The sequence below is a fragment of the Conger conger genome, chromosome 11 (genome assembly GCF_963514075.1).
Source record: "Conger conger chromosome 11, fConCon1.1, whole genome shotgun sequence".
Lineage (NCBI taxonomy): Eukaryota > Metazoa > Chordata > Actinopteri > Anguilliformes > Congridae > Conger > Conger conger.
The window spans coordinates 6003796-6055363 of record NC_083770.1 but is presented as its reverse complement, the minus strand read 5'-3'; the positions used below and the strand labels follow the sequence as shown (position 1 = coordinate 6055363).

The following is a 51568-nucleotide window of genomic DNA, read 5'->3' as shown; positions in this document are numbered from 1 at the left end:
ACCAGTTATTGGGTTTAGGGGGCAATCACTTTTTCAAACAGGGCCATGTCGGTTTGGATTTTTTTTCTCCCTTAATAATAAAAACCTTCATTTAAAAACTGCATTTTGTGTTTACTTGTGTTGTGTTTGACTAATATTTAAATTTGTTTGATGATCTGAAACATTTAAGTGTGACAAACATGCAAAAAAATAAGAAATCAGGAAGGGGGCAAACACTTTTTCACACCACTGTATATGATCTAACAGACTGTATTCATGCTTTAGGCAGAAAAAAAAAGTTTATTCAGAGTGTTTTTTCTTCCTGTTTTCTTCTTCATTATTCCCCCATGTATTCCTCTCCTGCACTCTGTACTGGTCCTTCTTCAATGTGCGGCGTTTATTTACAAACACGTCCTCTGCACTGAAATAAAGATGAATAGGAGAGCAATGCATCATTGGGCTTATACATTTATTGGACAGTTTATTAGTGTTTATTCAGTTTGTGACACCTGAAACTCACCATAATGCATTTTAGGAGCCGCCTGGTCATATCCCTGTCTCTGAGGCAGTGGTGAGCCATCACCGAGCTCCAGAGCAGCAGAAGTGAAAGTGGAAGAAGCTGAGTGGGGTGGATAGTAATGCACATCCACAGCCACGGTGGTGACGCCCAGGGAAACGCAGTGAGACAGCAGCAGGGGTGCAGCGCTGTGGGAGATGTTGACGCTGTGCTGGATGGGCACGTCACAGGATTCGGCAGTCTGCAGGGTCAGGAATGTGTGAATCCCCTCGTCCTGGCTGGCCCGGATGCTGGGGCTGGAATGGGTGTAGGCGTCCTGGCATTGTCCACACTCCCCATCTGCACAATAATCTCCGTCCTGGACATTGGGATGGGACAAAGTACGAGTGATTTCTCATTTCCAATGAGACACAATTGTTTTATTTATTTAATGTTCATTCGAGTAGGGATAATGTCAAGAGACAGCATCATTATTGCCTGTTTACACTAGGTTCATGCGACTGATGTTCTGCATACAAAAATTATAGCTATGGCTAGTTTCCAACTCCCGTCCCTAGTTAGGCTTTTTTATGAAAAGAAAAGAAAAATATTAATTGTTTTATGAGCCATGATGGCAGATCAGTTTTATCAGTGGGGAGAAAGGCTTATGGTGATTGTTGGCTTGCCCTATGCCCTGAGGGATGGGAAATGAGTGATGAACTTGCAGCACTGGTAGCTTTTTTTGTGTGTTATCACCGTTTGCGCCCATCTGTTCTTGTCACGGGTACCCCAATAGGGGTGATGAGTAATTCCTACTTGTGTCCTTGGGGCAAATCCATCTACCCCGACTTCACTAGAAGCAGTTGTCTGAAGCCACACAACAATGGCAGCACCCATGGAGGCACACATCGTATATGGTAAACCATCAAAAATAAAATGCAACGCAAAGTTTTTGTTCCTGCATGACATTAAAATAGAACATACTATCATATAGTGAAGCCTGTTTTGCATGCAAATTTATGTGAAACATTGTTTCCAGTGTTATTAGTTAGCTGGTTAGCGCAAATCATCTCTCAAAGTTATCTTTTCTGCACAAAAGTAAAATAAAATAAAAATACCTAAACACGTGTGCAACCATTCGGAAATTACCATTTAAGCCAAATTTGTTCAGATTGCACAGTTAAGGAGTGTCGAGGACCCGGCCCTAGGCCCGCCAGATGAGAGATTGACAGAAGATGGGTTAGGCAGGAATGCATTGTTAACCCCTCGCACACGCCAATGGGGTAGGAGTAAAAGCTCCCGTAAGAGGAGAAGTATATGGTACAAGATAAATGTACAACCGTATATGGATACTGAGGAGTCTGAAGTCAGAGGACTTAGATTCAGGGTTTTAGAGAGCAAGGCTAAAGGCCTGACTGAGGCCATGCGTAGAATGTGTTCTAGCATGTCCATGGAAGATGCAGAACAAGCTGAACGGGAAATTGGTGACCCAGGGAGTTTGGCATTCAAGGAAACGGTAGATGTGATAACATACTTGGTTGACACATGTGGGCTTGCTCCTACAGGGGAGGAGCACAAGGCCTGGTTAAAGCAACAGGATGAGAAAAACAATGAAGATAATTGGGAGATCAAAGAATATGAGGAGATGGAAAAATGTAGGAGAGATAAGGAAAATGGAAAGAAGATTAAGAGGCTTCAAGGGCCTTCCTGATAATAGCACAAATAATTTATCGGATAGATTCAAAGGACTGACTATAGAAGAGTTGGAGGATGATTTACACTCAGCTATTAGCTGGATGTCCTTTGTAGATCCCTTAAGGTGCCACAAAAAGGGGCACCTGAAGAGTGTATTGAGATGGTGGCAGGCATTAACTTCTGGCTTGCATGAGATCAAGGTGTGGAGGAAGTCAAGGAGAGACTATGAAATTAAAACAGACACCAGTGATGAATAGGTTCCTTAAAAGAATACAAAAACGCTAGTGTTTTTCCACTCATATATTAAGATGGTGGAAATTCCCAAACCGGAGGGGCACATGAGATAAAATATTGGGGAAATTTCTTTTGAGGTATGAGAAAATGACAGTGGGAAAAACAGAAATGATGAATATGGTCATTAAAAAACAAATTACATAAGAGATAAATGTCTTCCCGCTTGAAATATTGGGGACATTTCTTATCAAAAAGGTACACTTTTGTATGCAAAAAAGATATATAAGGAATAAGCTTTTAGACCTTAGGATGGGATCTTAGAATTTGGCTTCAGAAGATATCTACGAGCTGTTGAAGAAAGAACCACACAGAACAACTATAACCCAGCTGGAGTGGTAATTATAATCTATATTACTTGTAGAAGTAGGAAAAGTAATACATTATAAGTTTCCTTTTATTTGAATGTCTTTTATTTCTCATTAAGGTACTATATAAGGTAGAAAAGTTATTATAGTTAGATAAATATAATATTCTAGGAATAGTTTCTTTTAAACGTCCAGAAGGGGGAGCTATAGGATAAGGCTAAGGCCAAAGAGGATGGGTATTTGAGGGGTGTACCTTGACTTTTAAACATCATGGTGGAAAGGTAAATTAGAAAGAGCTAAAGGGGTATATGTAACTTGCATGTGATCAGCAAACTGAAAAGATGATATTTACACTGTAATCTGTATAACTCTATTCTTTTGATTGATTATAATAAAGTATATCTTACTATAATCATATGTGATAAAGATTCTTTAGAGGAATACATTGAATACAGGACATCGAATACCAGATTTTCATCACACCCTTCACTTCGAGACTGGGCTGGAAGTTCAGTAGAACTTACCAGGGCTCCAGGACTTTCGGAGTACTTGAGTTCATCCCCGAGACACAATGAGGTTCATTGTGAGGTACTGCTTGTGGGAACGTGAGGTCTGAGCTCGGCAAGGGGTCCGTGGCTCACGACAGGAGTTAACGAGTGGTATATTTCTGTATCGTGCAGTGCAGAATGTGGACAGTTCATGTGGTTATACACTTGCCACGTAAACACCACCAGTTTTTCAGGGTCAGCCATATTTTCTGTTTACATTTGGTGCACCTGGAATGCTGGGAGGTGGGAAGTTGGGAAATTCCATGCTCCGACAGTGAACGGAATGATCGCATTTGGTCATACACACACAGGTGTGTGCCTTTGCATACTATGTCCAATCAATTCAATTTGCCACAGTTGGACTCCTATCAAATTAATCAAGACACATCTCAGCGATAATTAAAGCAAATGGGATGCACCTGACCACAACATGGAATGCCACAGCAAAGGGTTTTAATACTTATGTAAATGAGAGAGAAAATGTTTTGATTTTTAATACATTCGCAAGAAATTCACTTTGTCATTTTGCGTTATTGAGTGTAGATTGATGGGCAAAAATGGCTATTTTATCCATTTCAAATTAAACCTACGTCACAATAAAGTGTGGAAAAAGTGAACGGGTCTGCATACTTTCTGAAGCCACTGAAGGCCAAACAATAGGCTTACCAAAACAAACTGTTTGGAACATCATTGAGCACTGGTGTATCTTTGGGATCTTGCTGTGGGATGAAGCACCATCCAATGAGTTTGGAGGCATTTGAACTTAAGGAACTTGAGCAGAATTACTTCTTCTGCTTTCACAGATGAGGCCATAACTCTGAAACAAGTCAATCTTGATTTCATCTGACCACAAGACCTTTTTCCAGAACTTTTTTGCATCTTGCAATGTATCCTCTGTAGTTCTGTTTGTGAAGTCTTCTGTGGACAGTAGTCACTAAGACATCCACAACTGCCCCCAGAAGAATGTTTCTGATCAGTTGGACAGGTGATTGGGAGTTTTGCTTCATTATGGTGAGAATACTTTGTCCATCACCGTATAAATCTTCCTTGGCCTCTCTGCAGATCACCAGTACTGTCTTCTTAATGATGTTCCTAACAATTTATTTTGGTAAGCATTCTGCCTCATAAAGACTTCCTTCACTGTCATTAGCACAACTCTGCTCCTCATGTTGACAAATAACAGACTCCAAAGGCAGTCGAGTCACTCCCCTTTCTGCGTGTCCCACTATTCGGGTGTTTACAGTATTTTTGGGTTTTCAAGAAATTCCTGCTTTTTCTTGGTAGTTAAATGTTGTAAAGCACAATTCTTACTAACTACTACTAATCTAGGTTTTGTACAGTACTAATCTGATTAATACACTTACTGTCTGTCTAACTAACTAACTAACTAACTAACTAACAATCACTTTTACTGGGTAGTTTAGAAATATATTCACGTAACTAAGTCACTAACGCAATCTCTTAGTATTTCTGCACTGTTCTGTAACTCCGCCTCCCTATGCTATCCCTGATTACTCGTTTAGTTTCAGCGAAGTGTTCACACCTGTCTCTAACTATCACTACGTCTTCAAGCTATGCAAATATCTACTCCCTAACCCGGAGCCGTATGTTTTACATGTTAGTTACGTGCATCCAGTCCGCGTTTTCGTCTCCCCTCTATGATTATGTTACTACCCCATTATGTTTCCCTACCTGTTGTCTATTTGTTTAGCCCACCTTTTCCCCAGCCCCGCCTAGATTGTTACCTTCCCTCATGTATTTAAACCTCAGTCTCTGCATTGTTCTTTGTCAGAACGTTGATCAGTCTTAGTGTCGAATACGTCGTAAGCCTAATTCTTAAGATTCTTTTCCATTTGTCTTTGTGTTACCATTGAATTCATTCTGTTAGCCGTATATGTATGTGAATTGATTCGCCGTCTTTCGCGCATATATAGACTAAACTACGCAAGTAGGCGCTCTTCTCACAGCTAACAGTAATACTCTTTAATACACCCAGAACTCTAGTTTACCCAAGCTAGCTACTCCCACCACACACACATTCCTAATATACCTTACCCTACTAACTTCCCTTAGTTTAACCCCATATCTGTTCTGTGTTTGTACGTTTGTTTAATTAATATATTTTATTAAACCCGGTGTATGTTTTGACGTCACATAGACATTAGAGCCGAGTTAAAGCAGTCTTTCAAAGAACTTCCAACCTTCAGGTTATCGGTATGTTTTAATCATTGATATTGGTTATTTTATAATTAATTAAAATACTACATTTGTGGTTAGATATTTCTGATTTTGTGAGACTGATTACTTTTTGCTGTTATACTGCAACATAACATTAATTGGCGTCCCGGTTTCGTAGAGTAAAATCCGTACATTATTTGGCGGCCTGTGTGAGGACCCTACAACTACTAGAAAAGAATGCAGTGAGTCTATGTCCCCTAAAATTATACCAACCAACATGGCTCATGGAATAAATTGTATTAGTTACAACACTGTTCTGAATTTCATGACATACAGTGGCGTGACAACCCATGCACATAAAACAACATAACCTACTACAAATGCTGGAAAAAAACATTCAGAAAGAGAAAAAAAAGATCCTCTCCAGACTGAATCCACTGACCTGTGAGTCTTTTTTTGGTTCAGGATCTGGCCTGGCTATGGTCGTTTGGTCCAGGGCTGGCTAGTCCTGCTTGGTTCAGGTGTCAGAGGAGGGCTCCATCACCATGGTTACAGAGTTGATAGATGGTAAGAGGACTGTGGTTCTTGTACTGGGGTGTTGCTCAGTTACAGCAACCACATCATTTTCAAATGCCCTGGACAAGAGTGAATGCACTGATTGCCATCTGAGCGTGTGTATGAATGGGTGAAGGAGAAGCATCAATTGTACAGGGCTTTGGATAAAGGCGCTATATAAATGCCAATCGTCCATCCATCCATTATCTGAACCCGCTTATCCTGAACAGGGTTGCGGGGGGGCTGGAGCCTATCCCAGCATACATTGGGCGAAAGGCAGGAATACACCCTGGACAGGTCGCCAGTCCATCGCAGGGCACACATACCATTCACTCACACACTCATACCTACGGGCAATTTAGACTGTCCAATCAGCCTAACCTGCATGTCTTTGGACTGTGGGAGGAAATTGGAGTACCCGATGGAAACCCACGCAGACACGGGGAGAACATGCAAACTCCGCACAGAGAGGCCCCGGCCGACGGGGATTCGAAACCAGGACCTCCTTGCTGTGAGGCGGCAGTGCTACCCACTGCACCATCCGTGCCCCTTAAATGCCAATCATTTACAAACAAATTGTAAGTAAATATATATGTAACATTTGTATTTTATTACACAAACATTAAAAATAAAAGTAACTTAATAGAATCACAATATTCTTGTTGCATTCACAGAATGCAATAAAAGAGCCCTTTTACATTCCCTTCCTGAAACATCATCTTCATGACAGAATTAAATATGGCTTGATTGAAATGTATGTGTGGTTTTGAAACTTTTTTGTTGTCATTTTGATAGATTTAAGAGTGGCAAGTCTCCGCTGCATGGCAAATAAAATAAAATGAATGTAGGTTCAGAAATAGTGTATATATCACTGAGTGATTTAGACAAGTTTCAGCAGAAATATTAAGATCAGAAATATTAAGATTAAGATCAGAGCAGAGGAATTCAAAACGCTGGTGTTAATGGCAAAGTGAATATTGTTAGAGTGAGATGGAAAATTAGCCCTTGGGAATCCAGCCCTTTCTCCCTCTTTTTCAGTGGATGTTTGATACTTGGTATATGTAGGCCTATAAGGCACTATCAAGTGTTGCATATGTTTTTGTTCAGTACAAACTTGCCAGTTCTGTTATTTTGTCATTGATACCTGATAGCATACTGTATGAATAGCAAATGGACACAAATGCAAAGAAAAGTGAAAAACAGAAATTTAATATATTTACCCAAAAAGCAGCACTGGCTTTGAAAAGCAATCAGCAAAAAAACCCTGTATTGTATTTCAGTATGAGCTTTTCACAAAGCCAGAGAGGGCCTGCACACCTTGGTAGAGTTTTTTGCAGGTGCAGCTTTTTTTGAGGTTAAACTTTTGAAAAAGAAAGGAAAAAGCACAACACTGCTACTTTAGAGTCACCACTTTATTGGCAGATGTGCTGACTTTTGGCACAAGGCCTTCATCAGAGTAACTTTGCCAGAAAATGGAGAGCTTCATTTATAGACATACAATAGGTAACACCCAATAGGGAGTCCCAACCAATGATTCAATCATTGATGTGAAAAGATTAGGACATAAGGGCAATACATACATTGTTGAATTGATTTACATCAATCACAAATTTACATCTCCAACTGTTAAGCTTGATGGACATGGTTTTTTTTTTTCTCAGTGTTTGAATAGAAAAAAGTATACAGATTTGCAGTCATGGAAAAATAGAACACATTGGTACATGTGCAGCCAGTGGGACTTTAGGACCCAGGGGCGAATAGTAAGGGCTTAAATGACGAGGTGTGCATAGGGACAGGATTCTTGCGTCATCAGTCAGCTGCTTAGCAAGGGGAGCGGAGTGGAAAGTGCGGTAAGTTGGAATTGTTTGGCATGCTGTTATACTAGGCCAGCATTAGCTGCCTTATAATAGAGTACGACGCTTATAAGTATGTGGGTTCTTGTAGATCACCGACGGACGAAGACAATCCGAGCATTGGCGTTCCGTGTGTTAAAGGGTGTGCATGTGCAGTCACCGGTAACTGAAGTACGGTGGAATTTTGTTGGGTTTAACGAGGGTAGGTACGCTTCCCATAAAGTGTGTGGTTTTGATGTGAGCCTTGGGATGGGCCGCAATGTGATTTTGCTATGGTTGGTTTCGTGGAATTTGCAGGTAAATAGAAGGATTCTTAAATCTCCGCTAGTGATTCCCTCTTAATCGCAGTAAGGGGTGTATAATAAACAAAGCATTGAAGCGGTGCCCTGCTGTGCGCGCTGAGAATATTCATATTTGATGTCTTTCAACAGATCATGTTGGTGTTAAGAATGTTTGCCTAATTGCTACTGGTTGCGCGTCGTTTTTGCCATTTTGTTTGGACAGCTAGCCACTGTTTTCCCACATGTGAAGTTTGTATATGTTTATTTATTTATATCATGTCTATGAAAATAAGCTCTTTTAATCATTGATGTTTTACTATTGACACAACTTGTTGTGTTTGGGCAGTGTGAAATACCAAGGGTGGCTGTACTATTGTAATCAACCATTATATGGGGGCAGTGTGCAATATCAAGTCTGGGACAAGGGGAGGTGCCAGTGGGCAGGTGTAATTTGGACAATTGTCTATCTAACTGATTCTTGGCACTTCATGCACTTTATTTGTTACTACATTACTTGTTCTAAATCTTAATTGGGCTTTGCTTGGGTTCTCATATTTAGTGGGCAGGGCTCGATGCTCAATGTGTTACGGGGACCACCTGTGTGGTGTGATTACGATTGGTGTGTATTGACCAAGCCTTTTATGGTTAACATGGTGTCACCTTGGTTGCGGTGCTTGGGGTGTTGAGTCACTGGGGAGCCCTGTACTTATTGTGGATCAAAAGTGGGTTCCCTGTCAATATTGAGCACTGGGGTGCTGCCCAACATTATTTATTGGTATCTTTCATATAAACTTGTGTTTATGCATGTACCCCTAATACACTGCTGTGAGTAAAGGTTGGTCCTCTACCCAACAAATATTTTAATTACTCTGAACGAATGTTATAAATAAGGTATTACTGTATTGCTTTTGATACATCAGCCTCCAATCGTTTCATTCATTTGAATAACACTAGCGTGGGGAGGGATCTTTACTGTAGAGTATCAGTGGGTTCTCCCATCCCCGCCAAATAGATGGGAGTGGCGTAATCATAACAGATGGTGGTATAATGGAACTGGGTTTTTGTAGCTAACGGCCACATTTGGCGTAATCGGCAGGGTCGTGATTGTTGGTTGATGTGCATTAGCTTTGGGAAGAATTGAGAGTTTGTCTTGGGAAAACAGTGGCTGACTGGAACTGGGATTGAGGTAGTCTTACCTCCTGGGAACGCAGCCCAGGGCGAGCAAGTTGGTGCCAGGTCCCCAGCTCTCTCTCTGTGTGTGTGTGTGTGTGTGTGTGTGTGTGTAAAAAATTCTTCTAATTTTTGGTCCACTTCTCTAGATCCCTCATCTGTAGCTGGCTCTTGAAAAAAATAGGCTAGCCAAAAAAATAAATAATATAAAATAAATATGGAGGAACAATTGCGGTTATTGAACAAACAAGTTAAACCAGCTACAGGCTGACAATGAGCGGCTTCGCCAGGGAACGGGTGGGGCTGGTGGTTCAGGACAAGGGGCTTCTAATGTGTCAGGTGGTGGTACTGTCACCGAACGTATTCTTTATGCTCCTCGGGAAAATAGGCCCTGGTCCTTATCTTTGTTGTACGGGTAGCAATTGAAATTGTACTTCCCTCTAGGGTCTTTCTGCGCACTTAGCCCTGGTTATGGGTATGCACTTCGTTGTACGTCGCTCTGGATAAGAGCGTCTGCCAAATGCCAATAATGTAATGTAAAGCCCCACGCTTTTCAGGAAGCTCATCTCGTGATTCTCTCAGTGTAGAAGAGTGGGTGGAGGAAATTAAACATGTTTTACGGGCAAGGCCAATGACTGAGGCAGAGGGGGCCTTGTTTGTGTATGACCTATTCGATGGTGAGGCAAAAGCGGAGGTGAAGTTCCGTGCTGTGGAAGAGCGCAGTACATCTACAAATATTTTTAAAATCCTTCAAGATAATTTTGGTTGCTCACAGTCCTATATAGAAGCCCAAAAACTGTTCTTTCAGCGCAGACAGCTCGATGGCGAGACACTTAGAGAGCTCTTGCATTCTCTCCTGGCCCTCCTAGAGGTAGTAAGGCGGAAATACCCTCGAGGTATCTCTGAACCAGATCTAGTGATCAGAGATCAGTTTATTGAGGGTGTAAGAGACGATATGCTGTGCCGAGAATTAAAGCGTCTTGTAAGGCTTGAGTCTAATATTTCTTTTTTGAAAATCCGCAGTGAGGCAGTACGTTGGATCGATGAAGGTGAACGCCCCAGCCAGAGCCGGGCAAGAGCGTACTCTTGTGACACACACATCCAGGCAGCTGAGTGTGGGGTAGAAGACAATGCTGTTGTCATCGAACCTAGTGATGAGTTAACACTCTTAGTTCAGTTTTCGTAAGCAACAGGCGCAATTGGATGCCATATTGAAACATTTAGTAACCTTGCACCCATCAGCTGCTCCTCAGTGGCAGTAATTACCACCCTAAGTGTTACCCGTTCGATGTAGACGGTAAGCCTATTTGTTTGCGGTGTAATCAGGTCGGGCATATTGCCAGATTTTGTTCAAGCGAAGGGAGTGGCTCCTCTTGATCACAGGGCAGGAGAGGCTCCGCCGACCAAACTCGTGCTGAGATGGCGGCTACCACACTTACAATGGAAACTAGCGCCCTCCGGTACTGGGAGCCAGGTACCAGGAGGGGGCTGCGTAGACTCGCATCAAAACTCGTTTTTGGTTTGTACATCCGTGTTGCGTCCCACACTGGTTGGTCCGTGTCCTGTTGTTGGGATACGCATAGGGGGCGTAGTGGTCCCATCTCTCCTAGATACAGGATCCATGGTGACACCTATCATGGAAACTTTCTTTAAAAAACATTTTCAGTCCCCGGGTCGGGAGCAAGTACAGTCTTGTAGTTGGTTACAGCTGGAGGCCGCTAACAGCCTAGATATCCCGTATACGGGATATGTGGAATTAGATGTGGAGGTTCTTGGTAGTGTTGCCACGTATAGCAGTTTTGGTAGTAAAAGACCCAGCGGGGCTAAGGGCCCGCCAGCGCAGAGAATCGGTTCCAGGATTATTGGGCATGAATGTCATCAGCAGTTATGACAAACTCTTTAGACAGCATGGTGCCGCATTGTTCCACTCCGCTCCTGTTCAAATGGCAGGTCAGGCATGGCAGCACGTGTTGTCAGCCTATCAGACTTTTGATCATGTCTCCGCCTCTGGAGCTCTGGGTAAAGTTACCGCATCGTCTGGGCCCCCCGTTTGTGTCCCAGCGGGGTCGCTTAAATTCGTGGCTGCAGCATGCCGCCAAGGCCTTACCCCAATGGTCTCCTTTGCCCTTCTTGAGCCTGCGGGACCTGAGGGACATCACTTACCCTCAGGCCTGCTTGTGTCAAGCGCACTACTTCCAGTAGGAAATGGTAACCTCTGGGTCCCGGTGGTTAATGTGGGAGCACAAGATGTTTGGTTGAAACCCAAAACTATCTTGGGTGACCTACATTTGACTGATGTACAACCGACTAGCCGACCTGTAAGTTTTGAAGAACAAGAGCATGAGTCCGGTCAGGTAGCCGTTATACATGCTATGGAGGCAACACCGGTCTTGGTGCCCGGGCTGGCTGAAGTCACATGGCCTAAGTTGACCACCACTCAGGAGCAAGAGGCTAGGTGTTTATTGGAAAACTACCACGCCGTCTTTAGCCAGGATGAAGGAGATATCGGGTGTACCCACCTGATTGAACATCAGATCCCACTCTTGGATGAGGCGCCGGTACGTCAGAGGTATCGTCGCCTCCCTCCCTCCCAGTATGATGTAGTTAAGACTCATATACAGCGACTGTTAGAACAGGGGGTGGTACGTACTAGTTGTAGTCCATACTCCTCGCCTATTGTGGTTGTTCAGAAGAAGGATGGTACCATACGCCTTTGTGTGGACTATCGGCAGCTTAACGCTAAAACCCTACGTGATGCTTTCCCACTACCAAGAATTGAAGAGTCGCTGGATGCACTCTCTGGGGCTTCATTATTTTCCACATTAGATGTTGTCAGTGGATATAACCAGGTACCAGTAGCTGAATGTGACAAAGCAAAAACGGCGTTTTGCACCCCATTTGGCCTCTTCGAATTCAATCGAATGCCATTTGGGTTGTGCAATGCGCCGGGGAAGTTCCAACGCTTAATGGAGAGGATTTTAGGCGACCAAAGTTTCCATTCATTGTTTCTCTATCTAGATGATGTGGTTGTCTTTTCTACTTAATTTCAAGAGCACCTACTGCGGCTGGAGTTGGTTTTTGACCGACTATGACAACATGGGCTGAAGTTAAAGCTCTAAGTGCTATTTCTTTCAGTCCGAATTGATATATTTCGGGCATGTGATTTCGGCTAAGGGTGTCACTACGGACCCAGATAAAATAAGCGCTGTTAGGGATTGGAAGACCCCGACCACATTCCGGCAACTCGGGTCATTCTTAGGCTTTGCCGCTTATCGTCGTTTTGTGGAGGGGTTCACGAATTATGCGGCACCCCCCCACAAACTAGTGTCAAAGTTACAGCCTGGACGTAAGAGATCACAATCGCGACCCAGCGGCGCTTTGCAGAGCCATTGGGACTGGAGCTGCGACCAAGCATTCAAAACAATAAAGGATAAGCTAGTTAGTTAGTGCACCCGTCTTGGGTTATGCCAATTTCTCCAAGCCTTTTGTGTTGGAGGTTGATGCCAGCAGCTTGGGTTTGGGGGCAGTGCTATCCCAGGACCAGGGGGGGCAACGCTGTCCGATCGCTTATGCAAGTCGCGGGTTGCGACCAACCAAAAAGAACATGTCCAATTATAGTGCAATGAAATTGGAGTTGCTTGCCCTTAAATAGGCCGTCACAGAAAAGTTTCGGGAATATCTTCTTGGTGCCCCATTTACCATATACACCGACAATAATCCTCTCTGTTATCTTCAAACAGCGAAGCTCGGGGCTGTAGAACAGCGTTGGGCATCACAGTTGGCTTTGTTTCATTTTAAAATTGTGTATAGGCCAGGGTTCACCAACAACAGATGCAGATGCAGATGCCCTATCAAGACTGCCAGAGGATCTTACCCCTTGCTCTATGGAAGACGTAGCAACTGGAATTACTGTTCCAGTGGAGACCCAAAGCCACTCTGTGGGGCTTGGTGGGTCATGGCTGGCCACCTCCTCGGTTATCAAGGCCGTTCGCGGTCGGTAAAAGACTTACAAAATCTGCAGACCTTAGACCCGGTTATTAGTGCCTTTAGAAGTTACTGGCAAACGGGTTTACCTCCTACAGGGACTGCGCGAGCACAGGAACCACCCGCTGTCGTGGAGCTAGTCCGACAGTGGGCCCGGATCCGGGAGAGAGACGGGGTACTGTATCGGGGCACCCATGAGCCGGCTGGACGGGAGCCAGTCTTGCAGCTTCTGGTACCGCAGGTCCTTCAGACCGAAGTACTGACGAGTCTTCACATAACCACGGGCATCAGGGGGTAGAACGCACCTACCTGATCCGACAGCGTGGCTTTTGGCCGTTTATGCGGAGAGACATTGAGCAGTGGTGTAAAAACTGTGACCGGTGTGTAACCGCGAAAGCAGTACAACCGAAAATCAGGACTTTTATGGGAAGCGTACAGGCTTCCAGGCCTTTGGAAATCCTTTGGAAATCCTTGCATTGCACACTTGAGCGGTCGAGTGATGAATCGGAAAACCTATTAGTGATCACGGATGTATTTTCCAGATGTCCACAGGCGTTTCCTACACCAGACCAGAAATCAGGAACCGTAGTGAAAGTGCTGACAGAAGTGGTTTTATAATTATGGCGGTCCGCAACACATCCACACTGATCAAGGTAAACAGTTTGAGGGAGAACTTCTTAAACGCCTGTGCCAGTTGTATGGGGTTGAAAAGTCTTGCACAAGCCCCTATCACCCAGCGGGTAACGGGCAGTGCGAGAGGTTCAATAGGACCCTACACGACCTCTTGCGCATGTTGCCTGCAGAAAAGAAGAGGCGGTGGCCAGTCCACCTACCGCATGTACTGTTTGCGTACAATACCACGGTTCACCAGTCTACAGGGCATTCTCCATATGAGCTAATGTTTGGTCGTAAGCCCCACCTACCAATTGACTCCCTCCTCGGTGTGGAGGAAGTCGAGCCAGTGGAGGGGGGGGGTAAGTGATTGGGTCAATGAGCATCAAAAGCACTTGACCTCAGTCTATAAGGACGCTCGGGAACATTTAGAAGCGGCAGCCATCCGTTGGGGGAAAGGCAATCCAAGCTCGGATTCTATTCTGGTGCCTGGTACTTTAGTGTATAGGAAGAACCGTCCCCCAGGTAGACGCAAGATCCAAGATATTTGGGACTCCGTTCCCTATGTGGTGATTCAGTGTCTGGCTGACGTGGGGACCTTCAAAAATCAAGCCACGGGACCAGGCAGGCCCAGAGAAAAACATTCACCGAACTGAATTAAGACCCCTCCCACGTCTGGTGGAACCCCTTACTTTGCCTGATGTTGCCCCCTTGGTAGTGGATAGCACTCTCCCTGATGAGCCAGTCACACAGAGGTATGACGAAGAGCAATCTGGCGATTTGGTAATAATAAGGCAAGAGACACTACTGCAAAGTGTGATTCAGTCACCAGTGACCCAGGACAATAGCTTCTCACCCCCCCCTGCGGCACAGGAGGTGGTGGGCTCGGAGGCAGTTCGGCGAAATATCTCGTGTAACAGCAGGCTACCATCCTAACCCTTTCAACCTACCCCGATCAGTGGTATAGTAGCAGGTGTAGGCGGAGAAGGCTATAGTCTAAAACAGCCTTTGACACTACAGTGTTCAATGTCTCATCCACAGGGGTTGCTCAGTTCTTGGAGTATGAGCACTGTCACCGGGACGGTGACATTTGAAAAGGGGGGTAGATGTAGTCAGTGGGACTTTAGGACCCAGGGGCGAATAGTAAGGGCTTAAATGACGAGGTGTGCATAGGAGCAGAATTCTTGCATCATCAGTCAGCTGCTTAGCAAGGGGAGCGGAGTGGAAAGTGCGGTAAGTTGGAATTGTTGGCATGCTGTTATACTAGGCCAGCATTAGCTGCCTTATAAGCGTCGTACTCTATTATAAGTATGTGGGTTCTTGTAGATCACCGACGGATGAAGACAATCCGGGTATTGGCGTTCCGTGTGTTAAAGGGTGTGCGTGTGCAGTCCGTAACTGAAGTACGGAGGCATTTTGTTGGGTTTAACGAGGGTAGGTATGCTTCCTATAAAGTGTGTGGTTTTGATGTGAGCCTTGGGATGGGCCGCAATGTGATTTTGCTGTGGTCTGTTTCGTGGAATTTGCAGGTAAATAGAACGATTCTTAAATCTCCGCTAGTGATTCCCTCTTAATTGCAGTAAGGGGTGTATAATAAACAAAGCATAGAAGCGGTGCCCTGCTGTGCGCGCTGAGAATATTCATATTTGATGTCTTTCAACAGATCGTGTTGGTGTTAAGAATGTTTGCCTAATTGCTGCTGCGTGCGGGGGGGCGGATGGCCTAACAGAACTGACATTAGACCAGGTTCTGCGTGCTTCGGCGTCTGCGTGCCCCAGTTGTATACCAGGGGTTTGGGAGCCTGCTTGTGAATGAACCCCGCCACTCGTCGTTTTTGCCATTTTGTTTGGACAGCTAGCCACTGTTTTCCCTCATGTGAAGTTTGTATATGTTTATTTATTTATATCATGTCTATGAAAATAAGCTCTTTTAATCATTGATTTACTATTGACGCAACTTGTTGTGTTTGGGCAGTGTGCAATACCAAGGGTGGGCTGTACTATTGTAATCAACCATTATATGGGGGCAGTGTGCAATATCAAGGCTGGGACAAGGGGAGGTGCCAGTGGGCAGGTGTAATTTGGACAATTGTCTATCTAACTGATTATCTTGGCACTTCATGCACTTTACTTGTTACTACATTACTTGTTCTAAATCTTAATTGAGCTTTGCTTGGGTTCTCATATTTAGTGGGCAGGGCTCGATGCTCAATGTGTTACGGGGACCACCCGTGTGGTGTGATTACGATTGGTGTGTATTGACCAAGCCTTTTATGGTTAACATGGTGTCACCTTGGTTGCGGTGCTTGGGGTGTTGAGTCACTGGGGAGCCCTGTACTTATTGTGGATCAAAAGTGGGTTGCCTGTCAATATTGAGCACTGGGGTGCTGCCCAACATTATTTATTGGTATCTTTCATATAAACTTGTGTTTATGCATGTACCCCTAATACACTGCTGTGAGTAAAGGTTGGTCCTCTACCCAACAAATATTTTAATTACTCTGAACGAATGTTATAAATAAGGTATTACTTTATTGCTTTTGATACATCAGCCTCCAATCGTTTCATTCATTTGAATAACACTAGCATGGGGAGGGATCTTTACTGTAGAGTGTCAGTGGGTTCTCCCATCCCCGCCAAATAGATGGGAGTGGCGTAATGATAACATATAGTGGTATAATGGAACTGAGTTACTGTAGCTAATGGCCACATACTTCGTAAAGTCTAGGGTGCCTAATACTTCTGCACAATACTGTAAATGAAACTTCATCATTTTGCCTGTCCCAGCCCACTATGACTAAACTTTAAATTACATTAAAATCCTTACAAAAACATATTATTTTGTAATATTGTGTGATTTCATAACTCATACCTGAAACATGTTTTTCCATGAGCAATTCCTTAAAGATTATTTTTTGGAAATGTTGTTAATATAGGCCATGCTTCTTTTCTAGGTTTTTAGCTGGATATCGTGTCTTGAAAAGATGAAGATTTTAAATAAGGCTGTATTACAACAAGCAGAAAAGGTTCTGCAGTCACACTTACCAGAAAGCTTCATGGTGAGGTATACATTTTTACATAATAGTAATATAGGATAAGCCATCCTAGTTAATAGTGTTTGAGCCTGCTGTATGAAGCATGCAGTCCAAACTTTTGGACTGTAGACTGTGGTTGTATAGTGTGTTGATACCCCAGTTACATATTCCATATGTAGAGGGAAGGATCCCCCCTGGTCATTAGACAGGGATATTCTTTGACACACCGGCTGTCCCAGCCACGCCCTGATTAATGCTTTATAAAGCACCCCTATCACTGAACAGTGAGCTCAAATGGAGCCTGCTGCAGTGCTCCTAGGACCTTGTCCAAGTCCATGGAGGGAACTGCGGGCCTCCTAGCATGAGCCTGGAGTCTGAGAACACCCTTAAGAAAGCACGTAATCAGGCTACTGCAGTCTTCGAAACACTACTGGTCCCCAACCCAGCAAGCTTTGATAGCTGAAACTATAGCCCCAAGGGTAGCAGGAGATTTACCTGCTTCAAGCTGTTCCTAAAGTAACACCAAAACCCGCTGGGCTGAGACAGAGGGTCCCGGTGGTGTGTTCCACACCAAGATGGAAACACTTGCCACCTATATGAGTAGGCCATCCTAGTTGATAGTGCTTGAGCCTGCTGGGTGGTCTTAAACACAGACCCCGGTAACCCCAAGCTAAAAGCCCAGTCCTCTCAGGGGCCAGACATAGGGTTAGAGCCCCTGGGGAAATGGGTGGAACAGAATCCCTCCTGCCTGAGGCCACAGGTCTCTCCAGACCGGAATATACCACAGGATCGCATCCAGGAAGGCCAAGTTGGAGCTACCGGGATCACTCTTACATCCTCTATCCACAGCCTCTGATGAACGGGTCTGAGAAGGCAGAATAGAGGGAAGGCATAAAGCAGTCTTGGAGGCAGTTGATGTGTTGGAAGCTAACAAATCGTGCCAGATCTTCTGCACCACCTGGGGATGAAGTCTCCAGTCCCCATGGTAACCAATCCACCAACCAAACCAATCCACAGCAATATTCAGGGGACCTGGCACATGAACTGCCTCAAAGATTTCCAGAATGGCCAGATCCACAGCCCGTATGCTAGCTTTCATTAAGTGCGCATGGCTGCTCTGCCTCTTGATATATGCAGCAGTCACTGTGCTGTCTGTCATGACCAGTGCATGGTAGCCCTGCAAGTGTGGCAGAAAATTATGGAGAGCAAGAAAAACTCAAAAACCTTCATGTGCTGAGATGCCCAGTTTCCTGCCCAATGGCTGGACATCCCCACCCCTTGTGCACTGCACCTCAGCTCTGATCTGCAGGGACCTCAGGGGGATACTCCAAGCCCCAGGTGGCACCTTTGCACAGGGGGCATGTGCAGAAGGGTCAGTTGGATCACCTGGACCAAATGGATGTCCTTGAGATCCACTTTGGTGAACCAGTAGCCCACATTGATCAGCTGGCTCACCTAAGAGCTAGACCTGGATGCAGACTACCATCCTGTTTGGGGACAAGAAAGTAGCCAGAATAGAACCTCTGATTACTCCTGCCCGCAGTACTTCCCTATGCTTGGGGGCTGACACTGTGGAAAAGGTAGCCACCATGTCAGGGATGAGGCAGAACTGTAAGAGATAACCCTGGGTCCTTTCCATCAGGACCCAGGGACTCCCTCAAGTGAGGAGTGAATTGGTGATCCTAGTGAGCAGGCTGTCCATGGTCCTGCAGTTTTCCCAACACTGACTGAGAGGGGTAATATGAGCTGTCTTAACCTGATCTAAGGAGGGCAGCTGACCAGACCCGACTCTCGCACCATTCTGCATATTTGCCAGCTAAGATAATGTTTTGTCTATTATGTAGCCCTATGTTCTAAAACCAGTCTAAATCAAATAGTCATCATGAAACCAGACTTGACATGGTCAGTTTTGGAAATGCTAGGTGATGACCGCAGACATTCTAAAACTGCAAAGACTTTCTTCAAGACCGCCCTTTCTCGTCTCAAGTCGGCTGTTTGATGTAAACTGGGCTTTGTAGAGCATTAATCAGGGCGATGACAGCACAGTCAAAGCTGTCTGAAAGAATATCCATGTCTAATGATCAGGGAGGATCCTTCCCTCTACATGTGGAATCTGTAACAGTGTGGATAGATAGTTTTGGTATGGAAAGGAACTGTGAATAAGAACATTTTTGTATTTTGTCCTTTAGGTTTATGGATATCTGTTTGGTATGAATAGAAATAGACCACATACACTAGAGTTTGTTGTGGACTGCTGGCCTAATTTTAAAACCATCATTTGTCGACCGCACCCAAAGGTGAATATATATTGCATGCATGTGTCCCGCCGCTTATTCTCTTTGTCTAGTCAATTTATTACCTTTACTCTATATGTAATCAATATGAATTCACATTACATGTGTTCATTGTCTGAGTAACTGATTATTTTTTTCATGGCATGCACAGATTGAAAATTCCCTGCTTTATACTAAGGAATTGACTTTCTTCAGTACTGATGAGAAGGATCTTAAGAGAATGTTGATGGAAGACAACGTCTTAGACTGGAATAAATACTTCAAAATTGGGGGTACATAATTATATTATTTTTTAACCTTTCTAGCAACGATATTATTACTTTTATTATTAGTGGCTGCAATAGTATCATTTAATTATGGGATTGTGTTCCTTTCCTGAGGGATTGACATCCGTCATGGAACCATGTTGAAGGCTATCTCCGCTGCAAAAGGAGTCCCATTGAGACCGGGTCCGATTGCTCATATCTTGGAATTACAAGGCCCAAGTCTCCTTCCTCAACTGAAACTGAGCAGGTACATTTGGGAAAATGGGGGAACCGTCTTTGGATCTTCAAGTTTGGAAAGTTTGAGTGGAAGCCACCTTGTATTTTCCACTGGTGTTTTTGTTGAGATATTCATGAAACTGAGTGTCTTCTCATTAGCACAGAGCACTCCCTGTTAATGGGGGGTCAAGTCTCAGCTGAAGTTTACCTGACCATCAAAGTGAAATAGCCATAGTGGTCTTGATGTGTTTGAACAGCTCTTTCTGAACATGTCTTTTCCCGCAGAGATGTGGAGGCCAGGATCTCCTCCCTGAATGAATCCCATGTCGGTTTGGTGAATAAAACCTGGAAATTCGGAGGTGATGAAAAAGGTTTCCAACTAATCAAACATCTGATAAGCCACTTCCCCACATGTTGCATCACTGATGAAGAAGGACGTCCAGTTTCCTGGCTGCTGCTGTATGATTACTGTGCCACTGGGCTGTTGTACACCGTGCCAGAGTACAGGGGGAGGGGCTATGCCGAGATCCTGACATACACCATGGCAGCAAGGCTCCATGCCCAGGGTTTCCCTATGTACTGCAGCATTGAGGAGGGGAACCAGGTCTCCTACAGGCTCGCTAAGAAAATGGGCTTGACTGAAGACCCCTCCTTCAGGGCCACCTACTATGAGTTCAACTACTAAACCAGTATTTCTTCTTAGGAACATTACAACTGAACTCACCACCAAGGTGACTTTACTAATATACAATCAGTGAGCACTTTATTAGGTAGACCTGTACACCAGCTTGTTAGTGCAAATAAGAGCATACAGACATGGTCAAGAGGTTCAGCTGTTTCAGACTGTCATTGGTTCAGACCAAATGACAGAATGGGGAAGAAATTATCTCAGTGACTTTGACAGTGGAATGATTTTTGGTGCCAAACACAGTTTGGGCAGCTGTTCCAACATCCAGTGAGCAGCTGTTCTGCGGACAAAAACATCTTGTTAATGAGAGAGGTCAGAGGAGAAGGGCTAGTCAAAACTGACAAGAAGGTGACAGAAATGCAAATGACCACACATTACAACTGCATGGCATGCAACTCTGGTTCAGAGCATCTTTGAACACACAATGCTTCAAACTAACATCTAGGTGGATTGGTGACAGCAATAGAAGACCAATAAGTCTAATAAATACCTCATAAAGTACTCACTGAGTGTACCTCTTTTATGTAGTTGTTTGCAATATAGCACTGTCTGTGATTTATTAGTGCTTGACTCGCGGTTACTCAGCCTGTCCTTCAAAGTTACTCAGCCTGTCCTTCAACAATTTGAAGGTTACTTCAAATTGTTGAATTCTAAATAAGTTAGAGTTTAGGATCTGAAATTCCCCAATTCTTAGCTAATGAGCACAAAAATTACACTCAGCCTTAAGTAAAATAAGTTTCAGTTTTTTTGGCATTCAAACTAAAGTAAAAATAAGTGTACAGTGTTCTTCACAAAGCTCAATCAATAAAGAACCACGTTCTTTCTTTGTCATGTTCTTCACTGTCTTAAAAAGAGTGGTGATGGCTGGTAGTGACCTGTGGTCTGATTTGCAGCTTTTCTCTGCACCACACATTAGACACACTTGGCCGGCCTTTCAGACCCCTATGCTGGGTTCGATTCCAAATTGGATGCTTTCTTCCGAGTTTGAGTTATGAAATTATGAAAGGGGAGGGAACGATTGTATTCCTTTGCTCCCTTGTTGTTCCTCCCTCCCTCCCTCCCTCCAAGGGTAGGAGATGCTTTCAGCAAGAAGGGATGTCTGTTGATCTATCCTCCCTTGCGTGCTTGTTGCATGTCACAAATTTAGTCAGGAAATGCCTCCTTCCAGGCAAGACGGGAAGGGAATGTTTTTGCCCTCATTTTTCCTCCCTGCCCAGCAAGGGTCTGAATCCAGGCTTCCTGGAATGGAAAATTCAATCATGCAATATTCCCTGCATGAAGAAGCGAGGAGATCAAAAAATCAGTGCACTTTCAAATTGAAGAGGCAATATTTTTTGTAGGAGTTCAGGAGGTTTGGGAATAATTCATGAGTGCATGTTGAGGAATGGGAGGGGGGATTATCCCGAGGTGAAGAATGAGTGATTGGAGTGAGCCCCTGGACTTTCCACCACTGTTCACAGTCGGCAGAACCCCCTGTTGTGTTCTGGCACTTCTGGCACCATGTGTCACGCATGGCAGGAGACTTGAAGGACACCTGTCAGACATGGGAAGAGTAACTTGTCTTGACCCCCTCTATTGAGCACCAGCCATGAATTATGTGAATAACATGTATGACCTCTCCCCCCTATTGATGTTGGTGATAAACTGTGTTACATGACAAAAGATCTTGCTAAGCACGAAGTACAACACCCAATGCATGCTTTGCCTGCCTGCCAATGTATGCTACATGGCTGCCAATGAGGTTAGCCTGAAAAAGTAGTTTGAAGACACACCCCTAGAACTCTTCTTATAGCCTATGGACCGTAGATCGGTAGTTGAAAAATCCATTAATTCATTCATTCATTCATTCATTATCCTAACCCGCTTATCCTAAGCAGGGTCACAGGGGCTGGAGCCTATCCCAGCATACATCGGGCGAAAAGGCAGGAATACACCCTGGACAGGTCGCCAGTCCATCGCAGGGCACACACACCATTCACTCACACATTCATACCTACAGGCAATTTAGAATGTCCAATCAGCCTAACCTGCATGTCTTTGGACTGTGGGAGGAAACCGGAGTAACCAGAGGAAACCCACACAAACACGGGGAGAACATGCAAACTCCACACAGAGAGGCCCCGGCCGATGGGGATTTGAACCCAGGACCTCCTTGCTGTGAGGCGGCAGTGCTACTCACTGCACCGTCCGTGCCGCCAGCCGAGAAATCTAGTTAAAATATTCTTTCAAATAACCAAGGAGTTTTTTCCACTCTAAAGAAAATTGTTCAGTTCAGTGAGCAATACCATTCTATACAATTAATAATTTATGTGTTTTTTTATTTAGTTTGAGCAACAGTACATAGCTATGCTTGGAACCATCTGGTTTTATTTTCTTTAGTAAAACCCGAGAAATACTTGAAAAACTTATTCAGTAGAATTGCGTGTTTAAAGTATTAAGTTACAGGTTTAATGGGGAATTAAAACTAGCCCATAATAGCTAAACTAGCCAATGCCGCCAGAATGGGTGGTGCTACTGGTGCTACAGAACCACTTGGGAAAAAGTTAGTGGTGCTATCATCACCCAAAGCACCGCCTAGAATTTCAACCACAAACACAAACTCTGAAATCTAATAGTCCTTAAATAAAGCACATTACTAATCATACTAAGATAACAGCAAGTTCAACACAATCGCTAAACACAAAAACAACGTAATGTAACTGATAGACATGACAAACCGTGGTGGTTTCCCCACTTAGTTACTGTTGCTATGTTGTCTAGCTGTTGTCATGAAAAAACGGTTCTCTCATCATTTATTGAAAATTGGAGGTTGTGGTTGTTACAGCAAGTTTCAAATAACAGCATTTGTCACTTGAAATTGCCTGAATTTGTATAACCATATAGTAGCTATCATATCCTATTTCTGTGTTGATCATATTGTATTGTGACTCTTTTTATTGGTGTTAAAGAGCTCCATCTACTGACTGTTTAGTGTAAATTCACAAGGTCGATTGGTTGAAAGGTTGGTTTGGAGAGAGCAGGCACACAGATATTATAGTTAGCTAGCAGGGTAAAAAAAAAAAAAAAAAAACATTATCTACTCCTAGCTTCTTTCTCACAAACCATTGTCGTGAGCCACGGACCCCTTGCCGAGCTCAGACCTCACGTTCCCACGAGCAGTACCTCACCATGAGGTGTCTCGGGGACGAACTCAAGTACTCCGAACGTCCTGGAGCCCTGGTAAGTTCTACTGAACTTCCAGCCCAGTCTCGAAGTGAAGGGTGTGATGCAAATCTGGTAATCGATGTCCTGTATTCAATGTATTTCCTCTAAAGACTCTTTGTCACATATGATTATAGTAAGATATACTTTATTATAATCAATCAAAAGAATAGAGTTATACAGATTACAGTGTACATATCATCTTTTGCAGTTTGCTAATCACATGCAAGTTACATATACCCCTCTTAGCTCTTTCTAAATTACCTTTCCACCACGATGTTTAAAAATCAAGGTACACCCTTCCTATATCCATCCTCTTTGGCCTTAGCCTTATCCTATAGCTCCCCCTTCTTGACGTTTAAAAAGAAACTATTCCTATAATATTATATTTATCTAAATATGATAATTTCTCTACATTTTTCTACTTTATATAGTACCCTAATGAGAAATAAAAGATATATAAAAGTAAACTTATAATATGTTACTTTTCCTACTTCTACAAGTAATATAGATTATAATTACCACTCCAGCTTGGTTATAGTTGTTCTGCGTGGCTCTTTCTTCACCAGCTCGTAGATATCTTCTGAAGCCGAATTCTGGGATCCTGCTCTAAGGTCTAAAAGCTTATTCCTTATATATCTTTTTTGCATACAAAAGTGTACCTTTTTTGATAAGAAATGCCCCCATTATGTCAAGCGGGAAGACATTTATCTTTTATATAACCTGTTTTTTAATGATCATATTAATTATTTCTGTTTTTCCAATTGTCATTTTCTCATACCTCAAAAGAACTGTCCCCAATATTTTATTTCATGGGCCCCTCTGGTTTGGGAATTTCCACCATCTTAATATACGAGTGGAAAAACACTAGCCCTTATGTTGTTTTTAATGAACCTATTCATCACTGGTGTCTGTGTCAGTTTCAAAATCTCTCCTTGACTTCCTCCAAACTTTGATCTCATGCAAGCCAGACGTTAAAGCCTGCCACCATCTCAACACACTCTTCAGGTGCCCCTTTTTGTGGCGCCTTAAGGGATCTACAAAGGTCATCCAGCTAATAGCTGAGTGTAATTCATCATTTAACTCCTCTATAGTCAGTCCTTTAAATCTATTCGATAAAGTATTTGTGTTATCCTCAGAGAGGCCCGTGAAGCCTCTTAATTTTCTTTCGGTATTGACGTCCATGCCATTTTCCTTATCTCTTTTACATTTTTCAATCTCCTCCTGCTCTTTGATTTCCCAATTATTTTCATTGTCTTTCTCATCCTGTTTTTTTAACCAGGCCTCGTGCTCCTCCCCTTGTCAACCAAGTATGTTATCACATCTATCGTCTCCTTGAATGCAAAACTCCCTGGGTCCCCAATTTTCCGTTCTGCGTGTTCAGCCCCTTCCATGGTCATGCTAGAACACATTCTACGCATGGCCTCAGTCAGGCCTTTAGCCTTGCTCTCTAAAACCCTGAATCTAAGTCCTCTGACTTCAGACTCCTCAGTATCCATATACGGTTGTACATTTATCTTGTACCATATACTTTTCCTCTTACGGGAGCTTTTACTCCTACCCCATTGGCGTGTGCGAGGGGTTAACAATGCATTCCTGCTTAACCCATCTTCTGTCAATCTCTCATCAGGAGGGCCTAGGGCCGGGTCCTCGACACCATTATAATTTTGAAGACTTGTATGATGACAACAGGTTTTTTTTTTTTATCACATTTGTGAATTTGAAGAGCTTATCATGAGTTTTTCTCTGGCTGTTTAATACAAAGCAGTCCCAAAACATTAATGTCAATGAAGTAAACGATGTAATGACGTCTATCCATGATGACGTAGATGGGGCCGTGGTCACGCAACAACGCAGTCAGCGCCAGTAAGATTTGGGTGATGATTTAGGTGATGTTTTATTGAAATTATGACAAGAAAATATGGACAAATTGATTTTCAAACAGATTCCTCTTATTTATGAGAAAGAAGTTTGCAAATGCTGCAAAATCCATATTTTTTGTACCCATTGCCCGACTTGTGATGGTCAATTACCATCTGTGTCTTCTGAATTGCCAGTTCTTTGGCTTTTCCCACGCTGATGGTTTGCAAAGGGATTTTTCACGCTCATTACCTCATTTATGAACTCTAGTGATACAGGAAGTGAGAGAAAACAATATAGTTTCTTTAAACTAAGATTACATTACATTACATTACATTATTGGCATTTGGCAGACGCTCTTATCCAGAGCGACGTACAGTTGATTAGACTAAGCAGGAGACAATCCTCCCCTGAAGCAATGCAGGGTTAAGAGCCTTGCTCAAGGGCCCAACGGCTGTGCGGATCTTATTGTGGCTACACCGGGATTAGAACCACCGACCTTGCGTGTCCCAGTCATTTACCTTAACCATTACGCTACAGGCCTACAAGATGAACTAAATGAAAGTAAAATTGTATTACCAATTTCACTTTGTTTTATTTTATTTACAATAATTGTTAAGGGTGCAAATAACTAGAGAATACTAAATAAATGAAACATGAAAGTAAATGTATTGAAATAAAAATATAGTGTTATTGTATGTTTTAACATAAAACATAGATCATTATCCATTTGTTTATTATATGCAGCCTTTTTTCTCAATTTCCTTCGCCAATAATTCACTGTCTATAAGGATAACTAGAATAGATACTAAAACACTTGCTCCCGAAATAGTCATCCTTGATTCTTGACAGATATTATTTGCACCCAGTTATATAGCTATTTCATGAGTGAATGTCATCTCCAATTCCATATTTCTCCCCCTAGCTAGCCAGGTCAACTCCATTCACAATCTATGTGATCATTTGAAGTTAACATATTTACATAGCCTTCAAAGTTAAACACTTGTTTGCTTTTCTCTCTAGATAGATACATAAAGTAACAGCTTACAGGTGAGTACCTACAGATGAGTATAATTTACACGGTTTCCAATCGATTGCACTCTAGAATTTTAAATTCTATCATTTTATTCTGGGCCATATGCCAGAATATTGCTTTGATGTTTATTTTATTTTAGCTATATTTCTTTACATTTAATTTTCACTGAGCTCATGAATTATACCTGAATTATGCCTCATTTTAATGTGGTCAATCTGTGAACTGGCGTTAGTGTATAGAGCCGATTACGCCAAGGACACTCATTGGTGGGGAAAAAGCTTTATTCTGTAGCACTCTGGGAAGGAAGCTTCCCACTCATTTCATTGTGTACATTAGTTACCAAAGCAGCACCAGGGAATGGTAATAGCCACCTATTGGTTTCTTAGCAAACATCCCACAAATTACACACATTAAGCCAAAGTGTGGCTACTATTACAAGGTATATAAGATATTCACTGTTCAATGGAAAATACAGATAACTGTCAAAATAAACAAATAAAACACTGTAAATGAAGGGAACAATACATATGTGCTCCCACACAGGTGTAGTGTATACACACAGGTACACAACTTCTGGGTAGGCTCAGCTAGCTGCGCATGAATTCTGGCTACCATGAATAGATACATTTATTTTGAAAGAGTGGTATTGTACATAAAATGAGTAAAGAGCTAAAAAAACAAAACCAGCCAGTGTTTTACTGAGCCGCTGAAAAAGTAATATGGTCAGACGAATCATCCTTTCAACCTATTCCCTACAAGCGGACGAATGGAGGTGTGCTGTATAATGGCTGTACAGTGGTGTGAAAAAGTGTTTGCCCCCTTCCTAATCTTTTTTTTTTTTTTTTTTCTCTAGCCACACCTGTTCTCAATCAAGAAATCACTTAAATAGGACCTGCCTGACAAAGTGAAGTAGACCAAATGATCCTCAAAAGCTAGACATCATGCCGAGATCTAAAGAAATTCAGGAACAAATGAGAAAGAAAGTAATTGAGACATGGCTCAGGCAGTAAGAGCAGTTGTCTGGCAGTCGGAGGGTTGCCGGTTCGATTCCCCGCCCGGGCTGTGACGAAGTGTCCCTGAGCAAGACACCTAACCCCCAAATGCTCCTGACGAGCTGGTCGGGGCCTTGCATGGCAGCCAATCGCCGTCGGTGTGTGAGTGTGTGTATGAATGGGTGAATGGAGAAGCATCAATTGTACAGCGCTTTGGATAAAGGCGCTATATAAATGCCTGCCATTTACCATTTACCATCTATCACTCTGGAAAAGGTTATAAAGCCATTTCTAAAGCTTTGGGACTCCAGCGAACCACAGTGAGAGCCATTATCCACAAATGGCTTCCCAGGAGTGGCCGGCCGACCAAAATTACCCCAAGAGCGCAGCGACGACTCATCCAAGAGGTCACAAAAGACAACAACATCCAAAGAACTGCAGGCCTCACTTGCCTCAGTTAAGGTCAGTGTTCATGACTCCACCATAAGAAAGAGACTGGGCCAAAATGGCCTGCATGGCAGAATTCTAAGAGCTACAGCAAACACTTTTTCACACCACTGTATATGATCTAACAGACTGTATTCATGCTTTAGGCAGAAAAAAAAAGTTTATTCACAGTGTTTTTTCTTCCTGTTTTCTTCTTCATTATTCCCCCATGTATTCCTCTCCTGCACTCTGTACTGGTCCTTCTTCAATGTGCGGCGTTTATTTACAAACACGTCCTCTGCACTGAAATAAAGATGAATAGGAGAGCAATGCATCATTGGGCTTATACATTTATTGGACAGTTTATTAGTGTTTATTCAGTTTGTGACACCTGAAACTCACCATAATGCATTTTAGGAGCCGCCTGGTCATATCCCTGTCTCTGAGGCAGTGGTGAGCCATCACCGAGCTCCAGAGCAGCAGAAGTGAAAGTGGAAGAAGCTGAGTGGGGTGGATAGTAATGCACATCCACAGCCACGGTGGTGACGCCCAGGGAAACGCAGTGAGACAGCAGCAGGGGTGCAGCGCTGTGGGAGATGTTGACGCTGTGCTGGATGGGCACGTCACAGGATTCGGCAGTCTGCAGGGTCAGGAATGTGTGAATCCCCTCGTCCTGGCTGGCCCGGATGCTGGGGCTGGAATGGGTGTAGGCGTCCTGGCATTGTCCACACTCCCCATCCGCACAATAATCTCCGTCCTGGACATTGGGATGGGACAAAGTACGAGTGATTTCTCATTTCCAATGAGACACAATTGTTTTATTTATTTAATGTTCATTCGAGTAGGGATAATGTCAAGAGACAGCATCATTACTGCCTGTTTACACTAGGTTCATGCGACTGATGTTCTGCATACAGAAATTATAGCTATGGCTAGTTTCCAACTCCTGTCCCTAGTTAGGCCTTTTTATGAAAAGAAAAGAAAAATATTAATTGTTTTATGAGCCAGGATGGCAGATCAGTTTTTTCAGTGGGAAGAAAGGCTTATGGTGATTGTTGGCTTGCCCTATGCCCTGAGGGATGGGAAATGAGTGATAAACTTGCAGCACTGGTAGCTTTTTTGTGTGTTATCACCGTTTGCTCCCATCTGTTGTTGTCACAGGTACCCCAATAGGGGTGATGAGTAATTCCTACTTGTGTCCTTGGGGCATATCCATCTACCCCGACTTCACGTGAAGCAGTTGTCTGAAGCCACACAACAATGGCAGCACACATCGTATATGGTAAACCATCAAAAATAAAATGCAACGCAAAGTTTTTGTTCCTGCATGACATTAAAATAGAACATACTCTTATATAGTAAAGCCTGTTTTGCATGCAAAGTGTTATTAGTTAGCTGGTTAGCGCAAATCATCTCTCAAAGTTATCTTTTCTGCACAAAAGTTATTCGGGAAAATGTAAAAAAGATACCTAAACACGTGTGCAACCATTCGGAAATTACCATTTAAGCCAAACTTGTTCAGATTAGCCACCAATGTAACTGGAGCACAGTTAAGGAGTTAATATTTATATATAATAATATATAATATAAGTGGTATATTTCCGTATAGTGCAGTGCAGAATGTGGACAGTTCATGTGGTTATACACTTGCCACGTAAACACCACCAGTTTTTCAGGGTCAGCCATGTTTTCTGTTTACATTTGGTGTTGTGCACCTGGAATGCTGGGAGGTGGGAAGTTGGGAAATTCCATGCTCCGACAGTGAACGGAATGATCGCATTTGGTCATACACACACAGGTGTGTGCCTTTCCATACTATGTCCAATCAATTCAATTTGCCACAGTTGGACTCCAATCAAATTAATCAAGACATCTCAGCGATAATTAAAGCAAACGGGATGCACCTGACCACAACATGGAATGCCACAGCAAAGGGTTTTAATACTTATGTCAATAAGAGATTTTAATTTTTGATTTTTAATACATTTGCAAAATACATTTTGCATCTTGCAATGTATCCTCTGTAGTTCTGTTTGTGAAGTCTTCTGTGGACAGTAGTCACTAAGACATCCACAACTGCCCCCAGAAGAGAGTTTCTGATCAGTTGGACAGGTGAGTGGGAGTTTTGCTTCATTATGGTGAGAATACTTTGTCCATCACTGTAGAAGTCTTCCTTGGCCTCTCTGCAGATCACCAGTACTCTCTATCTTCTTAATGATGTTCCTAACAATTTATTTTGGTAAACATTCTGCCTCATAAAGACTTCCTTCACTGTCATTAGCACAACTCTGCTCCTCATGTTGACAAATACCAATAACAGACTCCAAAGGCAATTACCTTTGGTTCCCGACAATGGGTGGACTATGGTTGTGTTTTCATACTGAATATTTCTTCATTCTGAATAATTTTTTCAGATTGAAGATTCCAAATGAATCATACATGAACTGATTAAGGTGTGTGTTTACATGCCAAGCATTCAATCAGAATAAAACATTTTGACATGTGCAGCTATACATCTCTTGCTCATCTCCAAATATGCATTGTGAATTAGGTACAATAATTGGATTTCTGCTGTAACTTTTCAAGCGTCAGCTGAATATAATGATCTTACAACTAAACAAGAGAAGGAAAGCACCAGATCAGCTTTACCACAATCTCCAATAAGTTTGTTTGTAAGAAGAAAGCAGTCTAGACTACTCTCTAGACTACTCCCTAAGCCTTTAGACTACCCCTTTTAAGCCGAATTGAATTTCAATCAAAAAATCGGTTCCATGAAAACTGGGCTTATGTATAAAAATGGTATTGTTATTCCTACATGGAACACCCAATATGGATCTAAATACTTTCAAATTAAAGGTGACAGTCTGCACTAACCTCAAACATTGTTCATTGTTTCATTTCAAGTCCAATGTGCTAGAGTACAGAGCAACCACTCTCCAAATACTTATGGACTGCACTGTAGCTTGCTTAGTTTTGGTGCGTGGGCACAGTGGTTTAGGCTGGTGTAGTGTGGATCTGATGTCGGTAATCAACACCATAGTTTGTCAGTGCTTGTTTACAGGCTAACTTAGTGGCCAATAGCGAATGGAAACTGGTGTACGCGGAACACTACATCGGTTTGTCCCTGCAAAGCACAGCAACAAACTTTTCCACCCGGAAAAAGGACCAGCGAACAACGGACCAGACGACAACGCACGGCTAAGACGTGAACGCCCCAGTTTTGCGCACCTCTCATTCACAGCACCATCACGGCTCCTACAAGGATAGCACGTCTTTTGGATCCAGCAATACGTATGGACTCAGTAAGACTAAACAAGCATTTGCAGGCATAGCCAGTGTTAGCTTAGTCTTAACTAATATTGTGAATCTGTATTTTTCCATTTGTCTTTTTGGTACCGTTGAATGCTGTTAGCCGTATATGCTGTTAGCCGTATATGTATGTGAATTGATTCGCCGTCTTTCGCGCATATATAGACTAAACTATGCAAGTAGGCGCTCTTCTCACAGCTAACAGTAATACTCTTTTATACACCTAGAACTCTGGCTTACCCAAGCTAACTACTCCCACCACACACACATTCCTATTTAACCTTACCCTACTGACTTCCCTTAGTTTAACCCCATATCTGTTCCGTGTTTGTACGTTTGTTTATTAATATATTTTATTAAACCCGGTGTAAGTTTTGACGTCACATAGACATTAGAGCCGAGTTAAAGCAGTCTTTCAAAGAACTTCCAACCTTCAGGTTATCGGTATGTTTTAATCATTGATATTGGTTATTTTATTACGATTAATTAAAATACTACATTTGTGGTTAGATATTTCTGATTTTATGAGACTGATTACTTTTTGCTGTTATACTGCAACATAACATTAATTGGCGTCCCGGTTTCGTAGAGAGTAAAATCCCTATGTTATTTGGCGGCCTGTGTGAGGACCCTACAACTACTAGAAAAGAATGCAGTGAGTCTATGTCCCCTAAAATTATACCAACCAACTTGGCTCATGGAATAAATTGTATTAGTTACAACACTGTTCCGAATTTCATGACATACAGTGGCGTGACAACCCATGCACATAAAACAACATAACCTACTACAAATTCTGGAAAAAACATTCAGATCTATGGAGAAAAAAAGATCCTCTCCAGACCAAATCCACTGACCTGTGAGTCTTTTTTTGGTTCAGGATCTGGCCCGGCTATGGTTGTTTGGTCCAGGGTTGGCTGGTCCTGCTTGGTTGAGGTGTCAGAGGAGGGCTCCATCACCATGGTTACAGAGTTGATAGATGGTAGGAGGACTGTGGTTCTTGTACTGGGGTGTTGCTCAGTTACAGCAACCACATCATTTTCAAATGCCCTGGACAAGAGTGGATACATACAATGATTTGAGAGAAATTAAGTCTATTCTATTAGTTAATGTCTATTCCTCATCTCATCCTCACAAAGTCAAGAGACAGATGGTAATTGACCTTCACAAGTCTGATAATGTGTACACATGGGTACACAAACAAAGGGCTTTGGCTCAGGTGGTAAGAGCGGTCGTCTGGCAGTTGGAGGGTCGAAGTGTCCCTGAGCAAGACACCTAACCGCCGAATGCTCCTGACGAGCTGGTCGGCACCTTGCATGGCAGCCAATCGCCGTCGGAGTGTGAGTGAGTGTATGAATTGGTGAATAAGAAGCATCAATTGTACAGCGCTTTGGATAAAGGTGCCAACCAATGCCAACCATTTACCATTTACCATTTACATGGGTACACAAAGGGCTTTGGCTCAGGTGGTAAGAGCGCTCGTCTGGCAGTCGGAGGGTTGCCGGTTCGATCCTGCCCGGGGTGTGCTGAAGTGTCCCTGAGCAAGACACCTAACCCATAAATGCTCCCGACGAGCTGGTTGGTGCCTTGCATGGCAACCAATCGCCACTGATTGCTATCTGAGCGTGTGTATGAATGGATGAATGAGAAGCATCAATTGTACAGGGCTTTGGATAAAGGCGCTATATAAAAGGCACGCATTTACAAACAAATTGTATGTAAATATATAATATATATGTAACATTTGTATTTTATTACACAAACATTAAAAATAAAAGTAACTTTATAGAATCGCAATATTCTTGTTGCATTCACTATGTTCAATGTGGAAACAGAAATGCTCATCTGTAGAAAGAGCCTTTTTACTTTCACTTCCTGAAACATCATCTTCATGACAGAATGAAATATGGCTTGATTGAAATGTATGTGTGGTTTTGTCTCCGCTACATGACAAAAATTAAATAAAACTAATGTAGATTCAGAAATAGTATATATATCACTGAGTGATTTAGACAAGTTTCAGCAGAAATATTAAGATCAGAGGAATTCAAAATGCTGGTGTTAATGGCAAAGTGAATATTGTTAGAGTGAGATGGAAAATTAGCCCTTGGGAATCCAGGCCTTTCTCCCTCTTTTTCAGTGGATGTTTGATACTTAGTATATGTAGGCCTATAAGGCACTATCAAGTGTTGCATATGTTTTTGTTCAGTACAAACTTGCCAGTCCTGTTATTTTGTCATTGATACCTGATAGCATACTGTATGAATAGCAAATGGACACAAATGCAAAGAAAAGGGAAAAACAGAAATCTTAATTTTAATATATTTACCCAAAATGCAGCACTGGCTTTGAAAAGCAATCAGCAAAAAAAAAACCTGTATCGTATTTCAGTATGAGCGTTTTTGACAGAACATGCAATGAAATACAATGCAAAATATGTGTTTTGTTTTTATTCATGGTGTGATAAATGTACATCACTATATAAAAGCAAATGTGTCTTACATTTCACTATGCATCACTGTAGCAATTGCATTTAATTAACAAAATCACTGAGAATCTTGCGTAGAAAAGTGAAATGGGATGAGTGTAATACTTTTTTCAATGTTGAAATGTTGCCAGTGGCACTGAATATCATGCAGAAAGAGGCAGCCATTCTGCACACGCCTGCCCAATGCTTTTGAGCATGGGAAAGGGGGAAAATTGACAGAAGAAAAATATAAAAATTTGAAGATTACTAATCCTAACAAAAACAATCGGGGTCATATGCTCCTTATGAATAATAATAATAATACTAATAATAATGACCTGTTTTCATATGTCCTTCTTGTCTCAGGATGGGCAGTGTGTCCACGCAAGTTCCTCTGTGCTGTGAAAGGAAATATTCCGATTCATCAAAAAGAAGCAGTCCCTTGCTTTAGTCTGCATTTACATGGAACAGGGGAGAGGCCAGAATGGCCAGAGTGCAAATACAGTTTTGCTGACTCACCTGCTCGTCCAACAGGCGCTGGCTCATTCTTCTGAACGAGAGAGTAGAATGCCATGGTAATGAAAATGAAGATGAGGGATATGCCCACTCCCACCACAATTGGAATGTCGTGTTTCTCCAGTGCAGGTAACCATGACCCTGGCTTCACACTGCAAGAAAAGAGGGTAACTGTTTTTCAGAGGGAATTTTACCATTCATTTTCCAGGTTGCTCATTAACACTTCTGCATGAAGATGGCCTCAACTTCCAATATTGTTCACAGAGATATTCCAGAAGAAGTTGAGGTACCCCCAAGCTTGTTTTGTCACGGCACATAAAACAAGGAACCGTTGCTGCTAAAAGAGGGCTATAAATAGAACCGTTAGTTTGATTTCTTTCACTGATAAAAAGAAATGAATGGAAATGAGCGCACTCTGGCCAAAGGTTTAAGTGTTTAAACAGAATTCCTTAGTATTTTGTATAAGAATGGCTTCATTTCCTCACCCTTCCCAAGAGCACCTTTCTGACTGTCTTTTGAACCATGCAGAGCTTCTTCAATAATGAATCTTGCATTTGGCAACAATATATCTGTCCTATATACCTTTTATCTGAGGCTATATGGCATGCTTTCTTACATGTAATGAGGTTTGCTGACACTTTCAGCCTGAGATTCCCAGGATGAATGCACAGATTTCTACAGGGCCTACCACAACTAGTTAACAGACTAGCTAAAGAGCAGAAGTTTCCAAGCAGATTGACATGCCAACCATTTACCAAAATATAGTGCCTTTATCCAAAGCACTGTACAATTGAATGGGTGAATGCTTCTCATTCACCCATTCATACACACACCAATGGCGATTGGCTGCCATGCAAGGCAACCAACCAGCTCGCCAGGGTGGGATCGAACCGGCAACCCTCCGATTGCCAGGCGACTGCCAGATGACTGCTCTTCCCGCCTGAGCCAATGCTAATGCTGCCAATGTGTTCCCTGATATAAAATGTATTTCCACTTTACATAAACTAATTGTATGAATATTATTTTTTCACTAAACTGCTAATATCTTTTGATTTGTGTTCATACTTCAGCTCAGAGAGGAGAACGCACAGCTTAGGAATCATGTTAAGGAGCTGCTGAAGAAGTCTCAGTCTGATGATAAAAGCTTGGTGGAATGAGGCAAGCCAAGTATGAGTAAATATTTGGCCATCCATTTGGAATAATTACTTGGGAGACAAGAGAGGCATCTGAGTTGAATGAGTGGCAGCAGTGTTGCCTCTCACTCAAGTAATGCATCTAACCTGTATCTTGAACAACATTTAAACAGGTGAGCTAACAAAGCAACCTTCATAATTACTAAAAGCAAAAGTCCAATGTGTCTATGGCCAACAGGATCAAAGACTTGAAAGAGCAGCTGCATGAACAGAAGGTGAAGGAGGAGAGAGAGGCCCTGGCACTGGAGACCATGGTGCAGTCTGTGGAACAGAACCTGCAGAAAATGACCGTATGTACCTGTATGCCTCTCCAGCCAAGCAATGGAGCTGTAAACCAAAGATGTGAACCAAAAAATGTTTTTATGGACAATACGCTATACAGACAAGCAAGCACTGAGAGAGATCTTAGTTCTTCTGAATGGTGGCTTAGACAATGACATTTTTTGAAATGAATAACAATGACTGACTTGGGGCGTTTCATTATATGGGTGAAAATTTGTTTAGTTTTCATACTTTATTGAAATTTGGGTTGATTGTTCAATGCTTTTACACCATATAAATGGCACACCATCTGTCGAAGCAGGATAGTGTTTGACATTTTGCAAGGAAAATCTTTTCAACAGACCTTGCTTGTGAACTTTGACCTTGAAGATGACCCCCTACAAGAATTTAAAAGTGAAAATCCATGTGTTCCCTTACATGAAAAACTAGATGAAAATTGGATTTTACTCCTGAGAATTTATTGGAGTTGGCACTTTAATAGTTTCCTTTGGCATTTTCTGGTCTTTAGATATTTTAGAAACGAAGAGGGCCCATGAGAGGCCAGGTTTCAAATGCTGAAGTACCAAAATTCTCTGGCACCAAATGAAAAAATTGGTCCAAATGAAAAAAACCAATTTTTTCCTTTACCTTAAATATAGCAAAATCCCTGATGTAGGGTTAAAACATGTTTCCAGATTTTCACTCTGATAATAGCCCCACTTGTGAGAATATAGTCACAATTAAACATTTGAATTAAACATTAGTCATTGTTTTCTTATTTTATTTTAACCCCTCCCCAGAAACGAGCTGTAAAAGCTGAAACCAATGCCTCAAAACTTAAGGAAGAACTTCTTCAGCTGCAGGTATATATTTTTCTGCTGTAATCAATTTTGAATAGTTTCAACAATTTCTGTGGTTGTTTCTGAGACATTACACATTAAGCATATTGCACTGAGGATGACCAAATAAAATTATGATTGGAAGGAAATGAGGAAGGCCGACTTTATGTATATATGCATATACAGTGGGCTCCAGAATTATATGTGCACATAAGGTGCTGTAATATAAAAAAAAAATAGTTATTGGCAGAAGCTTTATTTTACAACAAGAATAAATAGTGAGCTTCATAAATGATTCAATGGAATCAAACCAGAGTTTGTGATAAGGTTGAAAACACATTTGGAAGGATTTTTGTCCATTCCTCCATGCAGAACTTTTCAGAATTATTGATATCCTTGGGATACCTCTTGAGCACCATGAGGTTTTTCATGGAATTTAGGTCTAGAGACTGAGACAGCCATTTTGATGGATGCTTTCCTGCTATACAATCTACCTATGACCATGTCTCAGCTTCCTCGTGGTGGCAACCAGATTTTCAGCCAAGATTTCCTGGTACTTTGTTGAATTCATTGTGTCATTGATTGTAAATACTGCCCCTGGACCACTGGCAGCAAATCATCTCCAAAACATCAATGACCCACCGCCATATTTGCCAATAGGTATTTTCCGAAAAATTTGATGACTAAATAAAAAACATTGAATCATGAGAGTAAATGTATTGGAATCAAAGTATATTGTTTTCCTGTATGTTTAAACATAAAATATAGATCATTATCCATGTTATTATATAGAGCCTTTTTTCTAAATTTTTATTAATGGTGCCAATAATTCTGGAGCCCACTGTATTTGGACAGCTGGTACAATTTATTTTGCCTCTGTAGTCCAGCATAGGGATGCCACTGAATAATCAACGATGATTTGCTGTTAAGAATTTGATCGATCAAATGTAATAATTAGGGGTATATAAATTGTGTTGTGTTTCGGTGAAATTCAGTTATAATTTAATTTCTACACAAGGTGGCGCACTGCCAGCTGAGAATGTTTTGCCATAGGTAGCAGTTGCTAAGGATGGCTTTATATGTTTTCTTGACAATTCATTGATGATTGTTTATTAATGTTAAAGTTCAAGTTTAGCTAACAGTATGGACTCTAAAGTAATCCAGGAAGACTGAAACAGAATCCAGAAGTGAGCAGAAACCTGGCAAATTAAGTAGAACTAAATGTAAAGTTCTACACATGGGAAATAAAAATATAAGGCAGGATTACTTTATGGGGGGTACAAAATATTATAGCGCTCAAGTTGAAAAATACTTTCGGGTTTTAGTCAATGTGCGGTAGCAGTAAAAAAGGTCAATTGGATGCTAGGATACATTGCCAGGAGTATTGAGTACAAGTGCAAGAAAGTTATTGAGACAGGTGCGTGGGGGTTGGACCCAAAATGCACGACTCAGAAACAATAGTAATATAAAGACCCCTCGGGACTTTATTCGGGACGAATCCCAGGAGAGTAGTCAACACAAGCAAAGTCCATACACGTAGATCCAGCAAACTCGTAGTCGGTAGACGTGCAGGGAGGTCCGGTAGCAGGAGAGCGGTCAGCGGGGCAGATGAACAGACGGACGGCAGGCAGAGGCGTAGTCGTGGGCGATGCGGAAGTCGAAACCATAAAACAAACAGCGAGGCAAAAGTACAAAATCGGTAGGCGAGGACGTGGTCAAAAACAAACGATGGTCAACAAAACAGAAATCAATAATCAATGGTCGGTAAAACAGGCTTGGATCGTAACGTGTAATCAAATAATGTAAATGCTCAAGCGTTGCTTTGATAACAAGAGGCAGACAATTTCGCGAAGAACAGTTGCGCGACTGGGCTATAAATGCGGGTGTAGACAGGTGTAGACAATTAGTTAGCGCGTAGCAAGGAAATGGAAAACAGGTGCGATGGATGACAAGTTTAACAAGGAGATTAGTAATCGTTAGTAATAAACCTATCCTGCCCTAGCATTAGTAAATTAGTAAATGACATGCACGAGAAACGTAAGGTAACATGAACACATGATTAGTCTTGTTAGTTTCTACCCAATCCTGATCTAGCGTTAGTCGTTTTAGTAAATAGACAAATGGAAATAATTAGGGAGTGAATGACAGAAGGAGCGAGAGAGAAAAGGCGGAACGCAAGGTTTGCGGAAAGACATGTAAAAGCGTATGCATAAACAACGACCAGTTAACGTAACAATAAACATAAATCAAAACATAATACAAAACGAAACTAAGACGATAACCATTCAACATAACAAGGTAATATAATCGTAACGAAACATAACTAGACATGACGAGAAAATAAATCGTAACAAGAAATAAACTAAACAACATGACGAACCTAGACTAACATAATACATGATAAGACACTACGTGACTAAGACAACATGAATAAACATAAAACATGGCGAGACAGACCTGAAACGTGACAGTTAATCTCACCTTATACAATACTCTTGTTAGATCACACTTGGAGTACTGTGTGCAGCTCTGGAGACCTCACTATAAGAAAGATATAGAGGCACTGGAAAAGGTTCAGGCAACCAGATTGATTCCATGTATAAAATAAAAGAGTTTTGAGGATAGACTTAGGATGCTTAATCTCTTTATGCAAATCTATGCTTATTAAAAGGAAGCTTAGGGGGGATTTGATTGAGGCTTTTAAATTCATTAAACAAAGGGAATTATAGGGGATTCTTCAGGGTGAGTTTGGTTAGCAGAACAAGAGGGCACAAATGGAAAATGGAGAAATTCCGTACAGCTGTTAGGCAGTATTTTGTTCACACAGCCAGTGGTCAATGTGTGGAATAGCTTGCCGGTACACGGTAGTGGAGGCAGAGACATTGGGAGTTTTCAAGACCAGGCTTGATATAGTGTTGGATTTTATTCAGCTTTTAGGCAGTAGGTAAACTTAGGGGTAGGAAAAGGCGAGCATTGCTGGGCTGAATGGCCTGTTCGTCATTACCTTATGTTATATTATGTTATATATGTGGTATTTACTTCTGGAAACAGACGTTGTAGCCTGAAAAGCAAGCTATCATGATGAAAAAGGACACACTGCTGCCCCCTACTGTTGGAACTTGGCAAATATTGACGGCAGCTATGGATTAGAGTGCTCACATTTGGCACCTGGTGGTGGTTGTGTGAACAACAAGTAGTTACTGTGGAGAAACCAGAAAATATATGCTCATTTGCTGGCACATCTCCCGAGCCAGTGCCAAATGAAATACAAAACCACTGTGAATGACTCTCCACAGGACGACATTCATATAAACCACTTATATCAGCAGAATATCTCCACTGGTGTCGTTTCAAAGCCCATTTGTAGGACGTTTAACTTGCGCTTTAGAACCACAGCTCATGTTATGTTGTAAAATACTTCAAAGCCAAAATGTTCTTTTCTCAGGACCAATTGGAAGTGTACCGCAGTGGAAATGAGAGACTCCGAGCTGCGGAAACAACTGCTTTGAACACCATGAAACAAAATGCTCAGGTTGCATCAGAATATCTCAGCAAAGCTGCCAACAATGCACAGATGTCTATCAGGTGAATTGCAAATGGCTTATTTCCAAAATGGTTGTAAATAGGTGAAGAATTTGCCCTGTGTCCAGGCTGTGCTGTACAGTGACCGTTGTGAGCTCGGTGTCATTGATGGGACCCCAACTCACTACCATGATTAGCCTTAGACTGTAATGGCACTTATGTATAGATATTGTTACTTGTATAGGTGTTATTGTTTTTATTGGCTGTTGTATTGTTGTATTCTAGCTGCCAACTGTGGTGTGCTAGTTTGAAAGTTGATTGTACTCTTCAAGGGTTCTGATTTTCTGTATGTTTACACAAGGACTCAGAACTGTACTGTCCTCTCAGGTCCTCTTTGCACTTGTTCTTGTGTTTGATTTGCACTTTGTTGTACGTCGCTCTGGATAAGAGCGTCTGCTAAATGCCATGTAATGTAATGTTGGCATGGTTCTGCTTGAGATCTGATCAGCTGAATTAGGCTATGACTGGTGTAGGTGTCGGTTCATAAAATAATGTACAGTGATTGTTTGGGACAAAGTCATATTTTTTTTATTGATCGGGCTTTATGCTCCATAATTTGTATATAATTTGTAATCAAACAATTCACAAGGTTAAAGTACACACATTCTCAGTTTTTATTAAAGGGTATTTTTATATATTTTGTTTTTACCATGTAGAAATTGCAGCAGTTTTTATTCGTAGTCCCCCATTTCACAGCACTTTTATGATTGGGACAAATGGCCTTACAGGTTTTTCTGATGAGTCAGGTGTGTTCAGTTGCTTCTGTAGTGCTTTGAGAACTTTCAGAATCTAGTCTTCATTCTAGGCTTTTGATTGGCTTTTCTGCCTGAAGTCCAGTTGATGAAAGTCAGTGAAGCCATTGTGAGGCTGGGAAATAAAAGAAAAACACACTCAAACCTTAGGTGTACAAAAATAATGATAATTATTAAAATAATAAATAATTTGGAATATCATAAGAAGAAAGAGAGCCCTATTGAGCTCAGTAATCACAAAGGGCCTGGTAGGCCAAGGAGGGCCTCTACAGGTGATGATCCAGACAGGCATGGCTGTGTCAGTGACTTCTGTCCACAGACGATTTAACCAACCAAACTACAATGGCTACACTGAAAGATGCAAACCAAAACAGAATGACCAGATTACAGTTGGCTATCTAAAAGAGCCTGCAGAGTTCTGGGGAAAATGTCTTTTGGAGAGATAAGACAGAAATCAGAGTTTTAAAAACAGCAGAGTGCAGAGGCCAAAAGGAACTCCCCAAGACATTATGGATTTCTTATTGCCCTGAGTAGAGATTTCCACTGGGCCAGCTGTTTTATTCAGGAGATTATACAGACTGTAGTTGATAAATTCATTTTTCTCTTATTTACATATTATTTGCATGTTGTAAATGTAATGCATTTTAGGTGTGATGTAGCCAATATGAATCATTTGGTCTATTCTAGCTGTTAAAAAATGTAAACTAAATGGTGAGAAATTGGTTGATGTCTCTTTCAGAAAGCATATGCAGTTGAATAAGAAAAAGAGCAATGGAGCTGCACAGTTTTTTAATCATTATTTTATTTTATTTACAAGAAGTGTGTTTATGCTTGTTTAAATAAACAAAAGTTTCCCCTCATACATGCACACATTGGAAGCTACAAGTGTCAAAATGACAATGTACAGTGCTGGTTTCATCTTTCGGAGTGGCTTTGACAATGTGATGTAAATGTGTAATGTTGTAAATCTGACTTCTCCTTTTTCTGGGGATTTGGAATTTCATGCCGGAATGGTCACAAAAGAGGCCTGGGTTTTTTAAGTTTACGGAGCTGGGTTTAGACACTAGGGGTCAGTCTGCTGCGCCATGGGTTTAAATCTCTAGACCACAGGTCTGCATACCAACTTGAGCAGATATCCAAAGCTGTGGACTAAGATTTAGCTATTCCAGTTGAAATGGAGTTATGTGGTATAGAGGTTTAAACCTGTGGTTTCCAGCAAAGCGCAGGTAGGTGGTTGGGAGGTTTCCCCGTTTTTGTGTCTGTTCATCACTGGTGCCGGGGCCTTGTCATCACAGAGGCAGATGAAGTGTTTCAAACCGTATCAATGAAGAATACGCAAAAGTTTGTTTGGGACTTCAAAATGTTGTTAATGTCGATACATTTTTTTTCATCTTGGATGAGTAAGTAGTCTGAATATTTAACGAAATTCCACATTTTTACACAAGGTGATGATGTAGCGTTTTTCACCTCCCCTGTGGAATGGCCAAGTTCGAGACATGTATCTGAAGCTCGTGAGAAGTAATATATGGGGGATGAAAACTTTCTATAAAGTAATTATTTTATTTTATTTTGTTTAGTACCTGATGTGATGAGAATACCTGCCTTTCTTGTTTCTCTTCACAGGCAGTTGCTCTCAGAAGCAGAGACACTCAGTCTGGTTTCAAAGATGCTGTGTTCCATGGATAAGATATCTCGGATGGACCCTGAGGACTGCTGATCTCAACTAAAGCTCAGCGAGTGTTTTTAGGTTATTTTAAACGATATACTGAACGGAATTCAGCCGATGTCAATTCAGCAACTGAATGAATATGAGCAGGCAAACTAATTCAGTAATCATATGGTGATTTAACAAAGAGAAACTTTTCACACGTGTAACCCAAAGTTGAGCCCTTAAAATAAAAGTTCTGTGCTTACCATCCTTCATGTACTTTAAAGGCAGTGAATAATGAATGGTAAATGGCACTACCTCGTCACTGTGGCTGCTGTTACATCTACTCGAGCCCCCCATTCTCTGAAACTAGTGCAAAAGGTTTTTTTAAGGCTTTACCTACATTTTTACCCAGCTGGCTCATCCTATTGAGCCACTGTTTAAAGGAGTAACTTGGTGGTTGAATGTGACAATTGCCAGTTGTCTTTAGGCAACAACAAAACAAATGTGCAAAATTTTTTATTATTCAGTCTGGGTGTGGTCCATTAGCTATGATTGACAGACCGTGCTCCCACATTCCACACATTGTTTGTTACAATAGCTACCTCCATGATACACGCTCACCTTATGAAAGCACTCTAAATGAAGCTAACGTTGAACATTGCATTGTCTTGTCTGGAGGCCAGTGGCGCAACTATGGGTCACGAGTTATAGGGGAGGGATGATGAGAGTCGTTATCCTCGTGTGATGCACTTTGAGGAGAACATTCTCAATCGGTTGAAAATAGGGTAATACATTTAAAACGCTTACTTCTCCAAAACTAAAGAACGGACATATTTAAAGGGACAATAGGTAAGATTTTTGTGTTAACACATTGTTACAAGCCCATTATAAATCCCTTCCTGTCGTTGAAAAAGGCTCACTGACTCACCTTCTGCCTGTGTTTATAGTCCTTAAATTCTGGTTTCAAAATATACTGTTGACGGGCCGTCACTCGGAATTATTGCACAGCTGTACAATAATTCAAGCTCATTGGTTGAAAAATGGTTCTAACTGCCACAGCGTGCAGTATATGAATAGTGTTGTGCAGCACACTAAAGTCAACATTTCATAAAGTCACCTGTTCGGCGAACATTTTCTTACTAGAACACTATGAAAAGACAGCAGGCTCTGTCGCGTTTGTCACCGTGAACTTTCAAAAACATGTTGTGTGCATGTTGTGGTTTGAGGGTGTTTAAATACCTTTAGTGCTTTCATTGTTTTCCTTCAATGCCCTATTGTGCAAATTGCATATAAAAACCTAGAAAGTGTGACCAACCACCATGTTACTCCTTTAACCCTCCTATTATGTTCAGATTTTATGACCGGTTTTCCATTTGGGGTCAAATTGAGCCCAAAAGTTGAAATAAACACAAACATATTGTCAGAGAAAACTTTTGACACATAGTGTGTTGCCTTCTTATTGTCTCCCAAATTACTAGCCTTTTATCCATAAATATGAAAAATATGTGAGAAACATCTCAGTTTAGAGCCGAAGGAACAGTAAGTGAAAGTTTGGCATCCGTATGGGAAAGTGCCACCAGAATCATTCACAAAGAAATCAAAGTTTTTAAGAGAGGTCAAACACTGAGTGGGTTCAAATTGACATAAATTTGTTTGCACATTCATCCATAGAAAAATATTACCCTATGTGACTTCCACTGTAGCTAATGCAGACCACTTTTGCCTGCTTATCAACCAATGGCGGGGTTAACTTGAATAGTCCTCTTGAGGAAATGGTAGGCGTGGCCTTAATGTAGTGGTTAAGGTAAATCACTGGGACACGCAAGGTCGGTGGTTCTAATCCCGGTGTAGCCACAATAAGATCCGCACAGCTGTTGGCCCCTTGAGCAAGGCCCTTAACCCTGCATTGCTCCAGGGGAGGATTGTCTCCTGCTTAGTCTAATGAACTGTACGTCGCTCTGGATAAGAGTGCCAAATGCCAATAATGTAATGTAATGAGGAAATCCTAAATACTTCAAAGTCCAAAATACTTTACATTTGAACACAATCTTCAACTATGCACTCTTTCGCATGGTGAATCAAAAGATGGACAAGCATGAGGTGACAACAAGACGATAAGCAATAATCGGAAACTCAATCACACAAAGAAAAAATAATGAGTGACCCCAAGTGGTCAGTGGCTGCAATTACAGGTTAAGTGCATAGTATGGCCGTATGGTATGATATTACATCCACACCATGCCCCGTAGCGTGACACACAATTGGCTCTAGAGTTGCTCAGGAAATAGAGGGTTTCATTCAGTAGGGATGAGTGTTCAGTGTTTCATCACCAGTTAGCCCCCTCTGTCCAATCCGGTGCCTGTAAGTTTGGGTGTTGAGCTGCACATGATGCGTCTTCCTTTCAAACTGACTTCGCAAACGGTGAGGTGACACATACGACATGCTTCAGAGGGAGGACGCTCTTGTCTGTGCTCTTCCAAATCGATAGTGAAGGTTGCTGTAATAGCACTGACTTCAATAGCAAATAGCCTGGGAGACCACAGAAGACCAGTGTAGAGCTTGTGGATGACAGGATACTGTATATTGTTCAGTACAGATGAGGTTATATACATTCTTCTCGCCCGGTCTGCGGAAGATCAGTCTCCCAAGTTAAATACTGTGCCGTGAAAAAGTATTTTTCCCCTTCCTCCTTTTCTCTTATTTTGTATTTTTCTACACAGAATGGTTTCAGAGCTTTGAACCTTGATTAAAATGTAATATTCGGAAAAGGGAACCGGAGTAAACACAAAACGCAAATGTTTAATTTCTTCCATGAAAAAAGCAGCAATTTGATATCAGTCTTTTACAGGACTGTGGAGGTATTTCATCCCACTATTCTTTGCAGAACAAAATGTGGTTAATGATAGTATTTGGTAGAAAACGATGATCAAAACATATTTTGCAGTTGTGTAATTACTTTGTTTTTTCACATTGATACAAAATAATAGAAAAAATCTTTTAAAAAATAATAAAGCATAGTATAAAATATTAAAATGAAAAACAAATGAAATACTTCACAAACCATTTTCTACTTGTCTACTGAAGAAACATTCGTAATTTTCTTTGAACATGCATTTTTATGAATTTCTGATATGACTTGTATGTTCTTGTAAATTGAAGATGTGTTTGAACTGGTCTATTATACATTTTGAAGGACATAGTTTCATTTTGGTTGGAAACTTTATATCTTCCCATATAATTTATAGATGTTTTAATATCTATCACTTTTTGGACCCAACTTTGGCATTGTATAATTTTTAAATAAAAGATCTATTTAACTTCATTTTGTTTGTGGCTGTTCTAAAAGATAAAAAAGATATTTATTTACTGGTATCATTTACATACACCAAATGATTTTATTATTATTATTTTTTGCACAATTCTTTGCAAACTCTTGAGACTAGTGTGCGTGAAAATCCCAGGAGATCCGCAGTTTCTGAGATACTTGAACCATCATGTCTGCCACCAACAATCATTCCACGGTCAAAGTCACTTAGATCAAATTTTTTTCCCATTTGGTGGTTGATGTGAATATTAACTGAAGCTCCTGACTTGTATCTACATGATTGTAGGCATTGCACTGCTGCTACATAATTGGCTGATTAGATAATCGCATGAATAAGTAGGTGCAATAAAGTAAAAATGTTCCTAATAAAGTGCTTGGTGAGCGTGTGTATATATGTATATATATATTCCTATGAGGACAGTTTTTCCTCTTAGGCTAATTATAGCCAATCAGGCAGTGTCACCTCTTCTGCAGTATGTTAGCCAGAAACTTTTCGGTTACACATGGATGCAATCATAGAGCACTGTTTTAGGCGTGTTGTTACAAACCGTGAGATCTTGTTACTGGAGGAATCGCATGGTATTAAACTAAGCCTCGGATCCCTGGAGGGAACTCTGTCGAACAATCAGCCCTGGCGAAGACGAAACAAGACAGATGAAGCAGAGGTGCCCTCCTTCATACCCCAACAGCTTCAAACTTCAGGCCGGCATGGTGGATGCACCAGAAATGTTGGATGGTCGGGATAATCAGGAGTCAGTTGATGCGGCTGATGGATGGAATGGAGACGATGCCAATATAACAGTCGTTGCCCAAATTATGTGTGGCACGTTGATGGGTATGACAAACTAAAACCTTATGAAATATGTATCAGGAAAATGATCTGGCTAGAAGCATATAAAACCAACAATGAGCCCTGAGTAATCGCAGGCTATTTCATAACTGATGTCACCAACAACAACAGATTTCCACAAAGAGTAGGGCGGAAAACACCCACATTGTAGAAATGGAAAAGTTTCTGCGAAACACTTTGAATGAGGATGGCACAGAGTGTGTCACTCTCTGTCCAAGTACTGGAAATCAAAGAATTGAACATTGGTGGGCCACCTTGAGAGTTGCATTCAGTTCTGGATGGACCATTTTGAATGGCTGAGAGAAGGTGGACACTTTGCTGACACCTTTATTGATACATTGACACCTTCTCTGATTAAGTTTTGTTTCTAAAATACTATACAAGTAAGTAACAAGGGTTAAATAAATCTATACAATTTTTACATCCCCTTTACACTGTATACATTTCCTTTTTGTAGTAGGAGCTTGAAGTGTTGACTGCATGGAACAACCACAGAATAAGGCCAACCCACAATCTCCGGGCTCCCAGTGGTTGACCTTCAATCATGTATTCTGTCCCCAGCCTATATGGAGCTCAGAGTTATTTCCAGACAGTTGACCAAATTAAATTGGAAATCGTGTCGTGGGGATTGTTGTTTAAAGGACTACCCTTGTGATGAGGATGTCTTTCATTATGGCTGAGCAATGTTGGATCATGTTTATGAAATTACAGACCTTTACCTAAGACTACGTGAAATTATCATTAATGAGCTGGACCATAACGAAATAAGAGGCTCCACACTCACCATGCCAGGTTAATGAGTAAAAAATGAAATTGATGAACTGCCCAATTTAGAGATTCATTTACTTGTTAAAGTTTTTTATTAAGGTATTTGTTCACCAAATGTTTGACTATGTGTTGTCATTAATCAGTCATTATTATCTTTATCTATGGAAACACACTTATCTGAAGGAGTCTTATTAAACATCTAAATGTAAATGGGAATGCTTCATAAAATAATACACAACTGTTCGCAATATCAACAGGCTGAGGCACTAAACTATGTTCATGACCCATACATTACTCTCCAAAATTGTATTTATTTCATACCTAAAATATCGTAAGCTAAGCTATCATAACATGTATGCCCCACAGGCCTTCTCTACAAAGCCTTGTTTGTAAAGTCATTGGAATCGTGCCTATCGTCTGCGTTTCCCGAAACCTTCTTAACGCTATGTCATTTGTACGTTATACATTAAGCTCTACCTTAGTTAAGTATACCTTCTGTAAGTGGTACTTTCGTAAGGTTGATCTGGACCACTGTTAGCTATACCTTATCAATGCTGTCAGCTCACTCTGCTAGTGGCCACCACTGTTGCCATCCATTACCTTCCTGCACAGGAACTGTAGGAGGAAACCGGAGTACCCGGAGGAAACCTGTGCGAACACGGGGAGAACACGCAAACTCCACACAGGCTGACCGGGCTTCGAACCCAGGACCTCCTTGCTGTGACGCGGCAGTGCTACCCACTGCACCATCCATGCCGCCCCAAGCCACTGTTGTGCCACAAGAATTTCCTAATAATTCTACGAGAATGTAGAAGAAGGGGAGGAGAGCAGACCAATCAGAAGCAAGTAAACAACTTTGGCACACCACGACCAGACCGTGCCCAGAAAGAAAGGAGGAGCAGAGGCCATCACAAGCATATATAAAGAGAGTGTGCCAGGTGGATCTTTTGGGCTATTCTGCGGACACCATGGCTTTTGTTACTAGATTATATTGAATGGAATAGACGCCTATTATTCAATACTTTGCTGCAAGACTCCTGATTATAAGATAGACTGAATTTGGACTAACTCTTGTCGTCTTCGGGGAACCACGACAGCCTTCAGTCTCTGAAAAAGCTTGACATGTCTTCCTGCCTCCTACAATACCCCATCACTGCCAATCGGACTCCATAAGAAGGCAAGTATTTCCTCAGCTGCTCATCTGTCATTAACCGCAACCAGAGATGGGGCCTCAAGTCATTTGATGACTTGTGAACATCTCCGCCTAGAAATAAATTATTTTTCCATTTTAAAACACCTGGTGTATTGCAATCTCAAATCATAATATTACACAGATCGTTGTATCGCTCTTGGTTAAGGGGGGTATACCCTTTTGGTAGCTGAGTGAACATGGAAACTGAACAGAAAAATATCAAACCGCCATTACATTTAAAATCTGACAAGATTTTGTTTCCATATAATTTCACACCCTTCTAATGAATAGTCACTGATAAATTACTCCAACTATGCATACAGTACAACTTTCTTATTGTGGCTACATCGGGGATCGAACCACCGACCTCGCGGATAGTTAAGCTTAACTTTCCTTAACTTTTCCCATTCATTCTCAACGGAAGTTCTTATCACTTCGGATGCGATATATTCTTGGCCGCACGTTGATATCGCGGCGCTGTTCCGAGAAAAACCAATGACGTCCTTACAGCGCCGATTCCTTAACTTTTCCCATTCATTTTCAACGGAAGTTCTTATCCATGGGCTCCTTTTGGTAAGTCTTATTTAGATAATTATTTTGGCATTAACGGGTCCTCGAATGATATTCATGTTGTTGAGGTATTCCCGATGTATTATTGTTATTTTGAATGTTCCAATTGTTCGTTTTTTTATGTGGGAAAATTACAGGTAAACGGGATAATGTCTCTGCATGTCTGCTTCTCAACGTCGTAGCCAGCTACATTAACATGCTATCACATTACGGTTTTAAAATATCACCGTCATTAATAGTATTGACAATTTGTATACACGTTTGATTCGTGAAGGTTTAGACATAAAATGTATTATTGTTGCTCGTATTTCACTGGCAATTGTTTATTGACATTGGCCTAACTTACTGTCATTCAGACATCTTGGTATATGTTCCTTTATTTTCCATTAATATATTATTATTATTATTGTTGTTGTTGTTAACTTGCCCATATTATGTAGTTGCCCAGCTAAGTACTTAAATAATAGAGCAGTTTCCACAATTATTATATTATACAATATTTACACCCATGTTACCTTAAATTATATGAATGTACAGTAAATACATATACTTTTTGTTCTGTTTTTTCTTTGTTTAGTACAACAATGACTGTAATGCCAGGCATTGCAGTATAATTAGGCACACAGTATAATTAGTATAGGTCTCTTGGTTACTTTCATACATTTGATAACTAACGTTACTTTGATATCTCCAGGTGATCAGCATGTGGAGGCGTCTATATTTTCTCCCAGGTAGGCGCAGATGTACATCCGAAGAGGTCTGTGAAGTCCTTGGCAAAATCGGAACAATACCAGTACCTCAGGAGACCCAGCCTTCACCTTCCCTCCTGCCCTGGCTATTCCAACTGCCCCAGTCCCAAGCCCAGTCTCCTTTAATACCTATGCATATCCACCATGCTAATATTGTTACAAACAACAATATATAGTTATTCATTGATATTTTTGTTGCTGTTGTTGTGTTTATATGTTCATAAGAATTGTAATATGCAATGCCCTCCGTAATGCTTGGGATAAAAACATTAATTTAGCTCAGTACACCACAATTTTATATTCATAAACAAACGATTCGAAGTGCAAGTTCTCATATTTTATTAAAGGGTATTTTTATGCATTCTGGTTTCACCATGTAGACATGACAGCACTTTTTATACATAATCCCGCATTTCAGGGCACCATAATGTTTGGGACATATTTATGTGATGTAAATTACAGTCATGTTTACTGCATATTTTCTGTCTGCATGACTGGTTGAAGTCTGTGACCCACTGAGACATGACTGTGGTCTTTTGTGGACAGTAGTCTCTGACACATCCACGCCTGCCTCCTGAAGGGTGTTTCTGATCGGTTGGACACATGTTTGGGATTTTTCTTCATTATGATGAGAATTCTTCAGCTATCAGCTGTAGAGGTCTTACTTGGCTTGCCATGCCCTATGCCCCATTACATGTTCTCTCTCCTTAATGCTGTTCCAAACAGTTGATTTTGTTACACCTAAGGTTTGGCATAACAAAGCAGACATTACAGACTTTTTATTTTAATTTTTCAGTCTCATAATGGCTTCCTTGACATTCATTGGAATTTGGACATTCTGGCCCTCATGTTTAATGAGGGCCAGATACTCGTACCTTGCACCAACAATCATGCCACAGTCAAAATCACTATTGGTGGATATGAACATGAACTGGAGCTCCTGACCCATATCTGCATGATTTTATGCATTGCACTGCTGCCACGATTAGGTAATCGCATGACTAAGTAGGTGTACAGGTGTTCCTAATAAAGTTCTCAGTGAGTGGATATTTTGGCAATTGTCTGTATCTGTGTGCATGGATAGTAGACAAGTTGTAAATATTGTTCTCCTTCAGTTGCCATAAAAACTTTTACCCAATCCAACCAGCTGCCTGCCTTTCATTTTATTTCCTGCTTGATATTATTAATTTGAATGTAAAGTTTGTCAGGATTAGAAGATATTAAATGATGTACTTCATTATCTGTCACGGCCTGGCTCATTGGCCGTGACAAAGAGGGAGACGCACACTGACGCATTTAAAAAACAAGGTCAAATTTATTTGAAATAACCAGTTAACAAAAATGTGTAGTGTGAAAGTCAGTTGCATCAGTAGTGTGAGTGAGTGGATGTGTGAAAAGTATGCTGAAGCAATGTTGTCTAATGCAAACCCAAAAAGAACCAACAGGTACGTGGGAAGAGAGTTCCCTCCTTCAGACAAGAGTCAGGTACATTTTAACATCTGGTCACAGGTGCTTCCAATTGCGCAAATGACCTGGTGCTCCGCCAACAAGGCACCTGTGAAGTAACGCCAGAATAAGTAG

The 51568-nt window shown here is 41.5% G+C and overlaps 4 protein-coding genes across 6 annotated transcripts; 2 read left to right on the top strand and 2 right to left on the bottom strand.

Moving 5' to 3' along the window:
- Nucleotides 1-263: 263 nt before the first annotated feature.
- Nucleotides 264-11969, bottom strand: LOC133140504 (uncharacterized). The gene is made up of 4 exons (XM_061260506.1): nt 11829-11969; nt 10794-10916; nt 500-854; nt 264-400 (listed from the first exon to the last, which is right to left on the bottom strand). Exons 1-4 carry the CDS (start codon nt 11967-11969, stop codon nt 381-383), a joined length of 639 nt encoding a protein of 212 aa, XP_061116490.1. The 3' UTR covers nt 264-380.
- Nucleotides 7870-21274, top strand: LOC133141014 (glycine N-acyltransferase-like protein 3). Of its 3 annotated transcripts, XM_061261363.1 has the most exons (7): nt 7870-7900; nt 7995-8105; nt 16904-17008; nt 19174-19281; nt 19430-19550; nt 19659-19791; nt 20046-21274. In XM_061261363.1, the coding sequence occupies exons 3-7, from the start codon at nt 16934-16936 to the stop codon at nt 20443-20445; spliced, it is 837 nt and encodes a 278-aa protein (XP_061117347.1). In that variant the 5' UTR covers nt 7870-7900; nt 7995-8105; nt 16904-16933; the 3' UTR covers nt 20446-21274. The 3 variants fall into 3 exon arrangements, with proteins under 3 accessions (XP_061117347.1, XP_061117346.1, XP_061117348.1); XM_061261362.1 differs by lacking the exons at nt 7870-7900; nt 7995-8105 and adding an exon at nt 15147-15183; XM_061261364.1 differs by lacking the exons at nt 7870-7900; nt 7995-8105 and adding an exon at nt 15156-15183 and having other exon boundaries at nt 16904-17013.
- Nucleotides 21275-26878: 5604 nt separating this feature from the next.
- On the bottom strand, nt 26879-34359 carry LOC133139851 (uncharacterized). Its single transcript, XM_061259288.1, has 5 exons — nt 34259-34359; nt 34078-34138; nt 32130-32322; nt 28366-28720; nt 26879-28266 (listed from the first exon to the last, which is right to left on the bottom strand). The coding sequence occupies exons 1-5, from the start codon at nt 34311-34313 to the stop codon at nt 28247-28249; spliced, it is 684 nt and encodes a 227-aa protein (XP_061115272.1). The 5' UTR covers nt 34314-34359; the 3' UTR covers nt 26879-28246.
- Nucleotides 34360-35615: 1256 nt separating this feature from the next.
- LOC133140503 (endosome-associated-trafficking regulator 1-like) lies at nt 35616-42659 on the top strand. Its single transcript, XM_061260504.1, has 4 exons — nt 35616-35738; nt 36510-36572; nt 39994-40133; nt 42506-42659. Exons 1-4 carry the CDS (start codon nt 35616-35618, stop codon nt 42597-42599), a joined length of 420 nt encoding a protein of 139 aa, XP_061116488.1. The 3' UTR covers nt 42600-42659.
- The last annotated feature ends 8909 nt before the right edge of the window (nt 42660-51568 follow it).

Coding starts and splice junctions, on each gene's coding strand:
- LOC133141014 (XM_061261363.1), top strand. CDS start 16,934: ATGAAGATTTTAAATAAGGCTGTATTACAACAAGCAGAAAAGGTTCTG. Junction 17,009..19,173: donor ACTTACCAGAAAGCTTCATG/GTGAGGTATACA, acceptor TTTGTCCTTTAG/GTTTATGGATATCTGTTTGG. Junction 19,792..20,045: donor CCTCAACTGAAACTGAGCAG/GTACATTTGGGA, acceptor CTTTTCCCGCAG/AGATGTGGAGGCCAGGATCT.
- LOC133139851 (XM_061259288.1), bottom strand. CDS start 34,313: ATGGCATTCTACTCTCTCGTTCAGAAGAATGAGCCAGCGCCTGTTGGA. Junction 34,139..34,258: donor AGCGCCTGTTGGACGAGCAG/GTGAGTCAGCAA, acceptor TTCCTTTCACAG/CACAGAGGAACTTGCGTGGA. Junction 32,323..34,077: donor AGAAGGACATATGAAAACAG/GTCATTATTATT, acceptor ACTCTTGTCCAG/GGCATTTGAAAATGATGTGG.
- LOC133140504 (XM_061260506.1), bottom strand. CDS start 11,969: ATGAGTCTTAACTACATCATACTGGGAGGGAGGGAGGCGACGATACCT. Junction 10,917..11,828: donor TCCTGGCTAAAGACGGCGTG/GTAGTTTTCCAA, acceptor TCCCAACAACAG/GACACGGACCAACCAGTGTG. Junction 401..499: donor GGCTCCTAAAATGCATTATG/GTGAGTTTCAGG, acceptor TCTTTATTTCAG/TGCAGAGGACGTGTTTGTAA.
- LOC133140503 (XM_061260504.1), top strand. CDS start 35,616: ATGGCCAACAGGATCAAAGACTTGAAAGAGCAGCTGCATGAACAGAAG. Junction 36,573..39,993: donor AAGAACTTCTTCAGCTGCAG/GTATATATTTTT, acceptor TTCTTTTCTCAG/GACCAATTGGAAGTGTACCG. Junction 40,134..42,505: donor AATGCACAGATGTCTATCAG/GTGAATTGCAAA, acceptor TTCTCTTCACAG/GCAGTTGCTCTCAGAAGCAG.